This window comes from Rhea americana, unplaced genomic scaffold (genome assembly GCF_003343005.1).
Source record: "Rhea americana isolate MKP2758 unplaced genomic scaffold, rheAme1 scaffold_42, whole genome shotgun sequence".
Taxonomy (NCBI): Eukaryota; Metazoa; Chordata; class Aves; order Rheiformes; family Rheidae; genus Rhea; species Rhea americana.
Window position 1 is genome coordinate 6,143,205 of NW_028186557.1, and position 58,918 is coordinate 6,202,122.

The following is a 58,918-nucleotide window of genomic DNA, read 5'->3' on the forward strand; positions in this document are numbered from 1 at the left end:
AAAAAAAAAAAAAAAAAAAAAAAAAAAAAAAAAAAAACACCTTCCTTCAAACACCAGTTTTAACAGTAAGAGGCCAACTCTGGAGGGAGTCATAAATAAACGACTTCTGCAAATCCAGCCAGAAAAAACAGCCACGGGCTGGAGCAACAGAAACACGGGGGGGATTGCCAGGGTGAAGAGCTGGCAAAGGCAGTCGGGGCCGGGGGGATGACTGATCGCTGCGCGCGGCCAGGTAGTTTGGAGCGGCGGCAGCTCTGGAGCGGCCAGCCGACGCCGGGAGCGGAGCGGGCGGCCGTGGAGCAGGGTTAGGGGCCGGGGGCTCTGCTGCAAGGTCGCTCCGGGAGGAAGCGGCGTCCGGAAGCAGCCGTGTGCCGGAGCCGCCTCGGAGCAGAACCGAGTCAGGCAGGAAGGGGAAAAACCACCTGAAAACGTCTTCCCCGTTCTTTGTAGAAAGCCATGCTGAACTAGTTTAGTATCATATAATCGTTACTATTATATTATCATATTATATAATTATATTGCACCTATTCGTTGGTATCGAAGCAAATAGAATATCAATATACTTTATTTCTAGCAAACACGTCACAGAGCAGATCTGATCTCAAAAGTTGGAAATTAAAGATGTAAGCGACGATGCTACACCCTATATTACTCTTTGGGGGCAGGACTATCCTCTGTGGCTCATACAGACATAAGAACGCACCTGCCTTCAGCTGAACCTGGCAATTTAAGCTGCGGACGTCGCTTTTTCTACACCGTTTCCAGCAGCTGGGATTACGTTTTCAGAGCGGACGACCCCGCGCGCGACAGCCGTCGCTTGGCGCACGGCAGCCCGGCCGCGGTCGGGTTTTTCTCCGTCCCACGGGAGCTGCTGGCAGTAACGAGTCTCACCTGCAAGGCTGCGGGGCTCCCGCCAGCGCGGGCGCCTTCGCGGGAACGGCTTTGCTGCCCCCAGCCGTCTGCTGCCTCCGGAAGCTCCCTCCTCCGCCGGCCCCGGCTCGGGTCTTTTGGCCRAGCCGATCTGCAGCGTAAAAGGGAACAAGGAGCAAAAGCTGGCTCAGCGCAAACGGCAGCGGCTCGTCACGGCACGCCTGCGCGCGAGCTGCTACGGAAACCCGGCTCGCCCTGGGGCCGGGGACGCGCGCGTCGGGACACGGCGCACGGGGGAACAGGCCACSCGCCGCGAAGCTGCTGCGCCTGCTGGGGACGCGGCCCCAAGCCCGTCTAGATACAGAGCGCACCGACACGACGCTTTCTCGTCCGAGGCTTCGTTGCTCTTCACGGGACCAGCCAGAGCTGCYGCGTATCGTCTCCGGTAAACGCGGACGAGAAAGACTCCGTTCGCTGCGCTGCTCTCCAGCATTTTCTCCTAGGACTGGAAATTTTGGGGATGACTCCATCACCACAACRCGAACCCATCCGYAGCACAAAGTATAAGAGTTGGACCTTTTMCTTCTCTGTTACTACCTCTAGCCAMGACCTGTGTTGCTGCAAGGTTAYTTCCCACTGCGTTTCCTCTAGGTCCCCGTTAATCATTAATTTCCTAACGTTCCTTCACTCAGAAGGCTCTCACCCATCTTTAACCTGTATTTTGCGTTTTTTCGTTCCTTGCCGCCTGGTTACCCTCCAGGTATCAGCAGCGTTACATGACATGGCTTGGCCCCGTCTCACAGGGATGTATCGTTCTCATACTTATTGCTCCCTTTAGAACAACCAAAAACGTTAGTATTAGTCCATTTAATGCCTTTACCACACTCTTTAAAGCTATTTATTWACTTCAGGTCTCTCCGTAGAGGTAATATTTCCTCCGAGAGTGACAGAGATCCTAGCAATCTTCCCGTAGCATCTCCAAGTTGCTACCACATGGTCTGCTGGCTCCTTTTATTCGCTTTGGCAGCGCAACAGCTTCTTCCAAAACTCTCCAGCGTGAAGTTAGATCAGCACCGTTATGAAACTTACTCCAAAACCATTAAAAAAAAAATACCCGAAGCGGAGCAGATCGCTGCACGGAGCATCTGAGCTTCTCAGAGCAGTGTGAGGAGCTTCAGCTCTTGGCCAATTAGCTAATTGTGAGAGACAAAGCGAACAGTCCTTGAGCTTACCACGCACAAGACGATGCACAGGGCCAGACCTTGCCTTCGTCGAGAGGAGAACCACCACCTGCAGACTCCCCCGACCGCTCCGTAACAGCRGCCGGATCCTGCCCCGAACTGCACCAGAAGTTGAAAATACTGCATTAGGCAACAGCCAGAGTCACGATTTCCCGGGGGCGCAGAAAACGCAGGAAGCGTTTTCAGAAGCAACCATGGCGTTTCGGGATGAAGCACGTGTTTTATAAAACGGAGTCCAGGGACTTCAGTCAGCGTTTCCTGGAAAACAGGCCTCTTCACCCTGTCTCTCCTGGGCCCTGCTGGCAGCCTCCTCCAGCCCGGGAAGGTCTCGCTTCACCACCACTCACGCATTTGGGGCAGTTTCAGTCATCGGTGCAGAACTTCAGCGAAGCACCAAGACAAACAACCCTTCCCGCAGGGGCCGACGGCTCGCGGTCGGGTTCGCTCGCTCTCTCTCTCTCACATCTAAGAAAACATACAGAAACCTCCAACAGCAACGCAGATCCTGCTCAGCCAGGCCTCTGGCTGCCTTTAGCGGTCCCTCACCCTCCGTGGCGGGCTGACAGCTAGCTGCAGTCTCAACAGATCTTAAAAGGGCTCTGAAAACCGATGCATCACGCCGGTCTGTCGCTTTGGAAAAGCGTGACGTCTACCACGTATGCCAAACTGATAAGGAACTATTGTGTTTAAAAATAAAATTGTAGCAGAAACTGCACACGGATTATTCTTCCCGAGCAAGAGATACGTTGGAAACATTTTTGTTCTATTTATTTTAACGTTTCACTTATCAGCTCTTGTGTTTCATCCACACTCACAACRGATCTTTCAGCAGCTCAAAGCCTTTGGGAAACCTGGCCGCAGACTAAAGCTTCAGCTCACAGTGGGACATATCAGATACAGTTTTTATTAAAGGACATATACAGAGCACACACCAAAGCTTGCTTAAAATTGAGACTTTATCTCAAGGTATTGTTAAAAAAGAGTCCTATTCAGACACAAATCAAACAGCCCCGTGTAAGGCCACGATTCCTATCTTTTCCAAAGAATTTAAAAACGGGGTGAGGAGAGAAAAGGGGCTTGGTGACACACCCTGGGAGAGCCAAGACACTTTTCCAGACATCTAAGAAATCAGCCCAGTGAACAACTAGAAAGACTCAATAAGGGAAAACATGTGCCGTTTTCCTGGGAGACTCGGGGACTGAGACAGAGCGCACGGGAAGAAGCCAGCCGGGGTCGGCAGGCGCTGGGAGGGAAAGGCTTTGCCCAGACGCTGCCACCGAGCAGCGATGTCGCATCCCCTCGGGAACCACGCGGAAAGGCCAGGCAGGGTCTCGGCTAAGTGCTGTCACCTGCGCGTTACTCCCGGGCCACAGCCAGTCCGCCACCGCAGCCACCGCGTCCGAGCATCCCGGTCGGTTTATGCCCTGCCCGCGCCTTCTCGTCCAGCGTTTCCGATGGCCCCGGCGCTSTCGGTGATTCGGCACAGAAAACGCACGGGGTTTAGGCCACCGAAGCACAGCACGTAGCTCCCTCGCGGGTTCTTCTGCTCGTTTCGGGGGGATCTTTTCTTGACGGACGAAGCCGCGTTTCCAACACAAATACGCGCTGCGCTCTGTCAGCGAACAAGATCTCGGCTGATCTGGAAAGTCGGACGGAAGAGATTTGCGGCCGCTGTGCCGACAGCGGGTCTGAGCTCCGCCGAAACGGAGCAAGCCCTGCGCGGCGGCGCCGATGCTGCGGGGAAGGGCCACGCCGGTTAAACTTGCCCACGGCTGAAATTACAGGGATWCAGGATGCTATGTACAGAGGTCAGGAAATCGGTATTCGAACCACCCCTTCTCCTTCAGCTGATAGTCTCAGTGCAGCAAGCATTCAGAGGGCAGTAGCTAACTGCCAAGGAACTCAAAAGAAGATCCAGAAATGTAATGTTGCTGAGAAATTACCACACATACCAAGGGAAAAAAAGGGCATTGAGGTTCAAACTGAGCACAACATACGTGAAAGGCTGGAAGGAAAAGCACAGCTAACAAAAATATTATCTTTAATGATGACCTTGCATTAATTTTTTTCATCTAGCATTTCTAAAACTTCTTGATTTAGAAGGCATAATTTAACTTTTAAATGAACTTTTTAAGAGACATCCAGAAGATTTAACTGCTGTCTTTGCTCTTACRGTACAAGCATTTTAGAATCTGCCGTCACTTCGAGGGAATCGGTTTAATGCCAGTTGACAGGAACAAACCTCCTTGAGTTCTGGCTAGTAAAACACAGAGCTCAGCGCTCCAGGTTGAGAGAGGAGCCACAAAGCCACCCAAAATTGGGTACAGAATAAAAAGTTAAAAGACAAAAATCAAAAGTAGGAGTATAGATCCAAAATGTGAAGCAGAGATACTAAAAAGCAAATCCAGGACTAGCAAACATATTCTAGAGAAACACCGATTACCATAGAAACTGCACCAGCATCWGTGGGAAAAATCTTCTCTTCCTGGAAGTCACTGAACCTGTACTAAAGCCCACAGCAAGACAAGGAGTCCAGAGAGTTAAAGAAAAGTTGATCCAGCAGCGGAACCTAGGGTGTTGGCCAGACTTGTGGCCAGAAATAAGATACTGAGAGGAAAGAACCAAAAGATACTGCTCTTCAGGGYCAAATCAAAAAGTTCAGCTGACTGCAAACAAGAAGATAAGACAGCTTCAGGAGGCAGAGCCCCTCTTATTTAAGTAAAGAAAGCTTAAAATTCAYATTGACATTGTATTTTGATGTTTCTAAATGCTGAAACAGTGTTATGGTATACTGAAATTCCTCCTTTCCAGTCAATCTTTGCCACAGCTGAAACTGAAAACCAAAACCATGAGTGACTAGCAATCTGGMAAACACTGACTGCTAGCTAAACAGACAGTTGCATTTTTGTGTTTTATGAGGTTGGTCGCAGCTATGACTCTGGGTTCTGTTTTTCCTTTGGATCAGCTATTACTTCGTCAGACATAAATTCCATACTYTTCCACTCAATGTATTAAGTTTGTATGAACATCCCCTTAGTTCCCCAGGCAACAGGTATTMCTTGCTCCTGTTATGGAGGAACTACACTGGGAGAAACTACAGGAATACCACAATATTTTGGCTGAAGACTCCATGTACTCACACGAGTAAAGAGTGGCCATGCAGAGCTACCATACTCTCGATGCTCAACCTGTAAGAGAAGACATGGAGGAAAGAGCAAGGGAACAGGCAAGACAGAGTCTTTGATGACAAGCACCAGTGGACAGCCAGCGGTTCTAGACTGGCTCAACTGCTACTTGACAGAGCTATGAGCATACCATGTCTCTATTTGCATCTTCCTCAATAAGCCTCTTTCATTTAAGAACCCACACAATTCTGAATGAAGCTTCCCACTGCAAGGCAGACTCACTAACGCTGGCCCCTTTGGCTGTTAAGATCTGATATGCAGTGCGTAGGTGGAAGAGGGGAGGAGTCCAYCTGCAGTGGAACTATAATTTGCATGCATTTTAGGCAACTACCCAAAACAAAATTAAAATCAGAGTATTGAATTTTAAACATGTGTCAACTCCAGCCTACATTCTTTTTATGACACAAGAACCCATTTATTATCATYACTATCTAAGCCTGGCTTGAAAGCTCCCTCCCAAACCACACAAGCCGCTTACACGAAACAACAACCGGTCAGCTCACGCTACCACGAAATACCAAAGACGATCTTGATCAAGAACCACAAGTAGCTCAGTGCAGCTTTAGTTTGAATTGTTACTCAAATCTGTCTTTTCAAAGACGCTTATCACAACAAGTTCGTTAGTTATACTGTCACAACATTTTTTTCCACAGAAACCGTTGCAGTTTTACTCTATTGTTAGACAGCAAGACACTGCTTGCATCTTGTAAAAAGAAAGACAGTGAGAACCCAGGAATCCAAAGCTGGTGGTTATTTTTTACTTGAAGAATCTCTGACAAACATTTTTTTTTAAAAAAAGTATTGTTACAATTCATTCATTCCTTCTGGAATTAAATTGGACATGCTTGTTCAAGGTGAGGATATGAAAAGGGCAGTCTGACTTTTACAAAACAGATATTCAAGCATTATCAACACACACAAAGGACAGGCTCTTATGCGCATTTGTTACATTGCGACCTTAGATCAACCTCAGTAAACATCTTTGGAATACAGATGAAATAAGCAACTTAAATATTCACAGGACAAAATTGTAACATTATTAAAAATATGAACAGTAAAATTTGAGAGATCAGCAAATGCAGGTTCCCCATGGATAATCAAAACAGTACTTGCAGAAGTTACAATAATCACAAGCAYAGGTCTGCAACACAAAGGCTGGATTCCAGCAACTCGAACACTTATGACTAAGAGGCAGTTTTTGAATTTGACTAATTGCCTAAGGCAGGGAGGCAGTAAGAAAAGGTAGGAGTGCAGGAGGCAGAGGCAAGGTAAGTCAGTGCTAGAATTTCTTGTTAAACCAGGAAGCTAACAGGAAAGCAGCAAGGAAAAAGGTTGTGTTTGTTCTTTTAAGTCTAAAAGAAGTGTTAGCCAGAATTTATCAGTATATATTTTCTATATTGCACAATGAGTTTTAAAGTAGCTAAGAAAAAAAAATTACAGAGAACCCTAAAAACAGTCTGGATTTTAACAGTTACATTTAAATATATTCCAAGCTGAGTTACCCCATACACTTTAGACTAAAAAAGAAAAAAAAAATGTTTTTACCTATCAACAGCCACACTATTTCTGTGTTCCTTGTCTCCTCAAACCCTCTCCAAACTAGTGAAATACACCATTTACCAAAGACAATGCTAGTACTTCTCCTTAATAAATCATGGAGTTATTGCTTTAGTTTACTAGTGGCAAAGGCTAAGATCTACACTTTTAGAGAATTTAAGGCAAACTCACAAGACCAACACCTTAACGGCATTTACGGTACACACTGGTATCCATTCACACTCCAGGAGAAGTTTTGATATTTTAAAAAAGACAGGAACACTTCAATTTTAACCAAAAGGATTATTTCAAGCATTGCAGATATATCTTCTAAACATATAACCCAGTAGTTTTTCTTTTTTTCATTTCTTTTTTTTGCCTGGGATAAGTCATTCCAGAGCACCAAAGTTCAGAAGGAAAAAAAAGTTGTTGTTCAAGGATATCTTATTACAACTCATTCTTATTCATCTAAAAACTTTTTGGAAGATTTGCTCAGATATTTGGAAAGCTGAATCACTTTTCTCCATTCATAATATGCAGACAGAATTATGATCTGTCAGATATACATAAAATGCAATTTACAAAGAAATGTTAAAGATAGATTTCAACAAAAAAAAGTATCCTTAACAGCTTTAGGCAAACTGATTCACCTGTGAGAACTRTAAATACTGCTTTTTCTTAATTCTTTCATTCCCAAAGTTCATTTCTAGCTCCTTGTCTGACAGTCTGCCTTCTTAATAATCCCATCTGGCAGCCACGCTGCAGTGAAAATATTATCAAGGGCACTTCTGTGCGCAGTCTCAATGACTCACAATCAAGTTTATTATTGACACAGATTTGTCAACTGTCTGCCAGGCCTACAAGCTCACTGAGATGAAAGCTGAAAAAAGACCAGCCAGAACAGGCCTGCTAGAAAGCCTAAGTGTTCTCATCATTAAACTTATCTTTCACTTGTATACACTTTAGAAATTAACTGAAGGAATAATGGAAATTTAAGGAATGCAAGATACAGCAGTCCAATGCTTATATGCTTTTTTTTTTTTTTATTTCTACACAGGGAAAATAAAAGTCAGAGAAAACAGTAGACTACAGATTTTTTAAAAAATGATTAAGGTATATTTTTTTAAGATGGTTTGGTAAAAACAGAAAACATGACATTCTGTTAGGGAAAAAATATAATTATTTCAAGTTGAGAACAGCTACAGTCTGGTTGGATTTTTAGCAAGATTTAGTTAAGCATAAATTATTGATGGTGTATTAACAACAAGCAGAGTTCTACTGCCATACAGCAGGATGAATGGGTAGGATTCACACTCAACAGAAATGTACCTTATGTGTAAACTAACCCCATCTGAATCAGTCATTGCGACTCGCTACTTGTTATTTTTTCAGAGTAGAATTACTTCACTAAGAAGTATATAGCTTTCTGCAGTCTTCAGAATAGAATAAGAATTTCCTATTCATGTTCTAAAAGTAATCAATATAAATAGTACATTTCTAGTCAGCCAGAGATTCTGCACTACACTGCACACTTCCAGCAACTTCTATACATGAGGATGGCAAAGACAAGCGCTCTGGATTTTGCTCACTCAACCCTAACTCCAGCACAGTGGATATGAACAGTCAGCAGAAGTACAAGATGCATTTCAGAAGRGAATTTCTGCCCCTCTGAATAAAGGTAGTAATGTCATTAAAGAAGTATCACAGCAACTTCAYTACAGAAAAATTTACGTTTTAGGTAGTTGTCTATACTGGAGATCAYTCCTTCAATTATAGTTAAGATTTCCTAAGATGACAGAAATGTCTCAAGCAGTGCTTCAGATTATTTCAAGGGAACTTGATTCTATGCTGGATCAGAGTGAGCTTGTTATTCTGAAAACTCATTTCCCAAAGKCGCTTTGGAGTATTCTTGAGCTTGTGTTTTAACTCGTCTGGATTAGTTCTCCATCAGTTGTCTGTGCTCTAGTTGGAAATGCTAACTTATCTTTACTTATTTGCCAACTATAGCAGGCATGTAGTATTTGAAAAAGCAGAACAGCTGTGCAGTAAACTAATGACATGGACCTGAACACACTCTTAAAAATAAAAAAGGGGCAGAAGAGCACTCTGATACATTTCTAGAGTTTTGTGCTCAAGTTTTTTCACCATACATTAACTTCTGGTCAAAGAGAAAATTCACACTRAGGACCGGATCAGGAGTGTATGCTATTTCTATTGGCACGCAGAAGACCATTATCTTGCTTTCTTCAGAAGCTCATAGTAATTTGTCTCAAGTATATATAAAAAAAAAAAAATGCTCGGAAGCTTGTAAATAGAAATCAAAAATACATTTTCCTCAAAAACGAAGGCAACTAGAAATTACTCGGTCAATACCAAGCATTTTACACGGTACCTCTGAACTTTCACATCCTCCACAAGCAGCATAAGCAGCCTGCTAAATTATGAATGAGATGTTACATTGTTCCGCTGCTCTTCTGACTTCAAGTCGAAACATGRTCTCATCAGATCATATTTTTTCCTCCAAACTGGAAATCCAGAGCTCTGATTTTAACTCAAAATGCAGAAGTTGGCTTGAAAAGTTAGGAGAGCAAGGGAAAAGAATGCTGAACAGAACACAAGTACTTTGCAAAATGCATCTTCATTCTAGTAAAGGGAAAAATCTTTCTCACTAATGCTTATTCAGCATTAACAAGTTGTTACTTAGTTCTGAAGACAATCAACACATTGGTCTTAGCAACTTAACCAAATGAAGGGTAGCCTTTAGTAAGAGATTTGGATGAAGGAAGATTGGATTTTTTGTAGCACTCATTATCATAGCAGAACTAGACTATTTTTAACAGATTTTTGTCACATGAAAAGACTGGAGAAGGTCCCATAATTGAAGGAATTTTTCCCCTCAGCATTTCTTCAGAGCACAACTAGATAAGATTTATATTAAGAAACCTTTGCGAATGCTTTAACAGCAAACAGGTTAGTGCATTTTCCTTCCTAATATTCCCTAATGCAACAAGTACACCGGCTTATATTCTGTAAAACAGCTATAGAACAAGTCATTCAAAAAGCCACGCAAATTATTTCTTGTCACTTCTCTGCACACAGACGGGAGAAGTTTCAGCCATTTTCAACAGCATATTTTAGTTTTGAATACCTGATGCCAAAGATATATTAAGTATATCTTTTTTTCTGAATTAGTGAAATGCATCAATACTATCACAACTGGAGTCACTCCTCTCTTCAAGCTGAAGAATTTGATACATTCGACTCCTTTTGAGTTAGTGACTCAAACAGTAATCCTGCATGTAAATAAAACTAAGATTTATCCATTGTAGTAGTAGGGTTCACTGGGCGCTGTCTTACAGCGTTCACTGAGGAGTTTCTGTTGGACACCTCTTTATCCTCTGTTTCATCATCTGAAAGATCTTCCTCATCTGCTTCTTGCTCCTCATCCAGCTTTTTCAACAGCTGAGCTGACTCTGGAGCTAGCTTTTCTTAAGGTGAAAAAAAAAAAAAAAAAGATGTACACAAATAAAAAGGTTATCCTGTGAAACACTTTTAAACAAGAAAGAAAAAAAAATAGAAAATAAAAAGTACATCACAGACCAGCTCAGAATTTGAACAAACTTAAGCCAGGTAATACTTTTAAATAACAGTCACTTAAAATTTTCCACAAGCAGAAAYTTCAATACTAGATTTCCTGTCCTGCTGACACAAGTTATATACCAATTATATAGATTTATCAAATGCCTTCACTGAATTAGAAGTATGTAGTGGGCTTACTTGAATAAGGRTATTGCTGTTGTCTGTGCCTTTTGGATGGACAGAGACAGTCCGCTAAGAATACCATTATCTGAAATTGAAAACAGACAGATTTAAACCTCTAAACATTCTGTACACCAGTGTAACACCACAGTCACACAACAGCGTATTTCAAGTAGTTTACTTACAAGTCCCAGTATCAGTCCTGAGAAGAGAGTTGCCAATGCAAAAATGGCATATGAACCCCAAACTGGTATTCCAACACTTTCTGTCAAATAACTATGGCAATGCTAGAGTAAAAGACACGGGAATCATTTCATGAATAGCTTAGTATCATGCCCGCTAAAATAAAAATGAAATTCAAATCTAAGCACATACCCTGATCCACATTGACAATTGAAACAAAGCAGACATACTGCTCATCCTGAAACAAAGCAGAAAAGAGTAACTGAAAATGTCGTTTCTAAGCCAGCCACAAATCTGTTTATTCCAATTTGCCTGACTAGTCATTATTTAGATTCACACTGAACAACTTTCCACTCATGCTTCCCCTCTAACCACTTTGCTACCTACTCCAAAACTTCTTCAGCTTGTACCCGCTGACATGAATTTCAGTGACTTTTCTGTCCTAAATTACATATGGAACAACCACCTAAGGGAAGCAGGTGGAACTATTTAAGAAATTAAGAATTAAGCATCCATATGTTACATTTAAAATGGATGAATTCCTTGTTTTTCCACAGGTGAACAAAACCAGGCTAACTGCCATATACAGTCTGCTGGTTCTGGTATTTCTCTGCTGTAAAACTTTAGAAAAAGTGAATGCTTAGTGCTGAAGGAAAGGAGAATTTGAAATACTAAGCCAGGGTAAGTTGCTAATAAGTGACTCACAGAAGTGGGCAGCTATGAACAGATGCACGCATGTTTCGCTATGCACAAACATAGAAGCAAGTGATGTATGCTTGCAATAGAAAACTTATTAATCCTAAAATTAGTATTCCTGCATGTACATTCCTCCCTGTGGGCCAATATGTTACAGAAGACCAATTRCATAGTTCCAACATTCAGATGGTGTTAAAAGTTCCCAAAGTAACAATGCTGAGCTGCCCAGAAAAGCCAAAGAAAACAGAAAATTTCAGTCTAGATTAACATCACTTACTTCTCCCCATCCCACAGCAGCAGCAACTAAAAGCACTTCAAAGCCACCAAACCAAAGGGTATTTCACAGAGCATCTTGTCAGACTACAATGTATCACCATTATCATATTCCCTAACCTTCAACCCCTCCACATTGCTTTTAACTTTAATACAGACAGCAATGCTTTCTTAAATAACTAGCCCCTATTACACAAGTATGTTGCTACATTATTTTCAAGTTTTTATTTGCCAGCTTCCTAGAATTTAGTTGGGCAAAGCAGCTTTCTGCTACATAATCAAAATAAGAACTTCAAGCATCAGTAAGTTATCTACAAGAGTTTAATAAATAATACCTCCAGCTACACTTTTGAAACTTTCAAATAAACCTTGCTCAGGTGACCTCTGCTATGCTAGTATACACAACTCTCCCACAGCTGAGGAACATGGTAGGACATACACTACACACACACACACACTGCTTACCAGCACAGAGCTGCTGCCTGAGCTGTTAACAAGCCAAGGACCAGTATCTACCTCTGCTTCTGCATGCAGCACCAGGTGTGGCACATCTAAGAATTTATTTGAGCACRTTCTTGAAGTGCATATGTTTGACAACAAATTTTTGTAATATACCAAAACTTACAGAAAAGAGGAAGGACCGAACCACGACGAAACAGGTTCAATGGACTTCCATTCCTGTTCACTGATGAAATTTATAAAATCAGTTTTAGTTCTTGCCCCCTGGTATCTCCTAAACTCTCCATCTTTACAACTGTAAAGCAAACAAATGAGACTTTTGTTTTAATCCAAGTATGCAAATTTGCTTTGACTTACAAACATATTTCCCCACTTTGTCTATGCCTTTATTTTGCTTTAAACAATATTGTTTCTAAAATGTTTTCTGAAAATTTTGACTCCAAGCATAATAGTGCATCTTTGCTATCTTCAGGTTATGATTCCATAAGAAGATAACAATTATCTTAATATGATTGCCACACAATAGCATTAAGACCAACCTAGAGAGAAAAGATTGCAAAAGAGAAACACCCATGAAGGGATGAAATAAATAAGGCCTGAAGCAAAAAGAAAAATATTGGTGGCATTATAAAGTGAGATTAGATAAGAAAACGGTTCTTGCTGTGCAAAGTTACTCACATTCTTACAAAGCTTGATAACTATCATTCACTTGCACCAAAAAAAAAAAAGAAAAAGAAAATGACTTTTCCTCTCTCTTCCAAAAAACCTACCATACTGTATACTTACTGATAGATGGTAGGAAGAGCTGTTATGATAAATCGTCCACTTAATCCTGTGAGAAAACAGATATTTTCAGAGTAGTAGTGTACTCCAATATAAGAAGACTAAAAACGTTTCTTATACATCCTAAAATTCATAAGAACAGCTGTTTCCAGGTATCAATCTTTAATTGCGATCAAACAGAAACTTGCACATATCAACAGTAGGAAACAGTTTAAAAGCAGCATCCCAGGACAAGGAAATAGAAAATCTATCTATGGAAAAAGAAGCGTCTGGAGCTAACAACAATTTTGCTTAGCTATTTTGGCCTTAAATTTTCAGAAAAAGATGCTCTCTTCTTCCACATGCTCTGCAAYTTCCAGTGCTTGCAGCCAATAATTCAAGTAAAACAAATTTCAGTAGTTCTAGCATGCCTCTGGAAAAAAAAGAGTACCAATTTCAAGGTTATTTTTACAAGGTTGAGCAACGTTTTTTTTTTAAAGCAAATTCCAAACAAATGTAAGGGAAATCAACAGAAGCCAGCTTCAGCTGAGAGAGATCAGATCCCTTACACTCCCTTTTTGTCAGCCAAGAGAGGTACTGCTACAGGGGAGAACAAGACTACCAAAATCAGATTCTTCTTCTTTAGAGTACTTAAAAAAAATAAAATTAAACATCTCCTTGAAGTTCTCCAGCCCACTCTGTAGAGGAAACTGCTAGTTCCTTTACAATCAAAGAAAGACTTGATCACTTAGCTCATATACAGCAACTTGCCTTCAGCAGAGCTAAAGGATCTGTATTATTCTGATTTTAAAAAATTAAGAGTCAATACTTTCAAAGAAGCACGCTTGCACCAGAAGCTTTGCCTAAGTGCCAAAAGGGCCAGAAAACACAAAGTGGGGAAGGTGTTATAAATGCCCAAACGAGCTTTCCTCACCTGGCTGCTCTGTCACATCCACTTTAGCAATATTCACCTCCAGATCTTCACCCCACTCAGCGAATTTCTCCCACTCGGGCTGCAGGTTCTGGCAGGCAGGACACCAAGGGGCATAGCTGAAGCCAGAAGAAAGCTGTCACCAAAAGGGGGCCGGAGGCGGTGGGGAGGCGCCGCTCGGCCCCGGCTGCCTCACGCAGGGCCAGCTGAGAGACCCCCGCCGCCGGGGGAAGAAGCCGGCCCGAGCAACCCCCTCCCGACTCACAACTCCACCATCCACTCGCCCTCCAGCAGCACCCGCCACGTGCCGTCCGTCAGCGTCTTCACTTGGCTCCGCCTGCCCAGCGCCGCCACCGCGCCGGCCGCCAGCGCCAGSCACACCACGGCGCACCGCCGCCCGGCCGCCGCCATCTTGCCGCGCCGCCCGCTTCCGCCCGCCCGCGGACGCTGAGCGGGGCAGGGGGCGGGGCGCCCGGATACGTCATCGCCGGCACCGCCCCCACAGCGCGGCGCACGCGCGTTTGCCGCTGGGGACGCGGGCCACCCTTCACTGCGCGTGCGCGGGAAAGTGAGCGCCCACTCCCTCCCTCCTCCTCCCCCCCCCAATCCCGGCCGCTTGCGGAAACGAGCTAGGGGCGGGCTCAGGGTGCGCCGCAGCCAATAGGACGTCGAGTTGAGGGGGGCGGGAGCTTGGAGCAAGCCCCGCCGCGAGACCCCGTGCTCGGCCAATGGAGGGCGCGGATCCCCACCGCCACTACGTCACACGGCACCGCCCCAACGGTCCCCTGAGGTGGGGTGGTGGGGAGCCTTGGGGAGCTGGGCTGGGAGGAGCTGTGGCGTCTCCATCCTTGGAGCTACGCAGAACCTGCCTGGATGTGATCCTGGCAAGGTGCTCTAGGTGTCCTTGCTTGAGCAGGATGGTTGGACTAGATGATCTCCAGAGGTCCCTGCCAACCTCAACCGTGCTGTGATTCTGAGCCTCTCCATGCTGCTCCTCCCAGGAGAGTGTCTCCACAGAGAGCCTGGGCTGCACCCTGGATGGTCAGGGGTCCTYGGGGACTGCCTGGCTTCCCTGTGTGGTGCGTGGGGCACTTCTCCCCCAGCCTCCTCTCACAGCTGGGGAGCAAACAGCTAAACRCAGCCACCCACAGTGAATGCTATGCTGATGTTGAGCTCTGTGTGCCACTTCCTGCCCGTTGAATGAGTGAAGCGTGTTGGTGCTCAGGACAGTGGCCCGTGGCCATAAGCACGAACTGCTGTGTGAGGCCGCAGAGAAAACATGCTTCCCGCACTCCAGCCCCTGCTTCCCCCTTCCACATTGCTAGTCATCTATGGCAGAAATAAACAGTTCTCAAGCAGAAGTCCCCCAAAAGGTYGCAGGTAATAAGCACATAAATCCCACATCATTTTACTGCAACCTATTGATAGCTCAAGCCTTTTGAGGCAAGGAACTGCCTCGTTTTATAGGCATGTCCTTTCTCTACCACAAGGGCTCCTCCAGCTCTCGATCCGGAGAGGTTGGTCACCTTCCCTTTTCTGCGTGGAGMAATCTTTTTCCTGGTGGAGAAGTCTGGTCTGCAGCAGCCATTAGAGCAGTGCAGCAAAATGAATAAATCATTTTTTTGTTTGTTTGTTTGTTTGTTTTCTATTTTGGCAACTTTTCTGTAGTACAATGTGTATGTTCCTTTTAAATAATAACACTGACACATTACTAAAGACTTGTTGAAGTTTGTTACTCTTAGATTCAGTGTTCAATAATAATTCACTGCATACAGCACAGCTCACTTCCATTTTATTTTAGTGCTAATTGGATTTTAGAAATTTTGTTACTGATACTCCAAGAATCCCTCTGTTCTGCATCAGTAATGAGATGTTAAGAGTTGTCTTCAGTTCCTCAGAACAGTAAGCATCTTATAATTTAAGACACATTCAGGAATAAGTGATCCCACTTTTTATTCATGCTGAAGAAGAGGACAATTAAATGTTCTTTTCTTCAGTGCTATCCAAACAGATGCAACTCGGTAGCCTGAATGGAGGACTGRGGATGAATTCAATTTAATCTAGGTGCAAGTTAAAGAAAGAGAAAAATCATGACAGAATACAGGCAACAACAGAAGCCATTGCTCTATGGCCTGTAGATGATACCACAAGAGACATCTTCTGGGACCAAGTAAATTTGAAATTGTGACACAGCAGAAATAATTATGTCRTTTGATGCTCCCATGCTAAAGGAGAAGGGAACTGGTACGCATTCACTGTAATTRGAGTAGCTTCAAAGGCACACCAAGCTTCTTATGGAAACATCTTGAAGGATCCCAAACAATATGACTTCATACCTCCTTTCCCTTGTTACCAGTAATTGTTTTAAGAATAGTAACTACTGTGAATTACTTTTTATCTCCATTATTATTACATTGACATTTTCTTGTTTCCTTGAAAAGTTTTGAGGCATATGAGAACAAGAAAACCTTGGCCATATCTTTTATGCATTCATCCTCCAGCCTATTCAGCTCAGCACTCCTAAGCTATAGAGAGTAATGTTTGCCATGTCTTTCAAGGTTCAGAGTAGAATAAAGAGATTTAATAACCAGTCAGACATGGAATGGCTCCAGGTGACCTTAACAAATGAATACAGCTCCTGATTCTACCCTTTTCCCTTCCTTTATGTTTGCTCTTGTGAAGGAAGGGAGAGTCTCAAAAATACTACTTTCTGACTTATTTTCAGAAATGTGCAGAGAGTGGAGGGACAGCACTGGTTTAACCCATCAGCCACCATGATCAGATCCCCCCCCACCTCCCYGACCTGCATGCTCCTTTGGAGGTATGACACCTTTCCAAAGGAGCAACATCAGATACTTTCCAGTTCACTAGGCTACAGAGGCCAGTGACGCTGATCTTTACAAACCTGATGCATCTCTGCATATACCCTTCCTTTAGGCAAACCCAAATAACTGTCCACATCCTTTGAGAAAGACCCAAGTGGCTTCTCYAGCAGGATTAAGATCTGAGTGCTGAAAATCATTAGATGCAAATCCCTGAATGTAAAAATCTTAACCACAGTGCTGAGCTGATGTTTTCTCATATGGTGGGATCAGTTCCCCACTCTGATGAGTGAGCAGCTGGTGATTTTTTTTCATTTTATTTTTTCAGCTCTGCCACACAGTGGCAGAGTTGAGGCTTCTTTTAACCATGGAACAGAGTGAAGAAAAGATCACTCTCAGGTATAGAAATGACCTGCATTTCCTGTTATGGACATTTTGTCATATTTCAAGGTATTCATGAACAGGATTTTTTTCTTGTCTAGTAATACTCTCACTCTTGTTCTTAGCTTGTTTTCCTAAGGAGCTGAGGTAAATGGGATTATGGGATCTGCCTACAATCCTAAACACACACACACGCGCGCACACACACACAGGCGACGGGGGCACGATAACTTCTGATCATTTGGGCCAATTTCAGCAAGGTTCCAAAAAAAATCGAGTCTCTGTAAGTTTCTTGAAAAGACTTGCCTAGCTAAGAGACAGAGTATTACTGACCTGAAAGAGACCGAAGCACAAGCTCAGATGTATTGTTAGACACAGAGAAGAGGAATTATGAGTATCTTTACTGCAGGGAAAGCTTCAGTCAATATACAYGCTTGTCAGACAAGGAGAGATTCAACCATGAGACATCGACACATTCACCTGCCCACAGAGCTATTTGTTTTTAATTCCAGATGAAAGATGCTAAAGTGAAAAATACCTGTGTAATAAAGAAATCATCCAGCCCTTGATGTCATCTGTGTCTTAGAAAAGTAGATCCCACAGGGAGGAGTGGGAGTAGAAAGACTTTGTTTCCTTTGAGTTTTGTTTTCTTTTCAGATAATACRAAAAAAAAGACCGAAGTACACGAGTGTTTCAACATTTTCCCCAGAGTTAAAGCCACATAAATCTTCAAATTTTCAAAATTCAACCTGTTTTGTAAGTGGTCAAAAATAGGAAAATAATTCCACACCATTTCACCCACTCTTTTCCTTTTTTGCAGAATGCTAATTCATTTACATTTGAAATGTGAACAAATTGAACAAGCTCTATTTTTGCTTTTTTTTTTAGTAGACTTACATGTTCTGATGACAAGCTGAATTAAACCAGACAAATGAGCAGTGGGAGAACAGCACCTGCCCACACAGGACTGACCTTACTGAGGATTACTTTGTGATAGCGCAGGGCTGCCCAGGTAATTATTTCAAAACGTGGGCCAAGCTCTGCAGTCCCTGGGCAAGGTACAGTACCAGAGCCCTGACCCCATTTACAGAGTCTGCTTTTATGAAATGCCAAGAGATTATGCAGAGAGCTTTCCTCCCTCTAATCATATGAGGCAGGAGATGTGAAATCATTGTCCTGGAGACCAAGGTGAAATCAGACTGACCCCAAAAGTCACAAGCCCAAGGCTGCATTTTGTGCTGCTCTAGGCATATGAACTGGTTTATCCTGCCTTATTTATTTGCCTGTTTTCTGGGTTTCCTTATGTTCCCATGTGAAGTTGGTATTTAGAATTCCATACAGAATGGTTTTCCGTGCTTCAGCATTAGACAAATTAAAGTCAAAAGCTAATTGCTTTTCTGTAGCTCTGAATTTCATTCCACAAAGACAATCCATGCATCAGTGCTTCCACCTAAGGAAAAATCTTCCATACAAGAGAAAATGATTCAATCCTACCTGCACAAATTGAAGAGCRCAGAGGGTGCCACTGACCTCCCAGAAGCTCGACTGGACTTTGTGCCTGTGAACACGGTTTTCACAGCGTACCCGGCTGGGGAGGGTTAGCAGACCTGTCAAAGCTCATGCACCAAGAGCTAGACTTCTGCTGCTGTCTTCTGCCTCGCATCCCCTTTGGCAACAGCCGCTCCTATATCTGCTCCATCTCCAGTGCTGAGGTCTTTCTCCTACACAGATACACCTGACCTTAGAGTCACGGAGCAGGGAGAGCCTGTGGTGCTGCACYGCATCAGCACATGCCCCCCCTCCACTGAGGACTGTGCTCAGGAAAACCCCATGGGAAAGCAAGTTCCCAACCAACAGCCTCGTCCTTCTGCTCCCCAGTGTCTGAGTTGCCTCCCCACTGACTTACAGTGTCCAGAAGATAATGTTTTAGGAGTTTAGGTTCCTGAGAGGTTCTGGTACACTGCAAGCAGAGTWTTACTGCATCAGCTGTAAATGTAATGTACATTTGTATGTACATTGTATGTACATGTAATGTAAATAAACATTACAACTGTACTGTTATGCAATTTGTTCCTGACTGCATTTGAGACAGCTGGTGAAAATGCTATGCACAGCAAGGTTTGCTGCATCTCCCATTTGAAAACTTTGTGGAAAACCTCAGAGCTACAACAGTCCTTCTCGCAGACACTATCCATCAGCCTTTTCCCTCATGTGCTAAGAAACTGCACAAACTGCTAATTATTCAGTAATTAAGTGTCTCTCTAGGTTTGTAATTGTAAATCTTGCCTCTCCTAGTCATTGTTTGCTCATTAAATAGCAGTTTTCTCAAAGCAAAAACATGCTTTTCTTTACATCTGATTGGATTACAAAATCACTTAAAACTCAGTAGAGATGGTTAGGAAAAGTGTGGTTTTGCRCAATAGTTACCATGGGAACTAAAGTGGAGAGACCTTTATAAACCAAAAGTCAAACAGATTGTGTTTCAGACAATTAATATTGTCTCACTTGTTTGTTCATTTACTTTAACTCTTCCATGCATTATTCTGAAATAGTATTTGTTTCCTTTTAATGTCAAAGGCCGTGTCAAAATGATTCTGCTCTCTAGAGGATTCACCCCTCTCTTCTTATGCAAGGTTCACCTTGCTCCCACTCTAGCCCTAATTAGCTTCATCTACCTCTCTAACTTTGTCGGTTGTGTTTGGGGACATCTCCAAGGGAATTCATAGTAGGAGTCGGTCTGAGATTGAGACATGCTTTTGGAGGTGTCTCCACATAAATGTCTAAGCTGGAGCCCAGTGAGCTCCAGCAGACCAGGGCATATGGAGGGTGAGCTGAGTTGCTCTCAGGGCTCCATTGCCTGCGTTGGCTGGATTATAGTGAGATGTCAGGCACCTAATGCACATATGGACACCTACGTTTAGGTGACTTCACCTRGAAATGAATCCTATACCTGTGCCTACACAGATTTCCCTTGCCATGGTTTGTTCACTCATCTAGGTCTGTTACCTACCTAGTAAAAATGTCTTTACTTCTGTGTGGATCGCTTCTGCTGGCTTTTTTAATACCCTGGATTCCTTACACCTGCACTTCTTCTAGTTCCCCGTTTGAAACTTCAGGGAACCACAGTTGATAAAACTGACCAAGTGCCCCGCAGCTTTCCCTCTTYCCTCAGCTCTGCTTCCTCCTCTCTTCCCTCCTCTCCCTCTCTCACCTAAATGTCCTCTTTCTCCCTCACAGACATAAAAATGCTCCAAGAAACAGAAGTAATAAGTAGCATAGTGATGTTCAGGGTTTCYTCAAGACCTCTGCCTGACTGTGCACAGGAGGGATTCTCCTACTGAGTGGGAATATTCCTTCAATATTCCTTCCTGTCTGTGGCAACCATCCTTGCTGCAGCCTCCTCCCCTGTGCACTGGCCACTTCTTTCCCTTGCACTGTACACACAGTTACTCATTTCTTCAGGGGCTGATCTATCGTACTCTTGTTTCCGTTCTTCACAAATAGTATTTCTGTCCCCCACAGGAAGTGCAGCGAAGAGAGCTGCATTTGTTGTACAAGCCAGTTCATTTTCAGAGTACCATCCGGATCAAAGGGCCATGCCACAGCAGCTGCTCTGTCCCTCCTGTTCTAGATCTCGCTTCTTCCTCCTCATCATTGTACCTGTCTGCAGAAAAACATCATGTAGCTAGTTGGCCTGGAATACTTCAGCATGCAAGATTTCAGCTCAGGAAAACGCYAAGAGACTGAAAGCAGGGGCTTACAGTGCATAATACTGGGCAGCTGGAAATATATGTGTTGCTACTTCCTCTGCTGGCAACCTTTTGCTGCAAAATCAGTCATATAAGGAAWGCATGACTTAGAAATATAAAATAAAGCCTACGTGTGCAAAGGGACAGCTAGGCCAAGTACCATCCTGCACACTCACCTGGAGAGCCAGGCACAAAATCCTGCCTGCAGGTATTTATTTGCTCCGGAGCTATATGTWTGTAAATCCTTTCTGACCTCCTGGTTTCACACCACTTTGCATCAATCTGAACAGTTGCTTTTGGTTTCAGGAAATGAGGAATGTGGTAGCAACTGTAACCCATTTGGTATCTTGTAGTGACAAGACACCAGTTGCCCTGAGGCCGACACAAGAATCTGCCTAAGGGTCTGCATAGACACATAGGGGGAAATGATATAAAAAACATTTTCTTTTAAAATGTCACTTCTGCAAGAGGAAGGTCTGTGCAGGTATTCTTTTTCCGATTTTGGAGCTCCTACAGACRCTATGTGTACAGAGCTTGTTCAAGCAAAACAGAAAATAGGCCATATTTAACTCRTTATACTCAGTTAATGAAAATGTTYMAGTTTGGGTCCAGTTTCCCTYCTTAAAATCCTGTAAGATGGTAGGGAGATGCCAGCATAGCTTTTCCTGTGCACAGCAGGAATAATGCAAAACTGTCCAGAATTTGGCTGTTTCAATTCTTTTTTCATTCTAGGTTCTTTAATTCAGGTGGTAATATTTAAAATAACAAAATAGAGGTCTTACTTTGTCAGCTGTGATACAAGGCTTTAAAATGGCTAGTTGGCAAAATCCCTTCTCCTTACCTTACTTTCTTGTCCTAGAGTTTAATTTCTGATAACAAAGGCCACTAGATTCTTTAATAAACCTTGTTTTCTTCTTCAACAACCAGAGCCAGAACTAACTAAGCAGAAAAGTTTACAGCAGAGGTTTCCTCCTGCAGCCTGCAGTAACTACCCACACAAACTGCAAGTCGTGTGCTAGTATATGGCAATCTGTTGCCTGCATCTGGCTGGCTTGCACGACTGGGGCAGATTAGCATGTTAGTTTAAGTGTATTATCGCTGTCACCGTGGGAAGTGAAGCCTGCGTAACGTGATAAGCTGAAACCAGGCGAAGAGAACCAGAGTGTGTTTAGCCTGGCTGCTGTTGCATGTGGGCCTGTTCCCATTCACTACCTTTCTTAGAATAGCAGAAGACAAGTCCCAGCTTTGCCTAAACTGTAACAATTCAAGCTGTCCTTTCAGTGTTGTCTCTGAAATAGGAAGAGTTTTCCTGGGTAGCAATGAGGAAGTAATATTGCCTTTGAGGCCAAAAATAATTCYTCCAGATGGAGAACATAATCTCTGTAACAGAGCCCAGCATTTCCCTGCTGTCAGATAATGCTGGTCAGATGCAGTTCATGACACTCCAGAAGATTATCTTGTATTATTAGATTAGATYAGTTTAGATTAGATTAGATTGATCTTCCTAGATTTTGAGTCCAGAAAGGGTCATGGGGAGAGGGGGGATTAGTATGACAATATTCTGCAAAACCTCAGGAAAACAAATATTCTTTCTGGGGTATCGCATCACTCCCCCTTTTCTTTACATATCTTTTTTTCTTTTACTTCATCCTGTACTGTGAGGGTATCAATGCCAACCTCTTTCTAGTCATGTCCTTCTATTGAAACGAAGCCACGCTCTTGACAGGCAGTGCCACAAATAGCATTACAGCACCTTGAAAGCCGGATACATTTCTGCATTCAGAAGGAACCAGTGCTGGCTGGCTACTGGCAGAAAGCCCACTGCTAGCTAATTGGAAAAGAGTTTTAAAGTTTGTAATTTTTCTTTAAACAAACCTTCTAGAGTGCTCAGCATCAAAGGATCAAGCAGAGCAGCACAAAAATCATCAGCAAGAGCATCTAACTAGGCAGAAAACAAGACTCCTCACCCTGTGACACTAGCAAGGGAGAAAACACAAAATTTTCTTCTCTGAGCACAGGGGAACATTTCTGCTTGCAACTTCTGTGTTGTCCAGCTGAAGAAGATGCACAATGGTAGTATGGCAACAGAACAAAAACTGTTCTTCCAGAAGGAATCATCCTCACCTAACCAAATATCTTTACATTGACATCTGTGGGCTCTGAATCAGGCCACGAAAGTACACAGGACGCATTAGAATATTACATTTAAAATGTCTCCCCATTTCTCTCCCTAGAAAACCTTCTTCTGAGTAGCCCCGTTGCTAGATRGCACTGATGGGTATTTGCTTCCTGGGCTGGGATTACGATGGCAGGAACGTGCTTGGAGTCCAAAATTAAGCTTGAGATCCAAACTCCTTGAGGCTGRGGAAGTTTAAACTGTATTCTAGATCTTCGTTTTTACACTCTGTGCTCACTGCCAGTGAAATACTCAGGGAAGTTATCTTGATGTTCACACAGAGCATGTTGAACTGTTTGCTGGAAACTATATGACAGGGTATTCAGTAGTCAAGACTTGCAAATGCCAATTCTGCCTATAAACCATGGAACCAGCTCACTTATGGACACCAGAATTCAGGGGTGTCTTAATACAAGTAGAACTGGGACCAGCTCTTTCCCCAAGTAAGAACACACTTACCAGAGCCAGGATTTTGGATAGGATTCCCCACCCTTCTCTTTAGACATTTCCAGCATAGGAACCTCCAGATGAGCTGGTCACAGCAACTCCTATGACAGACAGTGGAGAGAGGCAGGGCTTTGAGGGCTTGGAGTCCCCAGTGAGGAAACGAGGTTTACAGCTATCCAAGACTGGGAGAGGCAAAGGGACCATGTACATGTTAGCACAGACCAGGAATGTGTGTGATTCTCAACCACATTGTGATTTCCACCATTAAAGTAGAAGAAAATTTTWAATTTTAAAAACACCTAAGCTGCTAGCCTGTTAGATATGACGCCTGTGTAATCCCAGTGGAGGTAGTTCTGGTGACATTGACACAGTGCATAAAATTTCACCATAGTCCTAACAGAGAATTTCTCTTCATAACCACGGAAAGCCCAGATTTAGCATAGTCAAACTTTGCCAGTCTCTAATTACAAACACCGTCAACAAAGACCCTCTCTAATTTGTTCTGCATTTCAGGTCAGCATGGCAGTATGATCATGGGCCTGGCCCAGCCCTCCCTCCTCTGCTGAGGACAAGAAGCCCAGCATTGGGCCACCAAGCTGCTCGACGTGACAATGAGAGATATAGCAGTAGCAACGTTATTCACTTTGGACACTTACCTGTGAGTCCTGTTCTTTGCAGAAATGTGTTGTAATTGTATGTTTGCTTGCTGGTAGTGCCTTTAAAGAGTGGGCATGCATTTGCCACACTCACTCTAATGGACATAACTTCTTCTTCTTCTTCTTCTTCTTTTTTTTTCCTTTGAAAATTGTAAGTTGCAAATACAGGGCTCCCAAAACAATCAGTAAACACACTCATAGCAAAGCTACAGGGAGCTGTGATGGGCAGAATGTGGTAAGGATGGACGTGCTGGGTCACTCGCACTGTGTATTTTGTCATGTTGTACTTTTCTTCACTGCTCTTTGTTGGTGCCAATGGCCTGAGGGATTTCACTGAGCTATCTGCATAGTAAGGGCTGGCCAATCTTGCATCCTTTCTGTAAACTGAAATGGAAGCTATTTCCATTAACAAAATATGAACTTATTCATCTATTTGTAATAAAAAAGCAGAGTCATTTTAATATGTTTTAAGGGAATAATTGAGTCAATGGTTCTGTAATAAGAGCTCTGCCCTGGGTTCTTCAGAGGGTGTTCTCTCTGGCACACATATCTGCATTTCTGTTGTGAAGCGCCTTGTATGACTTGCCTACACACTACTTACCGAGGGTGCTGTAACTGCTGTGTAGGCTGATGCAAAATGTTCCTTCACCCACAGATTCCTGCCTGCCTCAGCCTTAAAAAATGCCACTGAGAAACCTGAGCAAGAAACCGTGCTTATTAGAGAACCTTCTGTCTTAGCAGTGCACTCCAGCATGCGCCTTTCTCACCTGCAGGCAGCCAGGGCAGCTCTGGGCCAGAAACARGTATCTCAGAGCAAAGCATGCTTCTCTAATGGAGGTCAGTCTTATTAGTAAGTCCCCTCTGCTAAATCAGGAGGGGAGAGGGATATCTATATGGGCATGAAGATGCTTCCACTGCAATCACGACAAATGCTTTCTTCAGCAAGAACATGCTGAATAAAACCAAGTGTCACAAGGTGAATCAGAAACCCTGCAGGGAGGTAGTGATTATCACACTTACCATTTCCTTGAGMACTTCTCCTGGAGAGCACTATCAAAGTCATTTTTAGGTTATCCTGGTGTGTGCTGGACTTGAAGTAATCAGCTAGCAGTTAACTGTAGTTGACTGAGGTATGGTTGAGAACTTCAAGGATCTGGYATCCATCTGTGCCCTAACTTGGGCTAGGAAACAACACACAAGTATTTGATACCCTCAAACACAAGCTAGCTTCTTTGGAACCTAAATAGATATGCGCAGCCAGAGAGGCCAACCTGGGAGCTGAAAAGGYTGCTGTACAATCCAGCCTCTGCTGCAGAATTAGTCTGAAAACATCCTAGGTATTTGTCTGACATTCAGAGGAAAAGCATGATGAAATCCCACTATACGCTGTATGTCAGCATGCTTTTGTCACTGAGTATATAAGATCCCCATCCCACAAGGACAGAAGATGCAAGTAGTGGAGGAGAGTCTAAAGATCARTCATCAAACACAGGTAAAGTGGGACCCAAGGATTTCTATTAAGTCATCTAAATCAGAGGCCAAAGAGAAAAGAAGGATTTTGAAAAAATGTGACTGTAGAGGAATAGTCCTTCCTGTGGTTCAGTCTTGCCTCTTATTTTCATTTATTTGTGATTTTCTCGCCTGTCTAAAGCAGCAGAGTCTACTGCATGCTATTGGAATCAAAACCTAATCTTGAAACAAACAAATAAATAGATCATGAAATACTCTCCAGCAGAAACTGCTTAATTTTCATAGTAACATAATGCAGTGCAGTGATACYAGGGAGACGATCTGTCACTGTCATGAAAGTGAGCACCAGTCTTTAGCAAAATTTATCATAACTGCAGTATTTGGGATGCAAATGCATTCCTTTCCCTTGCAGAGGCTGAGTTACAGCCCAATTAATCCACCGCCTCCTGGAGGCAGCTCCTGCACAGACATACAGCACCGTCTCATGCCACTGGCTGCAGTTTTTTTCCAGCAGCAGCTTCTCATACTTGCCTTGTTTGTCTACGGATTACGTTATGATAGTGTCAAGCTTGATCATTTCCAAGTCTTATTCATAAAGTATTTGTTATGTTTAAGCAGAAATATGGTGCAGATCACTACTGTATGTACCCAGCTCTCTTAAAGGACTAATTTCCCCAAGTTTAAAACAGGTATGAGGTGGCAGAAAACTCTCAGCAGACAATGTGTGTAATAAGGGGAGCAGTTTAAGGATGTTTTACTAGAGAATCAAACCATCACAAGCTTGCTGTGGAGAGGGAAGATCAGGCTTGCTTTAACCAGCCAGATTTACAGCGGTTGGGAGATGAGCCCAATTAGAAAGACTGGGCACTCTCAGTGGCAAGTCAGCCTCGCCTCCCACAGGGCCGCGTCAGAGGAAGGGTGAACCACGTCCCCAGGGCTCCCCAGAGCTGTGAGGGACCATGGGCAGCTCCCCAGAGCTGGCAGCAAGCCCTGCTGCTGTGGCCSGTGGGGTCTGTTCCCAGAGCATGTGTCTTACACTACACCACCTATGTTGCCAGAGCTGCTGTGCATCTTGTGGGACTTGGCAGGGACCAGTTCTTGGCTCCTTGGCGGTGCCTGGGGATGAGCAAATCCCCGTGAAAGCCCATACAGAGGTGGCTCAGGATGGGAAGTGACCTACYGGACTATAGGAGATGCCTATGGTGGAGAGCATGAAAGTGAAAAGGGGAGACAAGGCAGCTGGAGAAGGCTGTGGGAACAGCACAGGTCACCGAACAAAGAGCAGAGGGCCCAGGACCAGTGACTCAGGCATGACATCCTGCTTTGCAGTGCTTGTCACTGCCATATGTGCCCCAGTGCGTGCAGCTGGCCGCCTGTGCAGGAACCATAGTCAGCAGCGAGCCTGTCGGTCAGCGAACAACCCTCCAAAATGTGGCAGCCGTGGAGAAAATCCCCCTAATGAAGTGCTTCCCTGCAGTAATTGGATTTCCAGCGTAGACAAAGTCATTATGCTGATTGTCCTTATGCTTTTGAAGATGAGACAATGGTAGCGAGTGGCTGCTTTGGCTGATGGATCCATTTAAATATCCCTGTGGCTGAGAGCCAAGCAGRGGCATTTCCCTATACAGGAACGTAGGGGCATGCATATGAGGCAGCCACGGGACTCCGAATGCTCACAGCTCTGCTCCAGAAAATGGGCTGAGGGACAGGCTGTACAGCTATTTGCGCGGCAGTGAGACCTTAGCTGGGTCTGCTGGTGTCATCAGCTCGGGCAGACACCAGAGGACTTTCTAAGAGCGCACATCTCAGCTGCAGTGGCATTCCTGGCCATGGCCTACCCCCTGCAAGCTGAGCAACAGGCAATTCCCAGTCTGTGGCTGGGGAGCTGCGTGGCAAAGGACAGGCAACATCAAGCTTCTGGAGTGCAAAGGTGCCCAGAACGAGGAAATACTGACTCTGGAGGCTCATTCTTCAGCTGCAGCCTCAACCCTGGAGCGCAACCAGACATGACTCCTGCATTGATACTGCCCACTGACAGTAAGGGAAGGCTTTCTCTATTTTCTATTTCTATTTCTATTTCTAATTTTTATTTTTATGCGTACCCCAGCAGCAGTACTGAGATGCCACAGGCATGTCTAGGTATAACCTGGCATGTAGTAGGGGCCAGTCCTTCCGAGTAAGTCTGCAGTCTCCAGAGACAAGTGATGGAGAAGAAGCAGGGGAAGGTTATGTAYTGAAGATGTGTGTCAGGATCAGACCCTAGTCCCTCTCTGAGATCTCCATGGAGCTTGCTGGCTTTGGAGAAGTGGGCTGACCTGGTGCCATCAAGAGAAAGCAGATGAAGACAATTTCGTTATACTTCAGGAATAGCCACAATTCAAACTGGGGACTTGAGCAGGGCTTTCTCATCRTGGTTCGATGAACAGCGCATCTCTTCCTGTGTCATCTGCTCCCGCTTCTGTTTTTAAGGTTCTTTAGTCACATAYGAAAATGTCACGCTATAAAAAAATTCATAGAACGAAAAAAAAAAGCTGAAATGAAAAGAAAAATACAATTGCAATCATAAGATTATTTCAGGTTGGCTATGACCAAAATCCTTTCAGTAGGTCTCAGAAGAACCAGATATCACACCAGTATTGCTGTGAGGCCCAGGATTTAAAACTGGAAACAGAAGATAGCATGTTTTTTGACTCCAAGGTGCCCAGTTAGACTGGGGAGAGATGAAATAAAGTAAATCTAAATTGCTGATTTGAATCACCATTTAAATCAAGAAGTGACTGCCTTGGTTTAAGCAACTGAGAGATCTTGGTTTGCATTTATACTTCGTTTCTTGCCAGAAAGAGTTATTATGATCAGTGATACAACTGATGAGACAGTGATSAGGAAACACACAAAGCCTCTCTTCCATGGGTACTTCCTTTTGCTGGCAGGAAGAGTGTGTTCAGCTAGAACATACCTACAGAGGCGTTGCTCTACTTCCACATGCATTTACTCTGCATTTGCACAGTAAGGGATGAAACTTGTGCAGTCACACTGTCTTTCCATATGGGTGTGTTTGTCTTCCCAAATCCCATCCTTTGTCCAGCTGTCAGAGCACTGAGGTCTCGAAGCTATTGTGTTCCTCCAAGAGTCATGAAAGTATGAAGCTGGACAGAAGAGGTGAAGTGAAGGCTAGTGAAGGAAAAGCTGCTACAAGAGTTCAACCCTAACAAGGTGTGAGAGCATCCACAAAATCCCAAACAGGCTTCCTTGGTTTGAAACAGCACGTCCCAGTCTTGCCATGGCAGGACATCTCTTCCCTCTGCATTTCCCGTGGCTGCTGCTGCGTTTCTTGAAGGTAGTAGTAAAGCTGACATGGCTTCTTCTTTGCTTCCCTGTTTCCACTCCCCACACCCTTCCAAGCAGAGCTAGGTAGGGGCATGGATAAGCAATCCTGCACCCAGCTGTAAGGAAAATTCCTTACAGCCTTTGGCTAACCCAGATTTCTGCCTCACTAAAACCCTCCAGATATTCCTCCGATGGGACGTGCCTTGCCTGCAGGACCTATATATAGGAGGCCATGACATGCTGGTGACAGTACAGGAGCTGTACCCTGAGGGCAGAGAGGCCCTACAGGCTGTGGGCAGATGGCCAGGACCGACACAACCATTAGACTGCTCAGCACCGTGCGGCAGGGTGCAGCAGAGAGCCSGGAAAGTGGAAATGGCCAAACCCCATCCCCTCCCCACTGCTCCAGGACTTGGAGGACGCAGGCAATCTGTGTTCCCGCTTTCCCCTGGATTTCCTTATGTTGGCTGGCATAGCTGCTCCAAGGGTAGAAACACAGCTGGAGCGATCTCTGTTGAGAAAAGGGACATGGGAAGGGGTTTAGGGGAAAAGCCCCCAAAATCAYGATTGTCTGAGGGAAAGGCATCAAAATTAAAAAGTGAGTGGGAAATGGTTGCTGTTACTTGTAACACAGAGCCAAGAGCCAGGCAAGAGGCCTCAGAGAAGCCAAAGGGAGCTCACTGACACTCATGTGGAGTCATTAAAGGGCTGCAGGATGCCACTGAGGCCAAATATATAAATGAGTCCAAGAACGGATTAGAAAGACAGGCTCCTTGGTGGCTGCTGACCACAATGGTCCACAAGCCGCTGCCAGCTCTGCAGGTCCCTGCATTGCCAAGGCACTGCCAGGGAAGGATCAGAGCTGCCTTCTTTCTTAGCTTCTTTGCCCAGAGCCCAGACTGCTGGCCATGGTCAGAGACAAGACACTGAGAAAAACAGGTCTGTGCTCTGGCCCCTRCAGCCATCCTTATGTCTGGCAAGTTGTGCTGACCCCATCTTTTCCTTGTGAAGCCCTTATGTCCCAGCTCCTTCCACTCCCGGGGCTTTTCCCAGTTCCCAGGAAGATGGTGGGGAACTCAGCGCTGGGATGGCTAAATTCCCATCCTGGCTCAGCAGGAGGGCCTTGGCTCACCACCCTGTCTCACTTGTCTTCTCCCTGGTCTGCCAGGGATCCCCTTCATGCCTGTGGCCCRAGGCCAGCAGGCAGCAGAAATCCCCCCACATGGCCAGCTGGCAGCCAGCAGGAGCTTCATAAACCTTGTGGCGCCTGAGGAGACAGACAACTCGTTTCACCTCCATCCTAAGTACTCTGAAGGACTGTGCTCTTGTGGTACTGGTACAGAGCCAGGTCTCTCTCCTGTTAAARCAGCATCAGAGCTCATGCAAAGGGAAGCAAGTTCTAGGCAGGACTTGGGGTTGCTAAAGCTCGTGCTGGTTCATCTTTTCCACTGGACAAGAGCAACCTGGAGACATGGGGCTGCATCCCTCTTACTGGGGCTGCAGGAGCCTGCCTGGGGATGCTCAGTGCCCCAGCACGGCGGGGAATGGCTACTGCCACATGTTGGCTCTCCTGTGCCATAGCTGGGCGCTGTGCTCAGCCCCCGTCASCTCCATCCATCTCGTGTGCCATTGCAGCGAGAGTGGGCAGACAGGCTTGCCTACTCTCCCTCCCAGGACAGATGCCTACTTGCCACAAGGCAGATGGGATTAGGAACTTAGATTGAATTCCAGATGCCAAGAAGGACAATACAGCGATGCCAGAAGAAATCTGGGCTTTCAGCCACTGCTAGAGCAATAATATACCTTGGTCACAGTGTGAGGTATGCCCTAGGAAGAGTGCAGCACCTCACCAGCACACTATACACAAGAAGGTCCTTTGTGCAATGAACAGCAAGTCTGGGGAATTCCTTGCCAAAGGACATTGGGAAAGGCAAAAGGTGGCATGGGTGAGAGGGGGGACAAGCTGATTTCTTGGAAGAGAGATCTCTTGAGACTTTGTAAACAGGCAAACCACATCCAGCTGACAAAACACGTAAGAGGCTGGGAGAACACCTGGGCAATGTATCACACATATTGTCCTGTTCAGACAGTATCCTCCCAAGAGCATGGTCGGAGACATGGGCAACACGCTATATGGACAGTGTGTTGAACTGTATAGCTGATTCTCCAATCTTATCACCCTCCTTAATGGTGTTTGGCAACAGAGACCTTCCAAATGATGCTCGTAGGAAAGAACTACAGGAAAAGTCAGAAGAAACTAGAAACTTAATACATATGTGATGAGACAATGCAGAGGCAGCATGATCCCACTGTGCCGTTCCCAGGGGGAAGAGGTACGTGTTAGAGACTTTTTTGATCTAAGAAAAGCAATGCATAATGATATCCAACAGTTAGTAGCTCAAGTCTGAAAAATTCAAGCTGGAAAGAAGATGCACATTTTTAATGGAAGGTAATGAATCACTGCAATAGATTCCCAGGGGATGGGGTAAATTCTCCATCACACAGAGTCTCGCAGTCTCATCTGGCTCGAAAGGCAACGCTCTTCAGTCACAGTGCTGGGCTCAGCGCAGAACTACTGGCTTGTTTTCGGTCCATGTTAGGCAGAGCAGGCAAGATGCACAGCATGGCGCCTCTGCCTTTAAATCTAGGATATGTGTTTTCCAATAGGCAATTACAGAACTGTTTTAGTACTGCTGGCCCTACGTCTCAAGGCAGAGAGCTACAAAGCCACCGTTTTTTTCACGTTCTATTTGCATGGCTGTTCCCCTAAGGCTTTTCCCTGGCTTCTCACAAAAGAGAACCAACATCGGCATATTACTTCACACTTTGAGACCTAYGGATCTGAAACTAATAGGTTATGTATATCTGGCTTCGGTTAGTTCACCACTGAGACACATCTCTATTTGTTTAGTGACCCCAGATGCAAAATCATCACRTATCAGTATAGTAGAGCACGGGCCCAGGGTATATACTTCCAATGCTGTCATTTAATTTATTCACAACAATCAGGTTAATAAATAAATACATGCCAAGCCCCATCAGCCATTACACCCATGAATATTTCTCCATTCCTGCATGTGGATGTCTGACAGTTTGTTTACATGATTGCAGGGATGACAAACTCAAATTATTTGGCTTAGCATCAAGAGCAGCCTCTATTTTTGCAGCCTGCAGTGGCAGCTCCCAATGAATTTTAATAAGTTGTTAACAATGCGTGCATTTTTTGTTCCTGTCAATGGAAGCGTGCAAAAGGACAGGGTGGCATATACTTATTGCAGGATACAAAAGGATTAATAGTGTTTCCCATACATCGTGCGTGGCTGAGCTATGTAACAAGATGGTTTGCCCCCGTTCAGTTGTGCAGGCTGCAGAGGTACATGCCAGCAGATCAGCGTGTTCCCCAGCCCGGCGTGCGGCAGGGGGCCAGCGGGAGCTGTGCTCTTGCCTTYGAGCTTGTCCTCGTTGCTGTGCCACAAGGTGAATGGGATTGCTCGCTTCAAAAGGAAAGGGGTCTTGTTCCCTTCTCTCCTGCAGCCAGGAAGCACAGCCTTCTCCTGGGAAGTTCCTCTCCATCTTTGCCTCRTGTTTTCTACAGGAACTGGTGCTCAGTCTGCAACACTGGGAGTTTACTAGGAATTCAGCATCTTGGGGTGAGTTTCCAATAGCTCGTGGCCCACAGTGTCTCACTGAAGCCTTGGGAAGCAGCTTCCTATATCCAGARCTTGCTTTGCTCCAGCATCACATGTGCTGGAGGGTTTGTGGCCACCGGGAGTCTGTGCAGAGCTGCATGGAGCTCCTCCAGAAGCTCCTCCAGGCCTGGACCACTGTCAGTTTTGTGCTGGTACCAAATGAGGGAGTGGACACAAGGAAACCAGAGACGTGAGGAATAATGTCCCTGCCCTCTGGATGGAGATGAAGTCTCCCTTTCTCCAGCAGATGCCCACAGCCTCATCTCTGCAGGCAGCAAGGGCTCTGGTCCCTACCTATTCATAAAGATCTCTTTAACCTTCTGGAGATGAAGCTTGTGGGCCACATTCTGCCRCCTCTGCTCTTCCTAAGTCATGTCTTGCTCCCAAGTAAACCCCTGGGGGACACAGGGCTCCTCCAGGCAATGCGGAGTAGCTGAGCATGGCTCTGAGCACCTCAGCATGGCCAGGCCCTGAAGTGATGCAGGATGGCAGCCAAGTCCAGCAAAAAAACAGCAAAGAATGACTACGTGTGCAGATGACCGTGTACAGATGGGCTGCTTGGTCCCCTGCCTTTGCAGGTTTCTCTTCAGAGAGGGAAAGCAAAGCTGTCTGGAGGGGATGTGTCCAACCCATGCAGTCTTCACCGCTTCTGCCTGCAGGGCCACTACCCTGGGGCTGCAGCCCGAGGAGAGATGGAGAACAAGGAGATAAACAAAACTCCCTCTTCACCCTGCCAGAAAAGGCTGTGAGCAACGTTGTCACTGCGGCAGGCTTGCCAAGGCGAGGCAGACCGTGGACTCCTGATTTCCAGCCTTGTGCGCGTTGCTTTGGAGCGGGCAGCCGGCTGACCTGGGGCTGGAGGAGGCAGCTGCGCATTGCTCATGTTTGATGTTGCTTATGGAAAATGGGCACATGGAGCAGAAGGAAAAGCAGCACTTTTGCTTCAAAGTCTGAAYAGGTAAAATTCAGGGCTGTCTGGGCCAGCTGACAGGTTCTTATCAGTAAAGATGATATGAGTCTTTTTCCCAAAGAAATCAAGAAGTATTTCTACCCCAGGAACCTGCCTCGCCTGCAGGAGGGAGGCTGCGTCCAGGAGACCAGTTCTCACCGCAGTCGCAGTGCAGAGAAAACACTGGTGGTGCAAGGAGCAACCTGCAGGTYGTGGGATACTGTAGGGCCTGTCTGAGGCTAGCACAGCTTTGGGTGGCTTCTGAGCATGGGGTGGAAACTGCACGGAAATTCATCTAAATGTTTTTAATTTTAAATCTAAAGAAAAGCTAATATGCCTGACTTTCCAAAATCCCACTTTTAACTCAGCTGCAACTAAAGACATATTAACAACCTGCCTCGCAGTCCTGATTTCTTTTCAGCTTGATCTTGTATGAAGTTGTAATCAAGTGCGGTGCAGCTGACTAGGTTTAAGTGACCTCCCAGGGGGGCACTACCTTTCAGATGTTAATAACGATTTGCAGAAAGAACTGTTACCTCAATCACTAGCACTGCAGTTAATGGGGAAAGGCAGAGTGTGTGTATGTGTTACAAAGACCTGCTAATGGGAGTTTGGTTTGTTCATCCCATCTGATGTGCAAGGATGGCAGAATTTGCCTAATGGACTGTCCCACCTGGATCAGACAGCAACGACTAAAACCTGGTGGGCAGGATTTCAACCATAAAGGAGTCAAAAGATCCTGCAATTTTATTTCAACATGCTACAGGGCAAGATTTTACAGTGTAAATATTGCAGCTCTGCACCAAAGAGCCAAGGGAGCACAAGCAGCCTGAGGCTGCAGTGCACACACGCGCTCCCGCTGCCGGCAGCTCCATCAGCCGCAGGCACTGCCTCTCTCGGCACCAGAGCAAGGATGGCAGCTCTTTGTCAGTCTGTCCAAAAAAGTAACAGCACACATGGAAAGAACAACGCCAAGGCTGCCAAGTGCAAGCTGCAGAGGTGAGGCAACACCAGGGTGAAGGGTGCCGAGGCGGAGGAAAGCAGCTGAGAGCGCAGCTGAGACCTGCAATGTGCGTGTTTGGTTGGAGCCCAACAACCACCCGCAGCCCCAGACTGGAGAATACAGTTTTTGCGGTGGCCCTGCAGCCCTGGAATGAAGTGTGCTTAGTTGAAGCTGCTCCTTGGGGACGCAGTCTCTGGAGAACTGAACAGGCAACCTCCAGAGCAAAAAAATCGCTGAGCTGAGCTGAGCTGAGCTGAGTTGTTCAAGGGCTCTAACACCCTGGACAAACATCAGTGACTTTTCCCCATGGATCGCAAAGGGCACCTCCCTGGCCCAAATCCCATCAGCTCTAACACTGCCCACACTCCTGTCACTGCTTGCCCCAAGTTAGGAGCTTCTAAGATAAACTTTTACAGCCAATTTATTATTTTGAGCAATGCAGTATCGTCTGTCTTAGCCTCAGTCCTTAGAAACTCTTTATGCCCACTGCAAAGAGTGCTAAGCACCATCCTCGCAAGAAAAGCATCAGCTTGGACACAGCTAGGCTGCAGGGACCAARGCCATGGCCATAGGAGGCTGCCGGAGGCGGGGGAAGAGAAGGGTTAGTGTGGCACAAAATTCTTGGCTCTGTGCTGGCTTACAGCCCCGCAAGAGAAAATGCAGGAGAACAGGAAGAAGCAGCTAAAACGGGATTTGCATGTTCTTCTATTTTTGCAGTGCTTTAGTCAGAGCAACACGTATTCCCTGGATATTTTTATCTGTTACAGTTTGGAAGCGTATCTTTTGGGTATCTGGCTGGCTTATATAACCACCTCACTCCCACGGCAGAGCAGAGCGGGGTGGAGGGGAAGTGCGACCATCAGGGGACAGGCTCTGCCTGGCCGTAGCAGGGGACAGCATCTCTCCATCCCGTCCGTGGCAGGGTCCTGCCTCGCTTATGTCCTCCTGGCGAGAACGGGCCCGTAAGGGCCTCCACTTACCAACGTGCTAATGTCCCTGCCAGTCCCTGCAGCAGCGCTGCACACCCTCGCTGTCCCGTGCGTTAGAGGAAGGAAGCACCTTTCGCTGTTCGGCAGAGAGGGATGAGCTCTCTGTCCCCGTCCCGAGCCCTCGCCCGCTGCACGGAGCTGGGATGGACCAGGAAGGAGAGGCAACGCTGCAAGGACCCCCTCTGAGCCCGCAGTCCGGTGGGGAGGCCCTGWGCGTCTGTCAGGGGAGGCTCCATTCTGCTCTGCTGCTCCTTACGGCGATGGGAGTGGTGACAGGGGCCGGGGGCTGGAAACAGGCAGCGCGAGAGCCTGGAAAGGCTCTGCCCTGCATCGCAGGGGCCTCGAAGGGCGTTTGCTGGCGAGGCTGGCAGGAGCCAGGCCAGCTGCTTCAAAAACTTTGGAAACCAAAATCATCTCCCTCTGCAGCAACCACTCTGGAGAGGAGCTGGATAGCTGTGACTCGCTGTCTCTCCCTGGAAGGATGGATTGGGGAAAGGCTTTTAGTCTCRTTTGTGCAACATGGGATGAGGAGCCAACGTCCAAATGGCTCCCCTGCAGGACTAACACATTTATCAGCCCATACCCCTGCAATGCAGGTCCCACCCGTGTGGTGGGTTCTTTACTGAACTGTAAATATTCCCCATTGTTTTGATGCCCAAGACATGCTTCGTGAGCGCAAAACCTGCTTGTGGTTCTACCTGCACAATTCTTTAACTCAGATGTTCAGGTTAATTCAGACTCCTGAAGATTTCTGCTTTGTGTTGCCTAAACACAAACCTCAAGCATCAATGAAAACAACAGTCAGACGTGGCTTGTGTGCCCCAAACCCTGTCTTTCTTTCCTACCATGTTAGGTGATCGAAGAAAAGRGCTTAATGCTCCCTGAGATCTTCACTTTACTTCTAAAATCCTCAGATATGTTTCCCAGACTCTGAAGTGCCACCTGTGGCTCTGCTTGGCTCTGGTACGACCACACTGCTCTTTCAGAGTGCCTTTGGAGAAGGTACCTACTCCTCGATACCTTTAATTGCCCGTTGTACTTGTAAAGATATATTAGGGCAGGCAAACAGCCAAAGTGCCTCCCATTACCAAAATCCAGCCTGCACGGCTGCCTCCCGTTAGCGGTGGGACTGTGGATGAAAAAAGAGAGAGATGGTGCAGGGCTTGGGAAGAGACATCGGCTTTGTAGGGGCGCAGAGATGTGGAGGGAAGGGATGTGTAGGAACCGATACCGGCAGCATGGGGGGCAGCCTCTGTCATTTCTCTCCATCTATGGGTTAAAGCTTCCTACAGCAGCTTGAATTTTTTCAATGAAAAGTCATTTCTCCTATAAATACAACTTGCCAGTACTTGAGAACTGTTTTATGGAAGAYCTTTCTCACTTCTAAGGTCGTCATCTTTCTAAAAGGCAAATGTCTCGTTTATTCCCTATTCACATAAAGACTTTTTTTTAGCATTTTATTGTTTCCTGCTATTGTTCTGTGAGTCAGAGCACCTTGTACAAACACTGTAAGGTTGTTTCATACTACAGCTGGTTATTTATGTGAGGGTAGATAATTACAGCCATTAAGTGGAAATTAATGAATTGTATGCACTCCTCAAGCAGTTTTCTTGTTGCACAAAGGCAAAACCCACAGCTGCAGAGAGCACCAAGACAGAATATCTTCATCAGTGCTACTCAGGCCTGAAGAACCACTCTAAAAATTGAATGTAATAGCATATTTTGAAAGTCAACATAAGGGTGTTTGGAGCCATTTGATAAGGAGATTGGCTTCCCACTGAGCCTTGGGACAGCTTGGGAGATATTTCCACAATGTGGACTGAATTAGGACGCAGTGTTAAACCCACAACTTGAAAAGTGTCCCTAGCCCTTCCAAGGAAAGAGCATCAATCCCCCTCCATGAAGCAAGCCTCCTGCTGCTCTGCAGCGTGGTGGTGACCAACCCACGCGTCTCACCACCCYGCTCCCAGCTGGGCAGGAGCCACATGGAAAAAACGGTGCAGCCCTCTACCCAGGGCTGGTTTGCCAAGGTGCTGCGATCGCCTAGTCCSCAGCTTGCGGACCGGGGCGGGTGCCTTTGCAGGGCAGTTGCAATAGGCCACTGAGATGCGATTGCTGTTTTCAAGGGGCTCTCGGCTTCTCTCAGGCAAGCTGGGCTGCCTCCATGATGTGTGCGCTGGGAGGAGGATCAGCTCCCTCCGTAAACAGRGAAGGACAGCAGGATGCATTTGAAATTGCAGATATGTAATATTCATTGATCTGACTCTTAAGATCACTCTTGAGGGAATGCTCTGAGTTTTAGGGCTGTTTGGATGTGTCTATGGTAGCTCCTGTCTTTGRTAAATCCTGCCATGAGATGTAAAAGACCTTTCCAGCTTTTGCTCTGTTACAAACTGCCTCGATAGCCGATGAGCCTCCCCTCCACTTACAGAATTTTTTTCTACAGCTGGGCAGTATTAGCAGTGTGGAGACATCTGCCATTAATGATTCATTCCTTCCCCTCCTCTCTCTGCTGATATTTTCCTCCCAGACCTAATACTATGCCTCTTCCCTGTTAATGTTCCTAATGTTCTGTGCTTGGGATGCTTCACACATACCCTGCCAGAGGGAGGTTAAACTGGCTCCACATGGAGAAATCAAAGGATAAAAGGTTGGACCGACACCTTTTACCGCCTAAGCAACACATACGAGATGAGTTCCCCGGTGCCTGAAAGTGTGACTCCACCACGGATTAGGCAGATTGTTAATGAGTGTGGAAGATGGTCAAGCTGGTAACACTGTGCATGATCCTGTGGTCCTCAGAAGTCTGGATAGCTCATCGTGACTTGGGGGTGGGAGATAAAATGGAAGAGATTCGTGCCCATGCCTTTCTCTGCCRTTCAGCTGCTCCGGGCTGCTTTATGTGCAACTCGCATAGGCAGCTGAGGTAGAGGGAGTAGGAGATTTCCAGGGAGGAGCCACCACGGTTTCCTCCCMGTTTGCGTGAGACACCCTGCAGTGGGAGATGTGCCGGTGTGTGTGCCCATCACAGGTGGTAAATCCATTGCCTTGTTTGTGTTCAGTGGGAGCTACGCGGCAGCCTGGCTGCTTGTTCTCCCTGGGCCCCAGGTGACAGCAAGCAGGTAGCATGGGGAAGTCTTCCTGGACCTGCCAACTGCCCTGCGTGCTTCTCCTCCACAGGGCCCAGTTTTCCTGTCATCCCGCTGCCCAGGGTCAGCTCCACTGTATGTCCCTGGAGGAGATGCAACAAACATTTCAAGGGCCTCAAAACCAGTCTRGCACCAGAGAGGAGCACCAGACAGGCATCACCAGTGGGACGGTCCAGGGGGGCTGAACGTTTCCAAGCTGGCTTGGGACTTGCACAGACCTCTTATGTCAGTACCACTTAGAAATACTTAAATCTCCCTCGATCAGCTTTGAAAATTGCAGCCAAGACTCCCCGGTGTGCCCATTACCCCATACTGGTGTGAAGGTTTAGAGAACCAGCTGGTAAATATCTCTAAATAGAGAGCTTTGAAAGCACATTTCCAACTGGAAATGGCAGAGCTGTGAAGATGGTTTCACTCCTCTTGGATGGTACTGAATTTTCCTCTGCTAYATGGGAGCAGAGAAGACAATGAAGATCTCAGACACTATGACCCTATTCTCCAACTGCCTTTGCCTTTGTAACTTTGTCTCTACCCACCTCCTGCTCATCCTCCAGCAAACCTCCACCCACAGGCACAGATGTAGATGCAGCCAGAGGATAAAATGAGAAAGAGAGCAGAGAAAATGCTTTTCCTGCCTTTGGCTGAGAGTCCCTCAAGGGCCTCATCCTGCAAAGCAGATTGCTCCAATCCGTTACTGCGGTTAGTGCTGAATCTGGCACAGGGTTGAGCCTCCGCTCATCCAAGAGCACCAGAGTCCCAGTGCACTCTGGAGCCTCCTGAGAGCCCTTATGAATAACAGTGCAGATGGGAAATCACAAGGGGCTTGCTAGCCCAGGACATCAGCCTTTGGCTGTTGAGCTGCAGCCATTCACCAGCAAGTCCTTGCGGGAGAAACAACCCGGGCCCCCCAGGAGCCAGAACATGGGGGCCAGGTCTGTGGCTGGGGACAGTTTGGTGACACACTGCACAGCACGTGTTGGGCTCCCAGTGTCAGCACCAGTGCTGACCAAGTGGGCTGAAGCCTAGCTGTTAGTTCCTATGTGCAATGCCCTTGCATTGCCTCCCCGAGGCTGCTGGAGGGGGGAGCCATCCTTCCATGGGATCGAAGGACACTCAGCTCATGTTTCTGCAGGCTCTGAGAGCCAACATACTCATCAAAGTCACCAGCTGCAACCTGGGGCTTGAAGCAGCTGCATGGGCTCAGCATTGCTCACACACCAATGCTTTGCAAAGGAGTCCAACAAGCAAGTGAAAGGCTGCCAGTCTCCAAAACACCACCTGTTTCAGTGATACTGGGTTTAAAATGGTGTGTGGGCTGTGTGGGCTCCCACTGAAAGGACAATGTGACTGGTTCCTCCCTGGAGGGTAGAGATCGGTGACAAGAGYCAGTCTTTCCTGAGTGTTCACTGTTGGCCACTGCTGGCAAAGTTCCCAGCCCTGGTCTGGCACATAAGGCCGTTCTTATGTTCTTAAAACATATGYACCTTCTACTTAAAAGCATCCTTTTAACGAAGCCGTTTCCTTGTGTAGTCCCAGCATAAACAGATGTTACTCCTTTTTGAAGTCCATTGCAGACAGGATTGTTTGATCTTCAGATTTCCCAGGGAAGTAAAGTCATCACCTGAACTTTCCTTTCAAATGTATTAAGTTCCTGCATAATTTTTAATTCACTCTTCTTTTGTAGATGATGAATAGAGAAGGGTATTCTCCATCAAAGACAGTTTATTAAAATGCAAATAAACTTGAGATTGAAGGTCCATTTGAACATTGAAAATCATATGCAGCTACAGAGAATACAAAACTTGGTCACAAGAAAAGCTGGGCAGAATTTTGTTGTTGCTGTTGGATGAAATTGAWTCTTTTCAAGGGATGATATCCATTTAATGAAAGGTTTTTCTGGTCCCAAATGGTTCAAGTCAAGCTTCAGGTCATAACCAGAGAGCAAGCAAGGCCCCATCTTCCCTGATCCTCCATGCTCCCAAACAGCCAAAGGCCAGATGACCATGCAGTGCAGGAAGTTCAAGCACAAATCGCTGTTCCTGCTGATTGACAGCAGGATTTGAACCTCCATCTTCCCGTCACGAGTAATTGCCATGTTCACCTTGGGCTGTGAGTGCTTCTCCCTTTCGCAGGTTTTCAGGAGCAGTGCTAGAAAGGCCCCCAAATGTCTGCAGCACAGACATTTCTGTGTCCTTAGAAATTGTCCTGGGAGGAAAGGACCATTCCTTCCCTATTAATACAGGAGAAACAGAATCCAGACTTCACATACAAAATAACAAGCTCTGAGCTGACCATCACGACGTGGGAATCCATCAGCTCTCCGAGGGTTGCCTYGCCTGCCAGCACCTCCGAGCCCCCTGGTACTCGGACGCATCGCACGGGGCTCAGCACAGCCCTCCAAGTGTGTGGAGAAGCCCTCCAGCCCCGGGCCTGCGCCTGGGGCAGAGCGGAGRTGTTTGCAGGCGGCAGCTTGGCAGGGGTTAATCTCCGTGGAGCTGGTGGGGTGGATCTCATCTGTAAAGTGCCAGGGCTGCTTTATGGGAACCAGTTAAGCAATTAATAAACTTGGATGTTAACCTGACAGGAGCACATTTTTTTTGATGGAGAGGCCTAATTGCTCACTCATTAAAACCAGAAGAGATTTGTCAAAGGTGCCCACGGAAGRGAACTGCCCAGAAGCCACTGGCTTTGGTGGAGCTTTGGAGGGCACCTAAGTGCCCTCATGCCTGTGAAAACCTCTAGGGGAAGATGCCACAAGAGACTTCCTCTGACGACGGAAATGCAGCACCRCTGGGATGCTGTCCAGCCATCCATCTCCAGCAAGGACCAGACAATGCGCCAGGCCGGACTGCAACCATCCATCATCCAGCTCCTCCAGCTCTGCCACGCTGCAGGAGAGCCTCCCCATTTTTACCACACAAAGAACAAGGAGCAGCAGTTCAGTCCACAATGCTCTCTCCTGCTGGAAATGGGACGACCTGTGCTCCCTCCAGGATCCCCCGGTTTCATGCAACAGCATCCCTCACAGTACCTCTCTTCACACTTAGGAAGAGGAGACCCACCATTTCCTTGTCACACAGGCAACATAGCACCCCAGTATCCTCAGGGCTGGGGGTGTACAATATTTAAGGAACTCATCGATGCTCTGGATTAAGGACCACAAGATGGGAAGAGTGGGCACGTCCCCATCCTTCAGGAGAGACAGAGGCTCAGTACCTTTGGTGTCCAGCTGAGCAGGGAGTGGAAACAGGAGCTGATTCCCTCTCAGTTGCTCTGCCGGTGGGAAACAGCCTGGGGAGCTGGAAGCAGCAGCTGGTGAAGATGAGGAAGGAGGGAAAGAGGGAGGAAGCCACCCTTCGGCACTCCTCCGCAGAGCTCAGAGGAGAGCACTTCACGGATTCACGTCTCTCCTCCTCCACTTGTCTGCAGCAACGCCTCCAAGCAAGGCCACGGCATACCAGGGACCATCAGCAACTGTCTCGGAGCAGCGCCAATCTCCCACCCGTCTGCCAGCACCAAAGCTTCTATGCAGTTGATGCATTTCCTCCTAATTTCACTTCCTCTTGTTCCTCATGGGGTGCTGGAGGAAGCTGAAGGCAGAATTAATTGTGAACTTTCCCTTTCCATCCCTTCAACCTAAAAGCACCTCTACAAAGTCGCCCGAAATACTGATGTGGACATTYCCTGGGATTAGTCTGGTCTTAGTGCAAAATCAGGAGCAGAGCCAGGGGGAAGGAGGCAAATCCCTGCCCCAGGGCTAGGACACCACCACAAAGCTCTGGCCTCCAGATGTGCCATCAGGCAGCAAATCCAGGCCTGGGAGCTCAGTGCCTGGGCCAGGGCCACTTTTCCCGCGTGGAGAGACACGGCAGAGAAGCTGGCCAAAGGCRTGCACGGCCCCTCTCTATCAGGACCAAACCTTCGCTACAAACCACCTCTATTTTTAAACCCTACCCGGGTGCCTGCAAAGCAGACTCAGCGGGGCTGAAAGCCGTCCGCCCGCCGCCCCCCGTGGGGCCGCCCGCCCTCGGCTCCCACCGCCCCTGGCACCGGCAGCGCCGGGATCCGCGGAGAGGGACCGGCCCAGGCAGCAGCTGCCCAAAATAGACCTGTCAAAGACGTTCTTGCTGCTGCGGGCGCGCTGTGTAACCGTGCCAGGTGCGTAGGCTCCCCACCGCGGAGCTGGCGGCAGGCGCGCGGCAGAAACCCTCCCCGCAGGACGACCGCGGCGTGTCCCGGTGGGTGACAGGTCCCAAAATTATAACATCTCCCTGTCCGCGGGGGATATTCCCAGCCTTGTCCGTCCCTAGGGATCCACGGGCGCCACGGAGAACGCCGCTCAGTGATTGATGGTGCCGTGGTCATCTGCAGCCGGGGAGGCCAAAGCCGTGACCAGAATCTGTGGAGGTTGCCATGGCAGCAGGGGAAAAAAAGGGGGAAAAATAAAAAAAAAAAAAGCAAGTAATAAGTATGGGAGAAGTGATCTCCAAAAAAAGGCRATGCAGCATCCCACCGGCAGCAGAGACTGGGCGGGGGCACCTGGGCCCTGCGCCTATGACCCACTGGCTCTGCGGGGAGAAGGTGGGTACCGCTCATCAGGCTTGCGCCAGAGGGGCCGTCCACYGGCAGCCGCGGGTCACCACAGGCGGCCGAGAGCCGAGCACCCCGGGGCTTACGGCACCTCAGAGCCGCCGTCTCGCAAGGCCGTTAGCAGCAGCGGCCGCTGCCATCAGCTCACCCGTGGGCACGCGGAGGAGACCGTGCGCGTTAGCATGGGACACGGCGGGGGGCAGCTGGTGGGGGGCCACCGGCTGCAGGATGGTCCTGGGTCATAGCCCACGCCGGAAGCACAGTCAGAGCCTGTTCCGCTCCTCCTCCTCCTCCTCCTCCTCCTCCTCCTCCTCCTCCTCAGGTGCCGGGAACAGCAGTACGAGTACGTCGCTCCCCCAGGGGAAGCCTCTTGGAGCCTTGGTCCCCCACTCGCAAGGCAGACAGCAGGGCCAGGCACACCTCTTCCCGGCTGCGGGATGCACGCAGGGAGCAAGGCCGGGCTGCTCGAAGGCTACAGGCTGGCCGTAATCCAGGGCTAAGATTCACGGGTCAGAAGTGCCTGAGCTGGCGTTAAACCCACCTGCGGGAGCCACGGAGGCCACGCCAACGAGATGCCCGTTGGCTGGGCAAAGCATCTGGCATTCCCTGGCCTTCTCTTCCAGCGGGAGGAGAGCAGAGGGGTCCCGGTGGTCCCGGGGAGGAGGTTGCTCCCCCAAGCTGCTGTTGTCGGGATCCCAGCACCTTTCCTGGAGGCGAATGTGCCCTCTCGCATGTTGGCTGGCTTCGGCGCTCTTCTGACAGCCTGGTCCAGGCACCAGGTCCAGGCTCCCTGGCTGTTCCCAGAGGTTCTCYGGGTCCCTCGGAAACTTGGGCTTCCATAAATCACAGCGGCCTCCAAGTCGTTCAGCAGTTTCAAGAGGCCATAAAAGTGGATTTGTTCCTCACTTGGGTTTTCGGAGACACATCTTTCAGCAACACGGAGAATTTTCCCATGCACAAGCTGCCGTTTGCCACCCCGGGAGCAGATCGGGACTCGCTCAGTCACAGAGCGCTGCCTCCCCAGCCTGGGCCAAAACTGCCTTCTGCCACAGCGGAGAYGGTCCAGGGGACCCAACGAGAGGTGCCAGCCAGAGACAGCCCCAACAGCAAAACGGTGCTATTGCAGTTCCCGCTGAAGGGACTCCCAGGACACACGTCGTGGGCTGCTTTAGAAATGCGTGGCCTGAATGGCCAAATTTAGTCTGTGCGGAGAAGACAATGGCGTTTTCTTGCAGGAGTACGCGAGCGCCCGTTGCCTCTCACAGGATCTGGCTGTCTAAGCTGCTTTTCGTATGTTGGAGCTACCTGAGTTACCCCAGGACGGCTCCATCCCCGGGGCTGCCGGTCCAGCTTCAGCCCCAGCCCAGGAGCAGCGCAGGCCGCCGGGCGGACACGGCAGCCCTGGTCCCCACCACSTCGGCAGATGGTTTCTGACCATTTGCCAGTTCCGCGCATCACAGCTGGACCGGGATGAGCTGTGGAGCAATGAAATTCGGGAGGAAGGTGTTCCCTGCAAAAGAAATTGAGGCTGTACAACTCATGTCACTAATGACCCGTGGCGCAGGCTTTGAGAGCAGAAAGTTAAATGACTGCCAAATAAATCCCTTCTCTATCCAGAAGGGACTGGACTGGCGCTTTTTAATTCTCTTCCATGTTTTCTAGGTTGTTTTTTCCACTCCTTTTCCCCTCACCCCTTTGTTCAAAACTGCTCTGTCACTGAGGAAAAAAAAATCCGGAAACCTTTCATTTTGCTGGCATTTTAGCAGCCCTTTAAAATTATACARTTGTAGCAAGTGGATGGCTATAGTCCCCTTACAAGTGATGCCCTCTTTGCTTTCCTGGAAAGAGCCTTCCGTGTTTTCCAATTTCTCTGCTAAAAATCAAAGCCAAAAGCGAGGGGGAAGCATTAGTTACGAGTCAGAGCCTTCAGGGACTAAAGAAGTGTCAGACAGGTCCCGGCGCTGGGCGGGGAGGACAGGACAGTCCCTGCGCCTGAGGCCAACGGGAAGGGATCTACGCAGCGGGGAGGAGACACCAGCCTGCCCAGCCCGCAGCGCAAGGAGAGCCCTTTTTGCCCGCCTTCCCGCGGAGGTGCTGAGCTGCCAGCTCTCCAGGGACCGTGCACCCCGGGATACCCCTGGGACTTGTTCCTGCACTGGGCCAAATCACGTGTCAGGGAGACACGAGTCTTTTCTCCAGGGAGGGGTTGCCCCCTGCCTTTTGCATCTCCTGCTCTTTGGAGAGGGGTCACGTTCGGAAGAGGGCAAATGAGAAGTGCTGAGCATACGCGCGGGCGGCACTGGCAGGCGACAGCCCCTTGCCAGCTCTTGGCTACAAGCACAAGCCCTGGAGCAAAATCACAGGAAAGGTGTTCACACATCTCCTCTTTTCTAACACGCTGCTGCATTGCCAGCCCAGCAAGGATTCGCCGGGAGAAGGCATGTCGCCCTGTCACACAAGGAGGGAAGCGAGGACCGTTCAGCTTCCCCTGAGAGGGTGTCTCAAATCATGTGTCCTTCAGATGTTTCTTTCCACATCCTGTCCTGTGCAGACAGCATCTGCTACCATGAAGTCCGGATTTGACGGGATGTACACTTTCTTCCAGCAGCGAGCCTGGGCTGGGAATGCTCTAAATGCCCAGGGAACGCATGGGTAAGCGATACCACTTTGCAAATAATACCCCAAAAGAAAGATGTCCTGCTTCAAAAATAAGCACCTTAGCAGAATAATGGGAAGCAGCTGGGGTGTACAAGAAAAATATCACCTGACACATATGGACACACACTTACCTTCTGAAAGCTGCCCCAGTTGAATGGCAGCCCAGCATCCCCTGGAAGCCCAGCTACCAGCTGGGAGAAGATGCTGGTTTCTCTTGAGGCACTTACGCAGGGGCTCTTCTGAGCAAGATGAGAAATGCCACTTTGTCAGCCAGAGGTGAGTTTAATTAGGAGTGGGTTGTCAGGGCTGGAATATGCATCATTTGCTTCTCCTACAGCTCCTCAACACTTCCGCCACCGCCTTGATTCATCAGAGTGTGTCACTGCATGGCAACAGGCTTGGGGAAACGCCCACGCCTCGTTATCCGCAGCGCGAGGGGAGAGGAAGCTCGCCTGGAGCTGACAGCAGCGATTGCTCTGCTGGTGGTAAGTGTCAGACCACCACCACTGCTTCCCCCCAAGGCTGGAGCTCCTCAACCACCATTACCACTACCTCAACCAAAAGAGGCAGCTGTGAGAGCAGCAGAGGACCTTCCTGCTGCAAGTGCACCAGCCTGTCCTTCCCACAGCCTTCAGCCTAGGACCTGTTGGCTCAGCTAACAAGCCCATATGGTTGCTCAAAAGGCAATGGCTATGAGACAGAAACAACCCTATCCAAATCTCTCCAGATGACTCAGCCAGTCTTCACGAACAAACTACCCATCGCTTTGCACGTACACATACTTCCCYTGAAAACTTCCCTCAAAAGCTCAACCCCTAACCACACCAATGACCTTCTCTGTCAGGTTCCCAGTGGGACTTTAGCAAAAATACTAGACTTTTCACAGTTCCAGCATCCAGGAGACTTCTCTTATCCCAGTACAGTGTCTACCTGCCCCATTGCATGGGAAGCACAGTGGGACTCTGCCACAAGTACAAAAACAGCAGCAATACAGTGGTAGGTACTGTCACACTGCCATCAACCGTGGTGCTTAAATAGCAGTCGTGATGTTTGATCAAATCGCTGCCTCTACTTCAGTCTGGTCACATCCATGGCTTCAGGTCAGCTCCAGCTTCTATCTGCAGAGCAGGTGGGACTTAGGGACTAAAACTGGAGGGTCCTGGGGAGATGGCACAGCACCTGCTAAAGAAGTCCTGCCTCTCACTGGTGCATTCATCCTCGATCTTGTGAGAACCCAGCCTCCACTTCTACACTCTCATAAGGGAAAGAGCCTAGAAGCTCTGACCCAACAGTGTGAACACTGGCAATCTCCAAGTCAAGGTCTGGGTGCACCTTCTACAGATCTCTTGTGAAGTCTTGGAAATAGAGTGGTTTTCTGGTCTGATGGGCCTCATTCAAAGATTCAGTATGTGAGAATCGTCGCATCTAATTCATCTCACCTAACATTAGATGCCCACCATGAAGACATCTACACCCGAGCAAGCCTCCCCAGGCTCCCTTTAGAGGAGCCTGCCCTATTTCTGATGTCTGATTTAGGAAGAGATGAACTGTTGAACAGAAGCACCCAGGGATGCTGCCTCTTCCCAGGGACTACAAGGAGAGCCTGGAGACCTTGCTTATGCACAGATACCTACACATCTGAGAGCAAGCAGCTGAAACTCACCTTTCATGCCTTTGGTATCTTCCCTGCAGCCTGGCTGTGAGTGCTTGAAATGTTACTACCTGCACAGTAGGATTTTCCAGAAGTTTGGATTTTGCTAAGCCCTGGGTAGCTGGGTATTTWGTTGAATCATTATCTATGAAGAGCAATATACTATTCCAAGGTAATGGACAATGGCATGGATTTCATGAAAGAAATGTCTCCATTAACATGTAACAGATCATAGCAGATGTTGAACAGCTACATTAAGTACCTAATTATCATGTTACTRACATAAATATCAAAGAATACAGGGAAGCAGTTTGACTACTTAAGTTATGCAAAATATCTAACCCAGAGACAATTTTCCCATGTAATTACTGTAATGTTAAACATTGTTACATAATGATTACAGATTTCAGGTCAGATACTTGGTACGTCATGAAAGCATGGTGTGTTTTGACATTTATGGGAATACTTTTTATTTTTAGTTAGTTTGGTTACCATGGCAGCAAGAAGAAATCTGCACTAGATTCAGCTATACATTAGATTTTGGTCTCCCACTTGATACATCCAAAAACTTTTACTTGATACATCCAAAAACTCCCCCTGGTCAGGGAAGTGTGTGTGTGTGTGCATGTACTCAATCTCTGTTAGGGGAAAAACGTTCCCATCAGACTTTCAGATATTTTCCAATGAAACATGATAATTCATTGAAGACATCCCAAAATTTATCACCGCTTGACATTGCAGGAAATCAAGGGTTGCCCTAAGCCTCCCTCTGCGCCTGCCAGCACAGCCTGACGCACCCTCGGCGCTGCCCTGATACGCGGCTCGCACAGGACAGGCACCTGCTCGGTCCCCGTGATAGAGTCAGCGACGCGGAGGAACGGCCAGGAAATGAGGAACCGCCAGCAGSGAGGAAAGAGAAAGGTTTTTCAAGCTAAGTGACCTGAACAACGCCGTGGGGATGCACAGAGATCTCCCCGGCCCCAAGCCGGGAGCTGGGGGAGATCTGAATTGCCGGGGCATGCGGAGCGGAGCAGAGCAGCCCCGTGCTGGCTCCCAGCTGGCCCCATCGGCCAGGACACGCCAGCACCRCAGGAGGCCGTTCCCCCATTCCTCCCCCCAACACACCCCTTGTTAAGGTCGCCTATGCTAGGACTCGATTTTGGCAAAAGAAGTCTTTGGTCTACCTGGGGAGCCAATATATCTCAGTGAAACAGAGTTTGCTTTCCAACTCTGAAGATGCAGGAAATGTCGCACCTCCAGTCTGGTTTATGAACCACTAAATATTTCCCAGCTGAGCTTTTGGCCARTGGAAAAAAGAGGAAGAGGGCAAAGCTGGTCTGTAGGAGGAAGGACAGATTTCTCTAGTGGGATGAGTTTAATATTGCTGTGCTTTGGAATGACTCACAGGTCAGAAAAGTGGGGCATTAATCTCGGAGGAGATGAGCGGGTGGGTGGCATTCAGAGGGCATCGTCAAAGAGCATCACAGTTTCTATGTGCAGCTCAGCTCTTCCCATTTATTAACAACTGGAGAATTTTGGTTTTAGCTCCCCCTTGATTAAAATCAGAAAATTTTCAGGAGCTGCCCAGAGTGAAAAATATAAAAATATATGTGATCTATAAAAGTAATGAGAATTTAGGTAGATGTACTTTTCAATATATCTCACCCTGAGGCATCATTCAAGCATTTAGATTTTCTTCTTGCAGCAGTCCAACATCTCCAGGAACTAGTAGATCCACCAGGCCAGGTGTGACTCTCTTGAACAGTTTTGCCACCTTATCTTTGGAGCTCACAAGTGTATTTTCAGAAGATACTTCCAGGAGGCAACAGAGAGCTACTGCCACCCCATGCAGCCACACACCGATGTTCACAGCAGCTCACTGCCTCACATTGCTAAGGAAAAGCACTTGGAGAAGAACAGTAGCTCTCRAACATTTGGGGTTTTATCTTTACACTGTGCTAAGTGCTGGATTTAATAAAGAAGATGTGTGYGTGAGTGTGTGCATAGTGAATTTAATTAAAGTCTGTTAAAGGAAAAGATCATTAAACATTTAAAACGGTTGTACTGTTAAAGTTCTCATTAGCGTTTCCCAGGAACCAGCTTTGCCACCAAAGAGCCTTGTCTGCCCAGAGCAGTTGCTCTCTCACACAGTAGTCCCGGTCAGCTCCAGAGGTTATTCAAATGCACCAAAGCATTTATTAACCAGGTTATTTAGCTTCCAGCCTGTGCATGCAGACAGAAAAGCAAACGCAGTGCCAGTTTGGTGTCGGTGCCTCGCTGCCTTCCGAATGCGCAGCCAGCATCCCTGGCCTGCAGATTTGCTGGGCTGGAGCTGCCTCGCTGCAAACACGTCTGCACGGGCAACGTTTCACGGCGCGAACACTGTGCGCGCAGGGCGGCTCAAGCTGCTTTCCGAAGGCAGCTGAGTCACTCAGCAGGGCAAGAGCTGGGGCAAGAGCTGTGCTGGGGCACGCGGCAGCGTGTCGGGAGGGAGCGAGCGGGAAAGGTCACCAGCCTCTGCAGAGCGGGCACCGCAGCCCAGCTCTTTGCCCCAGGCACAGAATAGAGCTCAAACACTGGGTTGGAGCTTCCACAACGGGGTGCAGAGCAACAGCTGTATTAGACCAGGCCACTCTCAGTGCATTAGGTATACAAGCCGAGGGATGTTGCTTGTCAGCCTGCGAAGCCCTGGGTGTCATTGTTTTAGGARCAAGGATGAAAAGGAGGCAGTAAGACACTAGCTCCTGCCGTGTTTCAAGAAGCTGCTGGCTCTGAGCCCATAGATGTCAGTGGAAAGTCCCCCAATGCTGGCAAYTCCGGATTCAGCCTCAAGCTTAAAAATTAGCATATCTCATGTGGCTTCGTAGCTGTTGCTTGTCCAAAAGACACGTTCTATTTGGTGGCCATCACCAGCAACACAGGGAATTTCTTGTTTACGTCTACAGCTGCTATGAATAAGGCACTTCTCTGCTTGCTGTTTGGTCTGACTTCAGATCCCACCAGCAGAAGCATYTCCCAGGCAGCCCACAGACAAGCAGAGAGTGTTTTTTTGTAGGTTTCCAGTTCCCSTGTTATTGAGTCCCCACTTCCCAGCAGCTTCAAGTGTCTCCTACACAACAGGAAAATGTCCTATTAGTATTTTGCTGTTGTGTAGTTTTCCTCTAGCTTCCTAAACATAACTAATCCTAGGAAACCCTGCTATCATCCTAGGAAGCCGCYGTTCACCACCAGAAGTAAAGCACAGACATCAAAGCTAGTAACATGCTTTGAACAATGAAAAGCAACACATCTCAAGCAAAGAGAGATTGTCCTTTGGGAATCTGGCATYAAAAAGTTCAAACTTTGAAAGCTTTGTCACAGAAACAGACAAAAAAAAATCTTGGATCCCTCAGGTTCAGGCAAGTTAGCAACAGTGAGATAAAACTGTCAAAGATGCCACGTAAGTTCAACAAAGGTCGGTCACTCCACGATAATCTGGCACCTTTCTTTGAAAAGAAGAGACCTTAGAAACAAACAGGAGGTGATTTCAACTTCCTGAGCTTTGGCAAGGCACCTGAAATGGTGCCACACAGTCAAGCTGGGACAAATGATATAATCAGTAAGAAGCATGGAAAAACCTGCTGGAAGGTAGTTACTGGTCGGTCCTGGGCATGTCAGGCCTGGGTCACTATTAGACATCTTGTCTAGCATTTCTGCCGGTGATCTTGGCACCAGAGATGACAGTCAGCTCCACAAAAGTGCTAATGACACAAAGCCAGGAGGCATCCTCAGCACAGAGAGGAGCCAGGATATACTGGAAACACTAAATGACCTGAAGGACTGGAATAATAAAGGGAATCTGAGTTTCAAGGTCATGCTCGCATGCAGGGACTAATAAGCAAGCATTTCTGCTGTCAGCCGAGAGCTCATCAGTTCAAAATGACTGAGGAGAAGGAGGATCAGAGTGTATTAGTTGATCATGGGATGAATTATGAGCTGCCAATGTCTTAAAGTCATAAAAGGCAACTCTAATCCCAGGATACATCCACTGAGATGCTTCCAGTAGACACAGGGAAACACTAATATCACTGTACAAAGGGCTGGTGAGACCACATACAGCTCATGAGGCACCACGTGCAATACCCAGGTCAGGAAAGGTACAAAAAAGTCTAAAGGAGAAGCTGAGAAAGGCTCTTGGGATGAGCAGGAGGCTGAAGAGACACAGAGGAGGGAGAACAGACTGGAAGAGGTTTGATGTATTTGCACATGCAGGTGGCTGGGTAGGACCATGACTGTTCTCTGCTGCACTTCTGGAGAGACCCAGGAAGGAAAAAGAGCTGTTTGAGCTAAAAGACAACGTTGGTACAGCAAAATGGGGGGAAAGTAAATGGAAATGCTTTGGAGAAGCTTTCTAAAACTCCAAGGCTTTGGAGTTGGCAGGGGCAGCGAGGGAAGGCGAAACAGAGCTAGGTTTAATGTGGCACTAGATTGCTTCATGGAAGGTTTGCGCGACAGGTCTGGACAGAGGGACACCGACTTTCCTGAGCCTGGAGCAGGTTTCTCACTTCATATTGGAGCAAGATCTGCTGCTTGCATTGGACACACGTGTCCTCCCTGGCCATGTGGTGTGCACCATGCCGTGTACCACGGGGCAGGTCCTGAGGCACCCAAACACATCCCAGGCTTCTCAGCACAGGCAGACTGAGGAATATATTTTCAAATATATATTTTCAAAACCACATGCACCAGTACAAGCTACCAGCTAACAAGCCATGCAAGAGGCACAACTAAAGTCYTGAGAGTTGCCAAAACTTGGCCTGAGCATTCAGGGTTTTCTCTCCCAGGTGCCTGGGCCTCTCACGACCAGAGCACTCTGCAGCTTCCCCACACACTCCGCAGCTCCCCCGAGCTCCTGCCAGCATCGTTTCTCCCACTGAGGTGTTAAGAGAGTGCAGTGAATAAACAGGACTGCAGAGCTCTTTGTCTGGGCTCATTCCTCTCCCTTATTTATTATCTCCAGCCTGGCTCAAGGCCTCATAAATCAACCCCAGCTCACCYTCTCAGCTAGCCATTACCTGCAAACGTGTGTGCGCCCAGCGCGCCCGTGTCTGCCCAGTCTGCCCCTCACCTTGCGGTCTCATACATGACCCAAGGATTTTGTGCCGGAGGGATTTCTTAGCCATGCTAATCTTTTATTTCACAAAATAAAGGCCCTAGGTACAATGAATAAACTTCCTCCAACRCAGTCTATTCTAGAGGAAGACAGCAACACACAGCTAACTAGAAAGCAGAAAAGCTACAAGAGAGACTGGCCCCCCATCCGCTGAGGGGGGATGCGGCTCTGTGCCTCGAGCCCTCGCCTCCGYGGTGCGGGGGGAGCAAGGCCATGCTGCGCTCGCCAGCACGGGGTGCGAGTGTGGGAACCAGCCGATTCATTAGCGTCACAAGATGCTGCCGGCAACCCACCTGCGAGGAGATTCATAGGGCTCCGTCTCTGCCCCAGTGGACAGAGATCGATGGTCATCACAGGGACAACGCTGGTAGATTAATTAGCGACAGACAGCCTTTGGCTTTATGTCCCACCGCTCCTTGCTCCTGTCAAAAATGTGAATCCTAATGATTTCCTGAGTCTGGCCTTTCTTCTATCCTCTCCCTATCCCACCTTGTGGGGCTCAGGAGTCCCAGCACGACTGCAGGCCAGCAGTGGCTCTGGGTCTTTCTGCTGGTGGGGATCTCAACAGAAAAATTTGTATCGGATGTGTGTGTGCATGCACACACGTACATGTATCAAGCACTGGAGATCTGAGAAACCAACACTGTCCAAAACAGGAACTATTCAGGTTATTTATCATCCAGGTAATACTAACAAGATGAAAGTATTTAGTTGTTAAATGCTCAAAAATGGAAAGAGTGGCTGCTGCCCCCAAAGCAGGATCCCCAAGCTCCTGGGCCCGTCATCTCCTGCCACGCAGTGCTGCCAGCTCCCCAGGATCCCCACGTCTCCTACTGGCTCCCTCTGATGTGGGCCAGGGACCTGCTCCACCTTGTGTATCATCAGCAGCAAGAAGTTCTTCCTGTAGGGATATCATGACTTCAGAAACAAAACACTGCTGATGGTGGAAAAGTGCCAAAGTTTAGATGCTTTGTTCCATTTTGCAATGAAGAGTTTACTGTACCAAAAAATTACTCTAGAATGTAACATTTGGTTTTCCCTCCAGCTCTTAGCTCAGCATGTACAAACGCACCACTGGGCAAGTGCTGTTAATTGGTCCAACGTTTACCTCTATCTTGCCAGGGACCTGGGGGGTCTCATGCTCTCCATTCCTTTTCGTGTCTCACCTAATGGTCCCTGAGGGCCCCTGTGGCATCTGCCTGTCTCCTCTGAATTCTTATTTCTCAAGAGATGAGGAACAACTCAGCAACACGACCTGACTGATGTGCTCACAGGAGCCAAAGGTACTGGCTGGGATGGAGGTTGGAGGGGGATGTGGGAGCAGGTCTGGACACTGCCAGTCACCTCCAGCCTTTGCATTACACCCCTACTCCGTTGCTGCAATTTTCCAACTGGTTTAACAGAACTGCAGTGGTGTCATGATCTGTTGGGGGTAGCGTACCAGGTATGATTCAGATAGCACCACCCACCACCCCACCTCGTTCGTGTCAGTTTCTACAAGCTTGATCCTGATTTCTGATCTGCAGTTACAGCAGATGAAGCAAACCCATCTGCAGGCTGGCAGGGTGCAGGGGGGATGGCCAGGAGCAGGCAGTCGATGCTCATGATAACAACCTTTACTGTTATTATGAATCACCTAGGGGATGGAACAGAGCTTACATAAAGAGTCCCAAATGAGTTTAATTTGTCTTAGCCCAGTGGTGTCTTCCGTATCCCCCTGAGCAGAGGCTGGTTGCAACAGTAATAAGAGATGCATCATTCCCCCAGCAGGAGCAGGGGCCACTTCTCACGCTGAGGTGGGGATGCTCCTGGCAAGAGGCACATGAGAAAAGCAGGAGCCAGTTTAGAACAAGATGACTTCTTGATCCTTTAACCTGTAACTCCAGATCATGGTGACATTAGACAAATGAACTTTGAAGCTGGGTCAAGTAATTATTGCAGGTTCTTAGCTGCATGCTACAGAGCTGTCAAGGGAATCACAAGTCTGACAATTGTAAATAATATCCAGCCAGAGCACAGAGATGCTTGACTTTTTCTAAGATGAAAGTAAAGGCATAAGCTGCTATGCCAAACAGAAATCAGCTAAATGTTTATGACCAAGGGCCCCTTCTTCTAACTACACTGGCTGCATTTCTATTTGTAGGGCTTTTTCCTCTTTCTGCCTATTTACATGATTAGCATATAATTAAAGCAGAAATGGCACCATATACCTGCAACAATGAAAAATGACCAATGGAAGTGAGAGGCAGAGCAAACAAGGAATGATGGTTTCATTTCCACAAAAGGGCAGCAAGAGGAATGAGACCAACTCCAAGCAGACACCAAAAGGCAGCACATGAGGAATGCTCATCAAAATTCAGGGGAAGCCACAGCCCTGGCAGTCAATATGGAGCCGGCAAGAGCCCCTAAAAGCAGAAGGGAGAACACAAAAGACTCTTCCTCACACCCTTGTATGCAACAGAAGAAAGAAATGCTCCAAAAGTCCGTTTCTCCTTATCACTTGTCCTTCCTTATCAGAATGAAAGATGATGGTGTGTTCCCTGTGAATCTCAGCTCATTCACTTCGTCTTCTGCCCCTTCTGAATACCAATGTGGGAGCTTGCAAATTGTACCTGCTAGCCACATCCCCGCGGGAATGTGCAAAAACACAACGGCAGCACAGAGCCTCTCACCCCCCGTGCTGAAGCAGTGTCTTTGAAGGATTGGACCTTTCAAGGCTAAATCTGCTAAATTACACTTGGACCTTTTCAATATCTACCCGGGCTCGTGGCTAATGGCATGTGTGCTGGAAGCAATGCTCTCTGCTCCACTGAGATCCCACTCTTCCACTCTCTTACTATCCATTCTGGTGCTCTCCCAAACAATACTGCAGCTCAGGTTCAGCAAGCCCAAGCTGCCAAGTGACTTGTGTCCCTGCRGAGGGATGGACTAACCAGCTGATGATAGATTGGTGCTGAAATGGCCACTCAGACCACATCCCTTTCATCTGCCCAAGCCGCAGATTAACAGTGTGTCTCCGCAATGGTAACCAAAAGGTTTCTCAAGAARGGGAAGATAGCTCTGGAGAAAGGCATAGACAGCCTTGAAGGAGGGCATAGATAGCCCTGAAAAAAAGAGAAGATAGCCTGGTGTGAGGATGTATAATGCTACAGGAGGGGATAGAAAGTCCTGAAGTGCCCACCAATATTCTGCCATCTTGCCACCATGAAAATGGATGCTGTATTTGAACACAGAAGCAGTCAGAGGAGAGAGAACAGATGACTGCCCCATGCTGTCTGGATGTTTCCAGTGCTGTGGCTGAGATTTCCCAGAGCCCTCTTTCACCACAGGCACACTTTACCGGAGTCTTCACCCTCCAGTTGCTCGTGGATGCCTGCCCCCATATGGAGCATTAGGCAGATGTTCTGCACACCTGCCTCCTCAGCCCAGATGTTAACCACTGGAGCTGCAACAGAGAGAGCCTGGCCACCCAGGACGTTCCTGTTGTTTGCAGACATGCTCTCTGACAAGTGAGCATATGCTCGTGGGTGTTGTGAGGGGCCATCATGCCATCTTGTTACAGCCATGCACCTTCTGCGACAGGGAGGAAATTTATTCAAAAAAGGATTGCACAGAATAAGGTGACACATGTGTATGAAATTATTTAATGCCAGGTCCCAGAAGCAGCATCAAATTTGGGGAAAAAAGGCTAGAAATTAAAAGAGAAAGAAAGGTTTTCAGGGAGATCCCAGCATTCTCCATGTATATTCTGTTCATCACACAAGCTGCTGGTGCCCTGTGTAGGTTAGTGTCCAGTGGAAAGGATGCAAAGTGCTTTTTAAGTCCACCTTCATCCAATATGCCTGGACACCTCAGTTTTCTTTGCAGGCCATAAGCTATGGATTTCTTCACCCTGCCAATCAATGCAGTACATCACTATTAACAGATATTCTTCCCACACCAGCATTTCAGGATGCTTGCCTTGCAAAGTACTGAGGGATAAATCAACACATTCTGCTGTAAGACAGAAAGAAAACTGGGACCATGACTTGGCACAYACCCTGGAGAGCCCTCCTGGGACAGGGTTGCAGCACCTGCTGTGGGGCTAGATATCAGAGGAGGCATGATGAGGCAGGAGCAATTGCATCCATGGAGGCACTCAGCTAAGGTTCAAATTCAGGAACCTATGCAGGGCCTATGAGGTTCTTCTAACTGGGGGTTGGGGRGGAGGAGGAACAACTGGGTCCCTGTGTATAAGGGAGAGAGACAACCTTGCTGTTGGCAGACCCACCACCACCCCAGGATGCTGCACGGTCATCCCAGGCAGCAAGGACTTTCACGCAGCAAGGACTTTCATACTTCTATACAGAAGCAGCCAGATTTTGTTCTCCTGTAGCCCCAGCCAACAAGCTGCTGCACTCTGCAGATCCAGCCCGCCTTGGCACATTGCATCCCGTTGCCAAACACCCTTCTCCAGACCAAAGCATGCACTGGAGGAGTTTGTAGCTGCAGGGGTTAAAAAGAAAGCCAGGGTGACTCACAGCAGCTCCATTTCCTTCAGTCCCTCACCCTCTCATGGTTGCTGTGAACATGCCTCAGCTTCCCCATCTCTGCCACCAGTAACCTTGTGGCATAGCCAGTCACCCCCGTAGCACAGCTGGCGGGCAGCAGAATGCCCCATCCCCATGCTTTCTGCCCTTGCCACCTCCTTGGGAAGGGTGGTAAGGATAGCTCAGTTCACCCTTCACTTTGGGCTAGGAGMTAGCACCCATATGGAGGAACAGAAGCCAAGCTTCCTCGGGCCCTCACTGTCCCAACTCTTCTCACAGGGGCTTTTCAAACACTTGGTAGCCTCTCTGAGCTCCAATTTCGAGCCCCTTCCACCTCAGGCCTGCTGCAGGAACACCTCCGCGCCCAGGCTCTCACATGGTGGTTCTCAGGTCAAGGCCACTTGCCCAAGAGTGGTCCAAAGACATCATCACGAGCCACAGAGCAACTGCAGCAAAGAACAGCCCTCACGTGTGTGCACACTGGTCGGGAGAAAGGGAAATAGAAGTGACAGAGAAATCTTCCAAGTTCAACTTATTTTTTAGTTGACTGGAAAGAAACTGTTATGCAGCATTGCACACTGCCAGGGTATTTTTAAGAAGTTAGCTGGTCTCTGGGACAAGAAAAGTTGAAAATACTGCTCCGGTTAGCACTAGAAGATCCAGCGGACCAGCCTCGTGCCTGGTTTGTGCAAAGACAGCCCGCTGAGCCGCTTTCCGCGGCTCCCACGCTCTCCAGTGGCAGGACGGCACCCCACGGGGGCGTAGCAGGCTCAGCAAATTGAGCGAGGCTGGCCAGCTCAGCCCCATCTACTCACTCTCTACCTAAATATATGTAAAAATGCACGCGGGTAATTGTATTAATATGACTGATAGAAATAAATAGGGTTACTGATAGCACATTGCATTTATTACTATGACTGTCGTGCGACCCAGTCCCTCAGCAAGGAGCTTTATTGYCCCGTTTCCAGCACTCCTGGCTCTGAAAGTCACCTCGCGCTGTCAGAGAGCCCTAGGAGACCCCCACATTGCTCGCATCGGCTGCACGGGGGGAAGCTGCTCCAAAACACACTCTAGTTTTTCCTCGATCCGGGGCCTCCTCGCTCCATCACCCTTTGCAGGTCACGGGCACCTTCCCTCGAGTCCCCGCAGCTCGGCTCACGCCACGGCGCTCACAGCAAAACCTCCCGCTCCCGGGACAAGTATGAAACGAAGCCCCGAAGCATCTTCCCAGCACCTGAAACAGCATCACGGGCGCTGCCCGCTGCTCCCCGCGGGTGCCCGCTCCCAAACCCAGCGCAGTTACGATGAGACTCTGCGCTCTCCCGGTGGGCGTCCTTCTCCCCACCCCGTCCCCCAGGCCTCCTACTGCAGATCCCCTGCGGGTAGCAAAGCTGCCGAAGCCCCGCGCCGGCGCAGCGGCCGGGGCTCGGGCCCGCGGGAGAGCGCAGGGCGCGGGGCCCGCCCGCAGGTGCGAGGGGACRGGGCCAGGGCGCCATGTTGGGGGCGCCCTCGGGGGCCGCCGCGGCGGCCGGGGCGGGCTGCCCTGAGGGCTGGCGAGAAGCCGGTGGCCCCAGCGGGGAAGGGGAACCGAGGCGGAGCGGGAGGAGCGGGGGCGGAGGGAGCCTCCGCGCTCCGC

General features: G+C 47.8%; 2 protein-coding genes across 2 annotated transcripts in view; one reads left to right on the forward strand and one right to left on the reverse strand.

Moving 5' to 3' along the window:
* Window positions 1–6,032: 6,032 nt before the first annotated feature.
* Window positions 6,033–14,331, reverse strand: TMX1 (thioredoxin related transmembrane protein 1). Its single transcript, XM_085315136.1, has 8 exons — window positions 14,161–14,331; window positions 13,899–14,014; window positions 12,989–13,034; window positions 12,369–12,497; window positions 10,967–11,012; window positions 10,777–10,878; window positions 10,610–10,679; window positions 6,033–10,320 (listed from the first exon to the last, which is right to left on the reverse strand). Exons 1-8 carry the CDS (start codon window positions 14,304–14,306, stop codon window positions 10,142–10,144), a joined length of 834 nt encoding a protein of 277 aa, XP_085171262.1. The 5' UTR covers window positions 14,307–14,331; the 3' UTR covers window positions 6,033–10,141.
* Window positions 14,332–58,776: 44,445 nt separating this feature from the next.
* The window catches only part of TRIM9 (tripartite motif containing 9), a 74,449-nt gene continuing 74,307 nt past the window's right edge, over window positions 58,777–58,918 (forward strand). The window contains exon 1 of the mRNA XM_085314984.1: window positions 58,777–58,846. Coding sequence (XP_085171110.1) covers window positions 58,777–58,846 — 70 coding nt within the window. The remainder of the gene's footprint in view (window positions 58,847–58,918) is intronic.